General features: G+C 36.1%; 7 protein-coding genes across 10 annotated transcripts in view; 5 read left to right on the forward strand and 2 right to left on the reverse strand.

The window, feature by feature from the left end:
• The first annotated feature begins 13465 nt into the window (after positions 1-13465).
• ort (glycine receptor ora transientless) lies at positions 13466-17819 on the forward strand. Its single transcript, XM_017619792.1, has 5 exons — positions 13466-13536; positions 13615-14069; positions 14146-14256; positions 14319-14851; positions 17270-17819. The coding sequence occupies exons 1-5, from the start codon at positions 13466-13468 to the stop codon at positions 17540-17542; spliced, it is 1443 nt and encodes a 480-aa protein (XP_017475281.1). The 3' UTR covers positions 17543-17819.
• Positions 17820-21386: 3567 nt separating this feature from the next.
• Positions 21387-24336, forward strand: Pif1 (Pif1 DNA helicase). Its single transcript, XM_017619574.1, has 3 exons — positions 21387-22302; positions 22355-22515; positions 22583-24336. The coding sequence occupies exons 1-3, from the start codon at positions 21507-21509 to the stop codon at positions 23615-23617; spliced, it is 1992 nt and encodes a 663-aa protein (XP_017475063.1). The 5' UTR covers positions 21387-21506; the 3' UTR covers positions 23618-24336.
• Positions 24337-25390: 1054 nt separating this feature from the next.
• LOC108365546 (acyl-coenzyme A thioesterase 9, mitochondrial-like) lies at positions 25391-29079 on the forward strand. The gene is made up of 4 exons (XM_017619600.1): positions 25391-25749; positions 26083-26153; positions 26215-26457; positions 27827-29079. Exons 1-4 carry the CDS (start codon positions 25679-25681, stop codon positions 28756-28758), a joined length of 1317 nt encoding a protein of 438 aa, XP_017475089.1. The 5' UTR covers positions 25391-25678; the 3' UTR covers positions 28759-29079.
• A 173-nt stretch (positions 29080-29252) lies between these two features.
• On the forward strand, positions 29253-32083 carry LOC108365533 (acyl-coenzyme A thioesterase 9, mitochondrial-like). 2 transcript variants are annotated; one of them, XR_001847944.1, is made up of 5 exons: positions 29253-29597; positions 29685-29755; positions 29829-30071; positions 30390-31786; positions 31817-32083. XR_001847944.1 is itself a non-coding variant. In XM_017619587.1 (4 exons), the coding sequence occupies exons 1-4, from the start codon at positions 29527-29529 to the stop codon at positions 31319-31321; spliced, it is 1317 nt and encodes a 438-aa protein (XP_017475076.1). In that variant the 5' UTR covers positions 29253-29526; the 3' UTR covers positions 31322-32002. The 2 variants fall into 2 exon arrangements, 1 of the variants encoding a protein (XP_017475076.1); XM_017619587.1 differs by having other exon boundaries at positions 30390-32002.
• Positions 31962-33285, reverse strand: RpL6 (ribosomal protein L6). Its single transcript, XM_017619610.1, has 2 exons — positions 33108-33285; positions 31962-32758 (listed from the first exon to the last, which is right to left on the reverse strand). The coding sequence occupies exons 1-2, from the start codon at positions 33216-33218 to the stop codon at positions 32081-32083; spliced, it is 789 nt and encodes a 262-aa protein (XP_017475099.1). The 5' UTR covers positions 33219-33285; the 3' UTR covers positions 31962-32080.
• Positions 33286-39878: 6593 nt separating this feature from the next.
• LOC108365565 (uncharacterized) lies at positions 39879-55388 on the forward strand. Of its 2 annotated transcripts, none has more exons than XR_001847950.1 (3): positions 39879-40264; positions 54013-54587; positions 54905-55388. XR_001847950.1 is itself a non-coding variant. In XM_017619625.1 (3 exons), the coding sequence occupies exons 1-3, from the start codon at positions 40170-40172 to the stop codon at positions 54482-54484; spliced, it is 432 nt and encodes a 143-aa protein (XP_017475114.1). In that variant the 5' UTR covers positions 39879-40169; the 3' UTR covers positions 54485-55388. The 2 variants fall into 2 exon arrangements, 1 of the variants encoding a protein (XP_017475114.1); XM_017619625.1 differs by having other exon boundaries at positions 54013-54167; positions 54303-55388.
• Positions 55389-67474: 12086 nt separating this feature from the next.
• Positions 67475-71035, reverse strand: part of pad (poils au dos) — a 21891-nt gene continuing 18330 nt past the window's right edge. For both annotated transcript variants that reach the window (XM_017619653.1, XM_017619659.1), the window contains exons 3-7: positions 70904-71035; positions 70647-70828; positions 68274-70574; positions 68064-68199; positions 67475-67987 (exon numbers count right to left, since the gene is read on the reverse strand). The exon at positions 70904-71035 is cut by the window's right edge and continues 261 nt beyond it. In XM_017619653.1, coding sequence (XP_017475142.1) covers positions 67484-67987; positions 68064-68199; positions 68274-70574; positions 70647-70828; positions 70904-71035 — 3255 coding nt within the window. In that variant the 3' untranslated portion in view covers positions 67475-67483. The remainder of the gene's footprint in view (positions 67988-68063; positions 68200-68273; positions 70575-70646; positions 70829-70903) is intronic.

Consider the following 71035-nt stretch of genomic DNA (forward strand, 5'->3'; position numbering starts at 1 on the left):
ATATTAAAGCATACATTTAGGGGGCATTTCCGCCCCAACCATGTACATGTGTGCATTGGTATTGGTGTGACTTTTGAATTGATTTTTTCGCTCTATTTTAAACTGATTTGAAATTTTAAAAATTGCCTGCACATCAGCATCAAAATACCTTTCTAATGATATATAACTATTTATACCTTAGAAGTATAGTTTAGCCGTAAAAGGGGTGTAAAGGAAACATGATTGCCTATTTATATATATGATATAAGTAAAGTGTTTAAATTTACCTTGGTCTTCATTTTTGCCTTTATCTTTACGCAACTTCGTTTTTGTTTTTATTTTTGCCTTTACCTTGGCCTTTATCCTTTTCTTTATCTATCTACGTACTCTCTTTTACTTCCATTCTTGTATTGGTCTTTTTCTAAGTTTTATTCTTTAACCTTTTATTAGGAAGTTTTTGTTAAATTAATACCGTACACTCAAGAAGCAGCCCCAATCATTTCCGTTGCACCATTTCCGTGTGCGATTTCCCCTGAATTTGCCAATTTACTCCCAACCAACCAACCGCCGCTAAAAAAGTTTCATTTCAAAAAAAAACAGTTTGCACATCTACAGGCCAAGCTCTTTAATTTGACAACCCATTTTTGAAAATCGAGCGAACGGTGCAGATCTTTTTTCCTGAACAAAAAATGTCTTCGCGTATTATTTACGTATATAGATTATTAATACTTTCAGCCTTCCCCGAACACCCTTCATGTATATATGCACAGTAATACTTAAGTTGGTAGACAGAGCGTATGAGTAACCCCGATAAGTTTTGACTCAAAACTTTTGAGTCACAAAATATAGTACGTATATGTATGCGCATACATACCCTCCAGCACTGCTGGAGTCAGTATATTAACCCGTGGTAGTGCATATGATAGTGCAGAGACGAACCAGTCGGAAGCAGAATAGCGAAAAACTACAACAGAGGGCGCCCATAAATCACGCAAGTGACTACCTTAGTAACTCCCGGTAGTGCAGAGACAGCCGATGATGACTACCGCCTAGGACATTGCCTTGTAAAAGTAATCGCTGAAATATACTGCAAGTAGTCGGTCGGTAATTAACGGAGTTTATCAGGTAGTTTCCGATTCATCAGTCCTGTAGTCGCTCCCCCGTACTGCAGGGTATGTATGTATGTATGTATGTATGTAAGTAAGTTGTGAACCTTTTGCATATTTTGGAGTGTATGACAGAAGTTACTGCCGGCAAGAAGTGTCAGTATACATATGTATGTATTAATCGGTAATACCACGATCACAGATATCACATATACATTTTGATTTAGATTCTAGACGGTTAAGGCATGTCGCACAGGTGGCAAAGTTCAGATTTCTTTATAGAGACTCAAAAAATTAAAAATATTTTTTTCATTTAATACCCAAAATACATATTTTTCTATGGGATTGGTGTAATTTCAGAAAATGATTACAATGTCCAGGCTGGTTTCGGCTATCGCACAGTGTAATGGAAATACATACAAATACAAATACAAAATGGGTTATATCTTTTTAATATGTTAAAATAAAAGGGAAAACATTCCGTTATAGATACATTTTAGCGAAAAATTAATATTTTGCTTGGATAAATAAATAAGAGACGATTTCTTCAATAATTATAAAATTTTTCTGAACACCCGTTCTAGAGACTTGTGCTACTAAACTATCTTTAGTTTATGTTTTTCTACAGCTCGCAAATCTCTACTAATTTTGTTTTAAATAAATACCATGTATTTTTAGATTTGACTTAAATAGGTCATATTTGTAAATTGATGACTTCCAGAACTTTATTCACATCATTGGCTTCAAACTAATTTAAAGTTACCTGTGAATAATTAGTTTTCATAAAAACCAACCAACACTTTACAAAAGGTCCAAAGTAAATGACACAATGAAATAACACTTTGCGCAAGCACTCCTTCCAGCATATTTCTGGGGTTATATGACCCATTGTGGTGTCTGATCGAGTTTTAATGAGACTGCCTCGATTCTCTTGTCATTTCATAGCCCTTTGACAACTGTGTCAACTTTTACAGATTTAGTTGCAAGAGGATATCACCCTGTTTCTTTTTAGCTTAAAACTTTTAACGTGGGAGTTGACCGAAGTCCAGTTTTAAACATGTTTTATTAGTCATTATTATAAAATGCCACATTTGGCGAGAACATTGGGGTAAAGTAAACGGGTGCGGTTTTTGTTATGAAATGTATTTATTATAACAGAATTGTATATATTATAACTCACTAACTTACTCTTGCCATAGCTTGCATTCGATAAACTGTGGATAATCGTTTTCCAATGCTCTCGCGCGATCTTCTCTTAATAAGTCGTTTTTTTTCCTAATTGAGGTAAAGAGCCTTATCCTTAAGCTGGTGCGAAATGATGTTTTTTAATGATTACTTTACCCCGTTAGTTTAAGCAGAAGGAATCTATTCATTGATTTTTGGAGGATAATTATAAGTTTTTGGTATATTTAATTTTAATTTGATTTTTGATCTCGAAAATATCGGATTTTCAACGAATTTGTTCAACATTATTTTTTGAGCAGCAACTTCCAACGCGAATAAAACTGTCAAATAAAAAGGCAGTACTATGAAATTTAAACTTCATAATGGTAGATGTTTTGTCTAAAGATCTGCATTTAATTTTCTTAATACATTCCAACAATTGCTGTACAGAAATTGCTAGAACGCGTACCGATTTTAAGTGAACGATGCTTTATAACCAACTCACTGTTTATATGACGGTGAAAATCGGGGACGTGAACCGGTTTTGAACCGGAAAACCGTTTTTTTCTATGAGTTAACTGAACCATTAACCGAACCGAAATTTTTTACAAATGTGTGATCCGAACCGAAAATCGAACCACTTTTCATAAAGGTTTAAAGGTTCGTTTCAACGAATTTTCAATAGATAAATGTACCCACTTTTTTGTTAAATAGGGTAATACCTACCATATTTATTTACCATGTGGCAATATCAAATGTAAAGGCAACCCATCTCAATTGACAGACACTTGACCCTTAACCTTGCGTGTTGTTGCACTTGACACTTGACACTTATGCTGCCTTTACATGAGGCGATTTTTTGTCAGCCGATAATCACCTGCAAAATTTGACTTGCTGTCTACTTTGACGCAAGCGATTTTTGAATCACCATTTACACGAGCGATTTTTCTGGAACAATGTTGAATCCCCTAGAAAATCGCCTCATGTAAGTCCAGCTTTAAACGTGGGCGTTATTTTATTTTTGTTTTTCGAACCGTTGAACCGAACCGAGACAAAGGCCAAAGACCAAAAAAGCCGCTTTGAAGAACCTATCCAAAAGTGCAAAAACGGTTCGAACCGCTGAACCGAATCGACCAAATTTTTCATCCGGTTCACGTCCCTGGTGAAAACTTCTTTTTCTATATGGCCTGTTTATAAAAAGCCAATGAGATGAGCATTGAAGAAGAAAATATACCTCAGAATGACAAATAATACCACTACCATATTACGCAATACATATTTGCGTGACATTTTGCAAATTATTATTAGCAAATAATACGTGCTTTTAAACGTAGTATGTGATAAATAAGTAATATTCGCAAAGGAGATTAAGGAACAGCCATCGCAAAAAGCACAAGAAAATCCGTTTTTTTTATATAGCATTTTCAGTTTAAATGAAACTTTTTTCAAATTAAATGAAACCTTTTTCAGGTTAAGCGAAACCTTTTACAAATTAATTAAAATCTTTTTCAGATGAAGCGAAACCTTTTTCAAATTAAATGAAACCTTTTTCGGATTCAATGAAACTTTATTCAAACCAAATGAAACTTTTTTCAGGTTCGATGCAACTTTATTCAAACCAAATGAAACTTTTTTCAAATTAAATGAAACGTTATTCGAATTAAGTATTAAACATTTTTAAACTAAGAAACAGGAAATCAACCTAACCTATTAAGAGCCGTTTGCACCATGTCTGGCTAACACTAAAGGCTCTGTTATGCATACTTGGCATTGCTTGAGAGTTGTCACATAAGGAATCTGTTAAATGAGCTTTGCGTGTAAGCTGTTACCCAACGCACAGCATTACATACGTAGAAGTTTGTTGGTTTTTGATTACCACGTAAAAACACGTACGTAACAGAGCCTTAATTCCCAGTTACACATCGTTATCGGCGTTATCGACGCCATACTTATATCATTATGATGTTTAACTGGGAGAATATTTTTACTTTGCTACACGAATTCAAAGCTGTCAACTATTATTTTCTTAAGGGAGAAGAGGGAAATAAAGTACAAATACTATCCCTTCTCACTCACTTGCTTAAGCGAAATGTAAAATTTGGCATTTGCATAACAATTGTCTAATTATTTTCTTCTAACTTAAACAAACTCTATGGATTAGAGCACAGTCTAATCACGGCAACATTCAACTTCGGTTCAAGAATAATTTTGACATGTCCCATTTCTCTTTTCCTTTTCACATCATCCTTTGCATTTACTTCCGAAAACAGAGATATTTGAAGTTTTATAAAATGAATAAATTATATGATCTGCCTAGTTACCAAAACCCCAACGAAAATCACAACAAACCAACCAACCTACCAAAGCCTTATTTAAAGAAATGAAACTAGCAATTTTGGTCCAATTGGACCGAAACGGCAACACTGTATTCAACATGCCTTGACCGTAAAAACCTGATTATGGCAACTTAACTTAATTTAACGGAACGTAGAACTTAGAGAATCAAAATGAAGCAGATTTCGACGTGGCATTAAGTTGCGTTAAGTTTCGGCTGTTCAATTATAAGCAACACCCATTTAACAGAATTTTCAAGAGAGAGCCGTAAGTTACGTTAAGTTGCCATAATCAGACCATTAAGGGAGAGCAACACGTAACAGCCAATTCAAAGTAATCCAAAAAAAGAAGTTTCATTTCATTTGAATAAAGTTTCTTTTAATTTGAAAAAAGTTTCATTTAATTTGAATAAAGTTTCATTGAATCTGAAAAAGGTCTCATTTAATTTGAATTAGGACTTTCGATTTCTGCTCGCACATTCTCGGTTATTTCGATACCCGAGAAATCGAGCAATCGAGTTCTCGACCGAATCTCGGTTATCGCCATTCTCACGAGCAATTTCAAGTAGTTATCGAGACATAAAAGCATATCGAAAATGTCAAAAGAAAAATTTAATTTAGATATGTAAAATGTATGAATGTATTTATATCTGTATGTAGGAATGCTAAATACTCTACTATGAAAAAACGTTTGTACATACATACATAAACACATATGTATAATAAGAATGTATTTATGTGCATATGTACATATCGATGGCTGAGTGGANATATTTATGTGCATATGTACAGTGAAACCTCTCCTAACGGATACCTCTATTAGACGGACATCTCCCTTGGGCGGACATTTTTTCTTATACCAAGTTTTAAGTATAAATTTTGGAACAAATTACTCTCTCTTAAGCGGACACTCTCTTGGCCGGACGCGGACAGTTATTTTGCATAAAAATGACACAAAAACCTCTATCGAGCGGCCGCGAACCTCTTATCAACGGACATTAAGATTTCTTTTCATAACAAATCAAACTCCTCATAGGCGGACTACTAAATGGAAAAGGGGGACTTCCCGCATAAAATGTGATTTTTATGCACACATTTAGTTTGGTTTGCGCAGTGGTTTAGGTTCGTTATTTGAGTTATCAGAAACCCTTGGAGAATTCAATTCCAATTCTGATGAATTTATAACAATATATAATAATAAATACATGGACTGAAAATTTAGATTTCTGGTTGGATTTTGTTACTGATAAAAACATGAAAACTATTGATGAAAAAGGTACTGACACTGAAAAAATTTAAAATAAAACTTAAGTCAATCGACAATTTCCCAGTTTTTTAGGTAATGAATCTATGGTTTTATGTAGTTTATGGACTGGAATGTTATATTTATTTTTATTTTGTTATTACTTAATATGTACTTACGCACATAAATGAAATATGCACTTTTGAAAAAATACATGCACATTTTTGTTTGAACGATGTAATATCAATATCTTTTATTAAAATAAGAAATAGTGACTATTCAATTAATTAAAACATTAAAAAGTTCTAAAATAAGCTTCCCTCCTATTGAGCGGACACCTCTCTTGGGCGGACAAAAAATGACTGACGGTGAGTGTCCGCCCAAGGGAGGTTTCACTGTACATATATTATTTGCGTTTGATGGTCCCAGCAAAGACAGGTGAGAGAAAGTAATAAATGAAGAAGAACAGTGGAATCTGGTATTTGCAAATCTACCTTTTAAGGGATGGGCAATACAGACCTTAATAAATAGAAAACGTACTTGGTTTATTTTCTAGGATGCTGCGCTTAAGGAAAAATCCAAATTTTATAGTTTGAAGTTTAGGTATTCATTTATTTTTTAACATATAACAATTGGTTTATGTAAAACACAACATTTTAACAAATATAAAAGAAAAAAAAAAACATAATTCGTTTATTTCGCCCTGAAATTGCATTAAAACTTAATCAATAAATTTTTGGTTTTGATGTAAAAATACCAACATATTGACGTTTTTTGGCAGTAAGGCACTTGGCTTGGCTGTAACAATGGGTGTGTACTTGTATTGAGAAGGCAAAATTCTCCAGCAGCAAAAGTTCTGAGAATTTAGCAGCATTCGCTCTCAAAAAGACGAAATATCAACAAAAGTACGAGAACGCAAAATTTGCAAAAACTTGCAACCTTTGAAGCAGCTGATCACTTGCACAGTTGCCACTGGTGATTAATTTGGCAATTTATTTTCTGCTTGGTACATTTTCCCCCGATTTGGCATTTTATACAATTGAATAGTTTTGGATAAGAAACACCTTTTTAAAATACAAATTAATTATATCGAAATGAATAAGTAATTTTTCTCATAAAGATTTGTGATATCACACGGTGACGCATTCAAAAACAAACACCCATCAATGATCCAAAAAAATTTAATAGATATATGTAGCTACAGAAGTAGCTTTAAAATTATAAAATTTTCATTTCAACAATCAACCTACTAAAACCGAAAACTTCAGCAAAACAACATTTCAGCATGCTGCATTTAAATCTATTTTGGTATATTTAAAGGTAAATTATGGTACAAACGAAAAATGTCATACGGCAACCATAGTCAGCACACACTAAAGTAAACAAACTGGATATTAATTGCAAATATATAAAAAAAAATAAAAAAATAAACTCAACAAACGTTGTGCTTATTAAATTTACTCACTTTTTCGTTGTATACTAGCATTAATAATAAAATTTGCAATAAATAACTCAAAAAGGCCATATTTTCTTTTGTTTATTTACAAGCATGTGTTTGTGATCAGCTGATTTTCTTACTTGCAAGTTTTAGCTGGAAAAAATTTTTCCAGCAGAAATTTGCACCTCTCTTTCACATTTTGCTCTCTCAATTTCCCCTACTTTGCAAGTTTTTTGGGTACGAGAACGCAAAACCAGTAAAAGTTTTCTAAAACTTTAGATAGTTGGGCGTACGAGTACACTCCTAATATTTCCAGCAGAAGAAAAGCAACGTTCAGAATTTACTGACGTTGCGGGAATAGAAAGAAATGATCTGGCTTGTGCGGAAAGAAAAGGATACTTGTTTTTTCTTGAGCACCACCATTGGAATGGGTCTTGATCATATAAAATTTCGGCTTCACTGGTATAAGATTCCCATTCCATTTCAAAATAACTTTTAGGATTTGTTGCATTATTGAAAAAAATATCTAGAAATATCGTTTGTTGAAGCCGGATGCATGTTTTTTGCTTTACCTGTCTCCTCTTCGCTATATTCCGCACTTAACTCCGACTTTAAGTAGGATAGTATCTCATTGCGAACAGATTCATGTTCATGTCTTAATGATTTGTATCTGGGATCGAAAAAAGAAGACTTCATTCGTGGTGTAACGTCAAATATGTTTTCTTTATGCAAGTACAATTTTGATTTCAAGTTTTCAGCTATTTTAGTTTTAAAACCTTGAACAAACTCGCAGTCTCGGCACTGCCAATTTCATAAACTTCTGAACTCCTTCACTGGAACCAAATGAAATCGGTAGTTGGTTACGTCCGATAAGTTTAGTCAACGCCTCACGTATTTCCTCTGCTCTTTCGTTGGGGATACATTTTTTTTCACCTTTGTGGTAAGGCACTGTTCGCAAATTTCTGGTTTGTTGTACTGATGAAGAGCTTGCTTCATTACCCTCTATATTTTGTGGCTAGTGGTAACACAAAAACATATGTATTTATTTAAAAGTCTCAAAAGTTATAACATACTAAATTTACTCATTCAAGCTGTTCGAATAATTTAAGATTTTGTGGACATTTTGAATATGCCGCATGATCCCGGTTGTGCTGCTTCCTTTGCAGCAAAGGACTAAATTGCACAGAATAGGCTCAATTTTCTGTTCTTGTGGCATACTGCCAAACCCAGCTTCTCTGTGCACGCATTTTATTTATTTACGTGATACAGCTTATGAATTTGAAAATATCAAAAACGCGGTGTCAAATAATAAAATTAGATTTAAATTTTTGCTGCTTGGCTTACTTTATACAAAATAAAGATCAGTTCGCGTTACATTGAGAAAAGCGATCCTCGCGAGAAATTGCAATTTTTGCAACATTTCCAATATTTATTAAGATTTGTGAATAGTGTTGCCATCTGTTTAAAATATTAAACTCAATGTCGTCTTAACGCCATGCGGGTTCACTAGTAAAATTTAAAATTCAGCCGGAATCATCTAAAAAATGTGCCAAAATACAAATAAAAAGGCCCAATATTGAAAGGAGTCACAAGTATGTAATTTAATAACAATGAGTGAGCAGTGATGAACTAAAAATTAAATGAGTTAATTGTAAATACAAATATTTTTAAAGCAAACTTTTTAAATATGAACGAAATCTCACCATTAATATAGGTTTACCAAATATATCGACTCGGCAAAATGTTTAGTGGAGTTATTCTAATATACGTTCTTAATATGAACCAAATCGGACTGTTAAAACGGATTTTTCAAATATCGGACTTTGTTTACTCATTTCCAGTAAAATCCAGTAAAAAATTTTACGAGTGGTCATGTTTTGGCGTTTTCGTACGCAAAAAACTTACAAAGTAGTGGAAATTGAGAGCGCGAGAAGAGAGACAGCTGAAGTTGCAATATTTTACTGGATTTTTACTGTATACATTTTTACTTGTAACAATTTGACAGTGCAAAAAAGAGCTGATCGCATGTTGCTGGATGCAATTTGAACTGAAAAGGAAACTAAACGGATCTATTTATATATAAAATATATTTTCTTATTAGAAATTTGCTGCGAATAAACAACAAATTTGTCAGCTGTTCATAAAGGTTGCCAATTATTACTGGATTTGCGTTCGCGTACTTTAATTCTCAGTTGCTGGATAATTTGTAAACAAACACAACTATTGTCATCGGGTTCTGAGCCAACTGTGAAGTTTCAAGTCTCTAGGTCAACGGGAAGTTGGTCAAAAATTTACTGCAAGATTTGCGCCTAACAAGGAACATAATTTAAAATCCGATTTAAATAGCCAACTTAAAAAAAATATTTGCCTGGTCATGAGTGAGTTCTACTTTTATTCAACCATAAGTTACGTATACGCCACGACAAACGATTTAAACGTTACTCATACGCCATCGGCCCGTTTAATGTGCATATTTCCCCAATAACTTGTCTTTCCTAATGCCCTTGCCGTTCGTTTACGTTTTCTGAATGTCGATTCTCTTTTATTGATGTTTTTTTTTTTTTTTATTCTTAAATACCTAATCGGTGTTGCTAGCATCGTTGACGTTAGACAACGACCCCAACACATACTCAAGTCGACCTCCGAGACGACGTTGTCGCGTTGTCACGTTGTACTCTTCTATACCGCCATTTCTCCGCCGAATGTGTGGCAATGTGCCATAAAAGCGCACACAGGTACTTATGGCGGCCCCTTCAGTCGAGTGGTTTTAATTGTGATTTAAGTCGCTATTGTGACCGCCGCATCTGCGCAAGAAGGTCTAGTGCAAGACTCAAACCACGCAGCCTTCCTGCCAGCCTGAGGCGGTAAAGGAATTACGCGCGCTCGGCTTTTGATGCCATTTCATGTTTTTTTTTTTCGTTTCCTTCTTTTCTTTTTTGTGAACAATATTCATTCTTAAGCGTGTTTGTGTATGATGCATTCGGGGCATTTGCAAATGTATATTGGTGCACATATGTACATACATACATGTGTTTATTTGTGCACCTTTCGGCTTATACATATTTTCTTCGGTAAGCGGGTGCATCGTCACTATATTTGATGCTATTTCTGGAAATATGTCGAACGATCCATGGAACGGCGCAGCCTTCTTGAAGGTAATTCCATATTGTTCTTGAATTTCACCTGCTTGTCAAATATTTGTTGTTTCCGCTGCCATTTTGATTGTCATTGTCAGTGACACTAGTCGAAGGGTTTGTTCAATTATTGGCGCTGATTTACCTACTATCGATATGGCTCGCTATGTACATATTTTGAAGGTTACGTTGTTTTCGCACATTCATTATTTATCCTTGACAAAGTGTGAATGTACATATAAATAATAATATACATATTAGCGAGCGCGTTTTTTAAGGACAAGGGAATATCTACGTGAGATCAAGTTTCTGTTATGATCGAAAAGTGAAGTGCTGTGGGATTTCCTTTTTCGCCAACATTGCGTCGATTTAAACATTTTAGGAAATTTAAAGTCAACGCATACATTTTTACATCGCATATGTATACAGGGTGTCCCAGAAGTAACGTGCCAAACTTTAGGGCAAGGTAGGTGGGGGGGTGAGCTCACTGATAAACAAAAAATTTNAATATAACTTACAAATACGTTAGCTTTCCAACAACAACAAAACAATCAATTGTTTAAATAAGGGCCTTTTAATAAATATTCATATCAAATCAGTAGTGTTCATTTTACTCACGAACTATGTGTCCTCAATAGTGACTCGATCCATTTGTCACAAAATATTGTCCGACCCGTCACTAGCTAAGATTTTTTTCAAATATAATAATGCCATCTACATTTCATTTTACTTAATTTATGTACTTATATTATTTAATTTTTTTTTTTTAAGTTAAACTCGGCCAAATATTTTTTAAGGCCGAAATAAAAACAAAAAATTAAACAATTTTGGTAGCAATTGAAAGAGGACTAAAACAGCTTTAATACTGAAATGTCCAGACGAGAATAGCCACCTATAGAAAAATTCTTCAATAAAAAATTTAATTAATTACTCTAGAACAAACCTTAGGTCAGGTATATGAATTTCTTAGCCAGTAAAATTTCGTGAAATATTTAAAAAATCGATAAACTTTCGTAAGAATTTCCGACTTTTGTAGCCCATCCCATTTTAGTAAAGTAACTACACTTTTGAGATAGGTAAGATATACCGTTGATTTTTAGCAATTTTATTTCTTGACGATGTTAGTCATTTTCTTCCATACGAAAAAAAAACTTTTTAAACAATGCGAAACTTGATTATTTAAGTTAAATGATCTTTAAAAAAAGTAAGTTATTATTATTATTATTATTGTTGGGGATAGAGCACTGCGGCCTTAAGATCTATTGTACCCCCTTTAATGGATTATCGTGTATCTATTAATCTAGTATCCGAGAGAAACTTTAGTATAGAACCTAAGTCTACGGATTTCACTTCGCCTTTGGTTATCAGATGTTCACCCAGGTGCCTTTTGCGTTTATGCATCAGTGCAGGACATTCTTCTAAGATGTGCTGTGCAGTCTCGTTTTCCATCCTGCAAAATCTGCATCGCTCATGCGAGTAAATTCCCAGTTTAATCAGGTGGTAGTTCAGCCTGCAGTGTCCTGTCAGGATTCCTGTAACAATTCTTAAGTTATTCTTTGATAAGCTCATACATTCCTTGAATCGTTTTAGGTTATATGTTCCTAAAAGTGCTTTGGACTGCTCTAGACCTGGTAGATTATCCCAGTAGTGATTCCTCTGAGCTTCTTCCTCTAGCCGAACTAGTTTAGAGAGTGCCCCTTTTCCCAGGCCGCAGAAAGGTTCTAGACCGGTGAAAGGGGTTGATGCACCTTTCTTCGCTAGTTTATCGGCAATCTCGTTTCCTTTAATACCAATATGTCCCGGAATCCAGAGAACCCAAACCCGATTGGTCAGACCAAGAGTATTCAGCTTGTCGAGGCACTCCATCACCAGTTTAGATGTTACCTAGTGAGATCTGAGGGCCTTGATAGCCGCTTGGCTGTCGGTCAAGATCGCGATGTTCTTATTCCGGTAGTTTCGCTTGATATTAAAGTCCGCGCATCTTTCTATGGCGTATGTTTCAGCCTGGAAAATAGACATATGTTTCCCCATGGGTTCCGAGTATCTTATCCTCGGTCCAACTACCCCTACCCCGGTACCCTCGTCGGTCAATGAGCCATCAGTGTACCAGGTAATCATGTTTTGGTTTATCCGATATGTCTCGGATATGCCTGCCCAGCTCTTCTTATTACTCAGTTCAGTCTTAAACCTCTTTGTAAAGCTGAACCTCGGATGCATGGTATCCCTCGTTATTGCAATTTCAGGGAACTTATTCGTAAAAATATCTAACTTCCCACGACCAAGACACCCTGCTGCCCCGATATTGGTACCAGTCATCCACAGTAAAGCTCTTTTCGCCTGAGTCTGTATGTAAATATGAAGAGGGGTAAGATCTAAAAGAACCTCCAAGGATGCGGTTGGACAGGTTCTCATGGCTCCCGTTATGCATACGCATGCCAGCCTTTGTATCTTGGAGAGCACTTTGATTGCTCCAAGTTTTGAAGTTCTATCGGCCCAAACGATGGCTCCATAGGTTACCATGGGTCGTACTATTGTCGTGTAGATCCATCTCAGTATCTTTGGTGTGCAGCCCCAACTCTTACCTGCCATGGACCTACACGTCATAAATGATCTTACAGCTTTCTTCGCAGTTTCTTCTACGTGTGCGTTCCAGAGTAGTTTTTGGTCTAGTATTACTCCTAGGAATTTAACCTCTTTTTGGTACATGATGTTGGTTCCATCTAGCCTTATCGCTTTTAGACTATCAAGTTTGTATTTCCTTGAGAATGGTACTATAGTGGTTTTTGCTGGATTTACATTCAGCCCCACTTTGGCACACCATTTTTTGGTTAAAAAAGTAAGTTACAAATGGTAAAATTTCGAAGAAACATTTAAGTACATATGAGGTTTATTGAAATAAATTACACCTAACGTTACACGCAGATGAAATATCTTCTACATTCAGTGAAACGGGTAAAAGTAAACTAGTATTATAAATTTATTGGTTATATAAACACATTTTTATGAATTGGAATTTCTCTTAAGCATATAAATATTATAAAATTGTTTTGTTTTTTATTTTAACAGTAATGGAATACCAAATTTTCCTGCTGGTTATATTCTCAATATGTTTAGAGAAATTCACAACAGGCGAATACCAGTAAGTTTCCTCCAAAATTAACATTTTTTTTTTTTTATTCATCAAGTAACCTAAACTAATTTCTATCACACCCAACAGACAAAGTTTAGCGATAACAGACATTTTACCCGAAGACATAAAACGCTATGACAAAATGCGTCCTCCCAAAAAAGATGGACAGCCAACAATCGTTTATTTTCACGTCACTGTAATGGGTCTCGATTCGATCGACGAGAATTCAATGACATATGTAGCGGACGTTTTTTTCGCACAAACATGGAAAGATCATCGACTGCGACTACCCGAGAACATGACACAGGAGTACAGATTACTCGAGGTGGATTGGTTGAAGAATATGTGGCGACCAGATTCATTCTTCAAAAATGCTAAATCAGTTACTTTCCAAACAATGACAATTCCTAACCACTACATGTGGTTATATAAAGATAAAACCATACTTTATATGGTGAAATTAACCTTAAAATTGTCATGCATCATGAATTTCGCCATTTATCCACATGACACACAAGAATGTAAACTACAAATGGAAAGTTGTAAGTATTAGACGAAATTTAAAGATATTTTACAAAGTTCCATTTCACTACTAATTTGAAATTTCCAAATATGTAGTATCACACACCACAGATGATATGATTTTTCAGTGGGATCCTACGACGCCGCTAGTGGTTGATGAAAATATCGAATTGCCACAGGTGGCGCTGATACACAATCAAACTGCGGGTAAGCACACAAACATACTGTATTGGAATAATATTTTCTTTGTATGCCATCAACTTTCATAGATTGTACACAAGTTTACTCGACGGGTAACTTCACCTGCCTCGAAGTCGTTTTCACACTGAAACGCCGTCTAGTCTATTATGTCTTCAATACTTATATACCGACTTGTATGATTGTCATTATGTCTTGGGTCTCATTTTGGATCAAACCGGAGGCAGCACCGGCGCGCGTTACACTCGGCGTCACTTCGCTGCTGACATTATCCACGCAACATGCGAAGTCACAAGCATCTTTACCGCCTGTTTCCTACCTAAAGGCGGTCGATGCATTCATGTCCGTTTGCACAGTGTTTGTATTTATGGCATTAATGGAATATTGCTTGATAAATATTGTATTAAGCGACACACCTATACCGAAACCGATAGCATATCCGCCAAAACCAGTGCCAGAGGGTGCGGCGGCGAAAAAAGATCCCGAAAAACCACCAGCGACAGCACCAACGCCTGCGCCGGCGACCACACCAGCCAAAGTGGTGCCTGATGAAAAGATTGAGAAAATTGAGAAGATATTCGATGAGATGACCAAAAATAAAAGGGTGAGTCGATATACGTACATACATACACACATACATATGTAGCATACACCAGTGTTCCCGGTTAACATTGCTGCGCGGAGAAAGGCATATTTTTTGTATATGTATATTGTACAATATTTTTTCCACCTTGTGTCCCACTCGAGAATATGCCCCATACAATTGGCTGTACGAAAAGCATGGATTTTTGAGGTTTGATTTACAAAATTTTGGTTATTGCTTCATGTGACTTTTTCAGCGCCAGACTGGAGAACCTAGCCGGACGAAATACTAAAAATTAAGGATTTCAAATCGGTACTTGGGGGCATTTCGCAGCTGTCACACCGCGAAGCTCTTTTAGGGGTTGGTACCTTAGTCCATACGAGTATGACCACTATGTATCACACTTGCCATCACATTAATTTGAGAGGAATTTAATAGGCTCATTGAAAATCAAGGCCCCCTGGGTGAATGCGACATTCAAGAGCTCGTTATTTAACCACCCGCACAAAACGTCCGAGGCTACTTTGGCGCCATGCAGGTTTACTTGAGGGCACCTGATGTGCCTGGGATGGTTACTTTTTTCTGTTTTTGGCCACGCTTGATCACTCTTGATAACTCCCCCGTCCTTGCATCTCTTGTGCCATCAGTGGAGGTCCGCGAATGGATTGGTGAGTGAGATGATTCCTTTGAGCAACAGCATTTCTATTCGACAGCCGCACCTGGTGCAAGTTCGAGAGCCCTGTTCTTTGCTTTAGTTGATAGTTGATCAAGAACCTTAGCCTGTGCAAATTTTTAGCCGAAAAAGGCTCGATGGCCATAGTGAGTTCAGTGGTGGATTCTATGACTCCTCTTGTAAAACTTCCAATTGGCTACCAGAAAATCTACCCTTTTAGCCTCATCTAGAACAAGAGTACTATCAACGGGAATAATGGATGTCTACGGAAACTAGCCTATGTATATCCATGGTTTGAAACAGCGGTTGCATCATCCAGCTCCGCTGACATTCCATTTTAAAGTTGTGGGCCACCAACGAAGCCACTCTACAGTCTCCGCAGCCAATGTCTATCCAACCCCGTAAAGAGAGTATAGCCGCTAAATTTGATTTTATGGAGCTGTCTAACCGTCTACAAGAGCGCCGCCTGAATCCTGCAGTTGATCAAGAGAGGAGGGCGTTTTGGGGTAGCTGGTCGGTAACAATGTCACCCTCGACACATTTTCAATGGCCGTCAAACTCACTGGTCCCGTGACACAAGGACTTTTGTAGAATAGTCCTGATTTCCCTTTGACGTAATTGTGGGCTGGCGAGGAATAGATTTTCTCTGTACGCATCCTCTCCTCAGCAGCAAGTACCACTTGTTCAAATAGCTTTTTAGCAAGACGAAATCAAGGGTTCCTTAAAGTCTGTGGTTATTTGTGCGTCCTGTTCATTTGCCCCTGTGTTCAGGTTGACCATTTCAACGTCCATACTGTTTCCTATGTATAAAAATATAGCTGAAGCTCAGACTTAATTCTTGCACTGATAATGTGAGCTCAACCTCAATAATTCGTACTTTAAACCGAGTCGAAGCTTAAGCTCGCTTTTTGCCACTGCCCAAGCCGTTTGGATTGAAGTCCATTTCGTACTATGCAGTGACTGCCTGAGTTGATGTTGGGACTTTGCGCATTTCGACTTACAACAAATTTGTCCGCTGTGGTTGCCATTTGTTCGACGAGCTCATAAAGCAACGACTACTATAACAGTTTGTAGAGTAGAGTTGTTTACATTTTCGGTTCCGGCCACATGAATGTAGAAAGAAATATAACATCGGAGGCAGAGCAACGGTACTCCTAAATGGCTAACTAAAACCTGACGGCGCCACGTGATCGGAGTACACGATTAGAAGACACACTAAAGTAGTGCCATTCCGTCCATAGCCGCAATGAGATAAACACCCGGACTTACGGATTTTATCGAACTTTTCGCTCTAGATCGGCGGCGGGCATCAGCTCTTTAAAGTTTTCCCCTCAGCCAGGTCGGTGCACACCACCGCTTTAGATCGACCATATTCAGTAAAAGCAAGGGTACCTCTTGCTGGGTGTGACTCTTCGCCACGTATGGTCGATATTGAACGCGTGTCGTCCTTTGCCCAAAGAGCTATATTGCATATGAGATCAGCATAAAGAATATAAAGATAGATCCTAACTTATTTTCTTTCGGAATTCTGCTTGGCACAAAAGTCGTTGAATTACTCACCAAGGAGTTTAAAACCAACTACTACACCATTAAAATAGTTTCAATATTTATTAAGAACCTGTTTTTTTAACAAATTCGAAATTGAGAAACTTTAGCTCCTCTTCAAAGTTTCACAACTACTCTGCTTTCAATATTTTAGTAAATTTAAAACTACTTTATTGCAATTTAAATAGTTCAGATCTTAAAATTGATTCCATTCCCGATAGGTTGTGCATACACGCCGTGTCGTACGCCCACCACTCGATGCCGATGGCCCTTGGATACCACGACAAGAGTCGCGCATCATACTAACACCAACCATTGCACCGCCACCACCGCCGCCGAAGCCAGAACCCGAGCCACCCAAGCCAAAGCTTACGCCACAGCAAGAACGTTTAAAAAGGGCAATTTACATAGATCGTACATCGAGAGTGCTCTTTCCTGCGCTATTCGCCAGTCTCAACGGCATATACTGGATCATATTTTATGAATATCTCTAAGCACAAATTGACACGTTCACATTCGAATACAATACTATTCTCAAATCTACACAAAATGTGTAAAATGTGCTTTATGGTTTTAACACAAATCGATAGAATAAATAATAACAAAAACAAAAACAATTTCTAGACTAGTATAAATTACTAGAATTAAAAAATAGCATAAACAAGAATATAAATACTATGTATAAAAAGTAGGCAATGTTGTAATGTTATTAAAAGTAAATTTGAAAATTTTATTCAGATAAATTTGATGGAGCAATTTAATTCAACTGAATGTGTGTACGCATAAAACTGTTCAAATAAAAATTGATATATTTAATTATGTATGTAAGCTAGTTAAAAGGTATTAGTGCATAAACAAAAGGCTCGAAGTAAAATGTTAAACTAATGTATCGTGAAATGTTTAGCCTTAAGTTTATTTAATGTTTATTTACTTGCTATATAGCTTATTATTTTATTTAACACTAATTAGACAAATGTGTTAACTTCTAGCTCCATAAATTACAATTTGTTATATTTTTCATTGAAAGATCCTGTAATAAATAATTAATCAATCGTATCAGTGTGCATTTCTTATTGTGAGTAAATTAGTGAAACATATTTCATTTATTAATCATACTATTTAATATTTCTATCATTTAATTAAGAGCGAAATAACAGTTGTTAAATACAATTATAAGGAACTATACCGAATTTTAAAGTATGTATTAATTGTGATAAAGAACAACTACAAATTGTAAATTTTTGGGCTTAGTATTAAATAAATAAAATCGCTTGAGAACAACTTAATACATACATACATACATACATATGTATAACAGAGTTTTGATGATCGAAATGATTTGCGTTACCGAATTGGGTGCTCTGGTGAAGTCCAAGACCTTCCCTTACACCCTGTGTGCATCCACAGGCTATCCCTTCCAAGGAGTATTTGCATTGGTGGGTGTGGTTTTTGTATCTGCTTTGTACTTCCTTTGTAACATTCCCTACCGTATCAAATCTCATTGGTGCCGAAGCTTTAGTAGAGGCGCAGGTCCAATTGGCATTTTTCTAGAAACTCTGACGTCCTATTTTAGGGGTGTTGAAGTTGAAATTTTTCCTTTGTATCCACAAAGCTCCCCTCGCGTGGCAGAAAAGAGGGTCGCCCGTCCAGGAAAAGGTCCGCTTTAACAGATATAAAGCTTAGTAGCTCGATAGATCGCCCGGTATGCGAAGCACTTCGTTCGAGAAGAGGCCTTTGAATAACACTGATCAGCCGCGGATTATGTGATCATATGACAACTTGGTCCGACGCTTTATGAAATATAAGTTGTGTGGGCAGGAATTGAATCGCCGCTCGAATTAACCAAACCATTGTTGCCACTTTGCAATAATTGGGTCCTCACTGCAGATGATGGAAAAACCCAAACGACTTGATGGTTTGATCACTCCATCTGTGAGGTGTATTTTTGTCTCCTTTCATAGAGGTTAGGTTAGATAAGGTGGCAGCCCTGCAAAGGGCTCACTTACACAATGAGTGAATGTCCATTGTGTTACCAAAGGCTTCGACCCATCCGTGAAGATATATACCAATCCGTTACTCCAGAGACAATCCCCTCCCCCACCACCTTACGTGGTGCCCCTACTAACCTTAAGCTGTAGAGACGCTCCCTCACTCAGAGCTTGCAGTTCTGTCGCAGAGCATGTGTGAGATAAAAGCAACTAGGTTGGTCTCAACTCCAAGCTTGCTTAGGGCGTTTACAATCGACTTGGGTAATACGTTATTAAAGGCCCCCTCAATATCCAGAAAGGCCCCAACCGTGAATTCTTTGTTTTCCAGAGACTCTTCTATACCCTTTAGAACATGATACAGGTCGGATTCCGCGGACCTGCCCTTCATATAGGCATGCTGTTTCTTATATACAGTTCAGGAAAGAATGGAGACTAATTGGCCTAAAGTGCTTCGGGGATACGTGAGAGGACTTTTCTGCTTTGGGGATAAAAGTTACTCACCTTCCTCCAGGCCAATGGGACGTATCCCCATTTATGCAGCTCACGTAGATAGGAGTCAGCTAACGGCATGTCAACTCCGCTACTTTCTGCAGCTGAACTGGAATGATGCCGTCAGGTCCCGGTGACATAAATGTCTTGAAAAAGTTGAGTGGCGCTTCTCCAGTAGCTCCCTAGAAGAAACGGAGCAGCCCATGAGATTTAAACCGGTAGTTCTACACGGTCCAGGGCTAGCTGGGAAATGGGCGTCGAGAAGTAGCTTTATCGACTGTTCTCCGCTTATTTTCCAGCCACCCGACTCATCTCTCAGGTAACCCAAGGAACAGGATTTCTGGAGAGCATACGCCTGAAACGAGATGCTTCCTTGCAACCTTTCCACGTTTTCGCAGAATACCCTCCATGATGATCGCTTAGCCTTTTTAATCTCAGACTTATAGAGCTCCCAATCATGTTGTAGGTTGCCCTTTTTCGCTTTGTTAAAGAGGTGTCTACTCGACGCCCTGAGCTCCGACAGCTTCAACGTCCAGCAGCTCAGTTTAACCTTACCTGAAGGCCTACTTAATGGCCACGAGTTTTCGATGGCAGTATTTTATGCGGTGGTGAATTTTTCCACCAGGTCCTCAATCGAGCTGTCAAAAGGATTACAGTTATCCTGTGGGGCTTCCCGTAGCTTCCTGCAGTAGAGACCCGAGTTTGTCCTCTTAACATTTGTAAAATGAATACCTTTGGGACGCTCATCCGCTCATCCTGTGATCTGAATATACCTATTATCTGAGGAGTGATTGTCGGAAGTCCTCCTGTCAGAGATAACAGAGAAGAAGAGGCCAGGGTGAGGTCAAGGATCTCGCGCCTGACAGCAGTGACAAATGTAGGTTCGTTACCTCTATTACAAATGGCTAAGTCCTCGCTTAGAATAAAATAAAAAATGACTCACTTTTGAGTTAATGTCCGACCGTCCCGAACAAGTTTGCCTGGAGTCCGCATCGGTTCCAATAATCATAGCGGCATTCTGTCGGTTAGCGTAACGGAGGTGACTCCACCTCGTCACCGTGTGTCACGTATGCGGATATCAGCCAGACTTCTGCCACGCCGCCCTCCAGACTAAACGTAACAATGTCTTCATTGCTGAAATTTAGTAAAATAAATGCTTTTCGTTCTCTTCTGATGGGCATGCAAGATCTTGGATTACCTGCTTGCTTCTGCGCCATTAACTTATACTCCATCGTCCTGATCCCAGAAATCCTGTTACTGCTCAGCCACGGTTCCTGTATCAGGACTACATCGGCTCCACCTTGCTCAAGGTGGATAAGAAGATTTTCGGATGCCGGCTTAGAGTGTTGGAAGTTGATCTGCAGTATATACTCCAACAACGCCATCACCGCGTCCTCGTCAACCGTGGTTAAAAGCCTCTCCTCCTCAGCCCTACCTAAGAACCCTCCGAAACTTACAATGTACCCTTGTGAAAGGGGCTTCAAATGTTTTTCGGTTCCGGCCGATACCAAAAAATCTCGTCAACTGCCTCTTTTTCTTTTGCTAAGTTGTTATAGTTGTTCATAGGAAGCGTAGACAGGTCCTTCTTCTCTTGATACTTCTATTGTGTTCGGTCGCGTTCAAAATTTTTGAATTTTTTGTGAACACGCTCGTGAACCGTGAGCCCCCACAAACGACGAACATGCACCGCAAGCCGAGCATTCTAGCACTGGCAGTATCGTTACCAAAAGTACTCAGAACTCGATTTTCAAAAGAATTGACAGCACCTGATGTTTAAAAATATCAAAACTGGGTACTCGCGAGAGTTGCGAGTATGTGAACACGGCCGGTTATTTGGATGCTCATTGTGAATATACGACAATAAGAAGAAGGCAAAATAAAAGGTCAACCATTTTGGCGGGTGTCATTCTTTTTACATATTCGTTTTATATGACAAAAATTTTTTATTTCGTGTCATCACTGAAAAAAGTTTTGAATTAAAATGGACATAAATGATGCCGTATTAACTTGTGCAATTAATATTTTGTGGACAAATGCAGTGGGTGCAACTGGAAAGAAGGTAACTTTCAAAACAGCTACGCTACGTCTGATACGGAATGATGTGAGGGAACTTTTCATTGATGTAACCGGTGAAAAGGCTAAGCCAATAAAATTCAAGCTCAAGGACATAATGGTACACAAAAAATTTATGTCTGAGGGTAAAGCAACGATCAATTTCAAGGCAGAGAACTGTGCAATGTATCTATCAAATGCCCCACCTAGTACGTTAATGTATTTCCTGCGCACTATATTCATTAAACTTAATGGCGAGCAAAAAGATGAAGCAACTACACAGAAACAGTTACGCGCTCACATGCTTTCTGGTAAGCCTAGCAATTTTGAGGAAGTTTCTCCAGTAACAACTACCGAAATGATAATGGCCAGAAAAAAGGCTGGTTTGCTAGGAAAGGGCTCTGTGACAACGCCATCGCCATTGGCTGCGAAAAAACGCCGTTATGAGGATTTAAGTGGCGCAAATGGACAAGTGAGTTCACAGGCACCAGCCGCTAAAAGGCTCTACCAAGACCAAAGTACACAGTCGCTTGGTATTGAAGAAAATGTAAAACTTTGCGAAGAACAGTTGGAAGTGCTACGTGCTTGCACCTCCGGCAAGAGCATATTTTTCACGGGTTCTGCTGGTACAGGGAAAAGTTTCCTTTTACGTAAAATTATATCTGCTCTGCCACCGGATGGCACTGTAGCGACTGCTTCTACAGGTGTAGCAGCATGCCTTATAGGTGAGCAATTAAATATTTTTATGTAGACTCAATTCCCAATGTATCCCTTTAGGAGGTACGACTTTACATGCCTTTGCGGGTATAGGCGGTGGTGATTATGGACTGCCACGTTGTATTGAATTAGCGTCTCGTCCAGGGAGTGCGCTGATATGGCGTAAATGCAAGCGATTAATTATAGATGAGATCTCAATGTTAGATGGGCAGTACTTTGAAGTATGAAAATACATAATTATAACTTAGTCTTAAATGATTTTATTTTAAATATTTGTGAACATTTCAGAAAATAGAAGCAGTAGCAAGACATATACGCAAGAACGACAAACCCTTTGGAGGGATCCAATTAATTCTTTGTGGAGATTTTCTTCAACTACCACCTGTGGTTAAAAGTGACTATAACTCTACCCCAACACAACGTTTTTGCTTTCAATCTAGTGCTTGGGAAAAATGCATTCAGTGCGTTTTTGAACTCAAACAAGTACATAGGCAATCCGATCCGGAATTTGTGAAAATTCTTAATCACATCCGCATCGGATATGTGAATGATGAAATTACTAAACGGCTGCGTGCTACATCAAAACAAAAAATTGAAGGTGATGGAATCTTGGCCACACAACTTTGTTCTCATACGAATGACGCACAATCAATAAATGAATCTAAACTTGAAAGCTTAGACGGTGAGAAGATATTATTCCAAGCTGAGGATTCTGATGCGAATATGTCGAAGCAGTTGGACTCTCAGTTGCAAGCAACTTCTCGTCTCTATTTAAAAGTAAATGCACAAGTTATGTTACTTAAAAACATTAATATTGCTTCTGGACTGGTAAATGGAGCACGAGGTGTAGTTGTACGCATTGAAAAGGGTATACCAGTGGTGCGTTTTAAGAATAATCGCGAATATTTATGTAAGCAAGAAAAATGGATTATAAAGACTGCATCTGGTGGTACAGTAACACGAACGCAGGTGCCGCTAAAGTTGGCATGGGCCTTTTCAATACACAAAAGCCAAGGTCTAACATTGGACTGCGTTGAAATGTCGTTGTCTAAAGTGTTTGAAGCTGGGCAAGCTTATGTAGCTCTTTCGCGTGCAAAATCGATGGATTCTTTGCGCATACTAGACTTCGATCCAAAACAGGTTTGGGCGAACGCACAAGTTCTTCAGTTCTACAAACTATTTCGTAGACGCTTGCATGACAGCACAATGATCCCTCTTGGCGCCAAGAACATAAAACGTGAGAAAACCGATGGTCAACGGGCTAGTGCACTAGCTAAAATAAAAAAGAGTCTCTTTGATAAACCACTCGTATCTATAAGCTAATGCGGAAAAGTTAACAGGGAAACTTTCCTTTACGGCCGATCGTTGTGTTTGCGGTGGGAGGAAAAGGAGCGGCGTGAGACCATCCACCGGCCGTTCAGAGAGGGCATGGGCCAACGATACCACCACCAGCCCATAGGGAGCACCTAGCAAATTGGTCGGAAAAACACGGTTTTGAAAAGTGTTTAATAAACCCTAACGACTTTTAAACAAAATAGTGATCTGTTGACTGTACTTGTAAGTGCAAAAGGTTTAATTCAGTTCACACAATTCGATACAGTAAGCGAAAGAAAATCGGCAGTAAAGGAAAGCCAGCCCAAGTTGACTCCAAAAAAAAAAAATCATATCGCACACCTAGATCTAAAGTGAGCTGTCTCAAAAATTAGATCGGGAAATATAACTGCTTGATGAACGTACAGGTATAACAGCAATTCTTTTTATTAGTGTATATAATGGTTAAGAAAAATATTGTATTTGCAAAAAAAAGTCATCATGTTGTTTTAGTTGATCGCACTTTAGATCTGGGTGTGCGATATGTTCGCCACTTGGACTCGGAAATATAAAAATGCTTTAAAAAGGACTTTGTAATATTTTCATTCTTAATAAAAGAATACACGTGCAAATTTTTACATACGAGAAATATTTTTTGATAAAACCGATTTTTTATTTTTTCTAGTGAGGGAACACAAGTTTTAGAAGTAACACGCAAAGCCGCAATCGAATGTGGCGGTGTCGCACGCGTTTATAGTGGCGGAGATTGAACGACCCTTTCGTTATGCCTACTTTCAACAACTAAAAATTACCTTAATGAACGTCTAGTTTGCTCGAATTGATTCAAGTTCAAGCAGGTTTTTAATTTGGCATATACATACATACATATCGCACCGTCTTCAAAAGGGGCACAACTCAAAATTGCACGTTTGTCAGAAAATGCGCAAAACTATTTCTTAGCACATGGTAATCAGTTGTTTTTTTAACAAGTTATAATAAAAATTTGCTCCGGATTTTGCTGAAAGGTAAATAAAAGAGTACGTCTTTAGCGCATAATTTCAAAAATCACAAATTTTGAGTTGTGTCTCTTTTGAAGACGGTGTGCGATATGTAGCTTCTGCAGGTTCGCCATCCAGTTGCTATTTACGATCAAATTCTTGAGGCCTCATTGCGAGTCCTCATATTTATACTCATTTCTCCTATTTTTTCGTTTCTCTCTCCCCGAAAATGTGTTAATAGTCCCATTTATAGCATTTAAAATTTTAATGAAACCTTTTTCATATTAAGCGAAACTATTCGAATCAAGTGAAACTATTTCCAGATTCAGTGAAACTTAATTCAAATTGAAAGAAACTATTTTCAAGTTAATTGACCATTAAGTTAAGGAACAGGAAATCAACTAACCTATTAAGGACCGTTTGCGCAAGATTTCTTTGAGCCCTGTTCGGCAGCCCTTCGCCATGCAAGAAAAACGCAACACTGCCATACTTTTTCCTCAACATTTCGGATACTAGTCGTCATCGATTCTCCACTTCTCTAAATTTAAAATAAAGTTACTCGTTAACTAATAATTTTTAAATAAAAAACGTATAATAGCTTAACAATCCGGTTTCAGAAAGTTCAGTTAACTTCCGCTAGTGTGAAACTTTAACCTGCCTTCACTTTAAAACTTTGCTACTGTGTGCCCACTCAGTCGGGAGATGTCGCTGCACAGTATCAGCACCAGCTGTTTCTCTAACTCAAGTTTTCCTGCAGGGTAACTGCAGAGGGCCATATAAAGAAAAAACAGCAACTGTTCGCACCGTAGTCTGAGTTAGCGAACGGCGAAAAGTTAGTTTATTTTTGAAAATAAGTATTTAGTTTTATTTGTCCATTTAGTAGCCTGTTATTCTGTTACGACGTTGTGAAAATTTAAAGTTTAGGCTCTAAGCAGTCTTCCTCCAGAGTTGGTAGCCCCTACGAGATTCGGTGAATCGAGAATGGTGAAAAAAGGCTCGACTGGTTTTAGCAACTAAAGGACAAACGCGTATTTAAGTAATATTCTTATTGGATTCCTAAATTATTTGTATCAAAATGTTGAGGGTGTTGCAAATAGGTTCACGTGCCTTATTACGTCAACAACTTTCTCTCAAAGCAGACTTGATGTGAGTATAACAAATTGATATGCATTTGGACAAGTACCTACATATCTATTGTCCTCTGCAATAACGCCACGGCTTCAAACTAATTCAAACTAAAAAAAAACCTTACTACTGAACAGAACGCATGTTCCAAGCCTTGTCTAGTCCATTTCTAATTTTTACTAAATCTCTATGACCGCTTTATAAAGATATAGTAAGGATTAGAGACATGAGACACTTAACTGTAGTAACGGTTATTTTTCAGTTTTGAGTTGTGTCGTTATTGCAGAGAACACTCAATATGCTTAAATAAATCAATATCACGGTGAATAATACGCAATTGTTAAATACTTTTAGTACTGTTGCAAAATTCGCAACGGCCTTGAAAGGGCAGGATGTGCAGACGCTGTCGTTTACAATGGATGAAGGTTAACCTGAATCTATGAATTTTCCGCTGTGCTTTACTTTATTTCACTATCAATATTATAGTGCGTGCTGAAATCAGACAACGCTTGGGGCTGCAAAGGGGGTACCATCCCATACCCAGGAGCCGTGAACATCTGCTAAAATACACACCCAAAGCGGAAGATTTACCGCCACGTTCAATGCAGGACTCGTACACCACAGCTGTGCTTCCGCTTAGTACAGATTTGAAGCTTCAAGATAATTATGTCTCGCATTTAGGAAACGTACGTATGGGCCGTTTAATGGAAGATTTAGACTCGTTTGCAGGTATTTATTAGTGATCTTTCAGACGTAAGGAGATAATTCTAAATTGTTGTGTTAGCTGATAATACGTGATTTTTAAGAGAAAACAACAAAAGTTAATTAGCCATTCTATTCGTATATACATATGTATGTATGTATGTCTATGCATTTTGGTTGGTCATTGCGAAAGCACTTAATTGTGCCAATACCAGGGAACAATGTTATACATATGTACGTACATACATACTTAAATATCAAAAAAAGCTATTGTAACACCATTTATGGAATAAATTCAAATCAAACACAACAAATCAAATCAACACAAGAAACACATGCGACACATCCGACATATTCAGCATTATTAATTACATTGTATACATATACGAGAAGAGATTTAGCGAATTTTGCAAGCTCCTGTTATAGTAAAATTTATCAAACAATTGTCTAATTAAAAGTCTATATATCGTCGTTTAAAGTGTAAAACCGCGTATCAACAAAATGCAATACCGCGTATCAGCAAAATGCAAAACCGCGTATGTGAAGTTGTAGAAATTTATTTTCTAGAGCGTCATATTTCTAAATGGTTCTCTTTTTTATAAAGCAATCGCATTTCTGGCTAGTATATTTCAGGACGAATGGATAAGGATTGAGCCAAGAGCTTGTGTGAGCAAATAAAAAAAATTTAATTTTGCAGTACGTTAATACGTACCTATTGCCCATTTATTTTGAAAGTGTTATTAGTCATTTCCACCTCTCGTACTTAAATGGTTGCTTTCGTCTTAGTGTAAATCTTTCTATCGTCATAAACTAAAGACTAAACTTTTTTGGCCTTCTTCATTAAAAATAATGTACCTTTAAAAATGGTTTATGAATTGAAAAATGTATGAAAACGTCATTTTATAAAGCTCTTTAAACCTTCTTTATCTTTAATGAAAAAGCCCATTTACCTTTAGCTGATTAAATTGAACGAATAAAAGGCGCGTCCAGATAAAAGTACAAATTGTCCCTAAAGTCAAACGGAATGAAATGACTTATGTCACTTCCAAAATAAACTGCTCAAAAGTATCTATTGCCGAATTGCTACTAGACATTGTGGAAATAAACTTAATGACTATTTTCATTAACATAATGATACAAGTATTTTTAATACTCAACAAAGTTATTAATTTATTTATTTTTCATTGAATGCCCAGCATTGATGTACACACATACATATGTATGTATGTATGTATGCACATACATGTCTTATTTTTTCAAAACACTTGGTATTTTATTCTTAAATTTCTTTGCACTTATTCAACTTGATAGAGCATATACATATGTGTATAAATGTAAATCTTAACATTTTACAAAAACCTTTTTGTTTAATTATTTTCATATTTGCTCCTTTTAGTATGGGTTGTGCATCAGCATATTAAAGTGCCCACTTTACCTGCCAATGTTAACTTGCCATACACCTTCGTCACGATATTAGTAGATAAAGTGAGTTTTAGCGATTTGGTAACTAATGTCAAAGAAGATATACGTTTTTCTGGCCATATGTCGTGGGTTGGTCGGAGTTCAATGGAGATCGTTGTCTGGCTAGAGCAAAAGCATCATGGCGAATATAAGAAAATAACTCGAGCGCTCTTTCTTATGGGTGCCCGTAATGCCACCAATACCGGTCCAGCTCCGGTAAATCCTATTGAACCAGCTACGGATGAAGAGAGGAAAATACTTTCCGGTGGTGAAGAGCGGAAAAAGCGACGCCAAATAATACAAGCACAATCAATTTTTAGAGTGGAACCTAATGATTTTGAGCAAACTTTGATGTATGATATTTACAAGCGTACCACGGATACCAATACAATGGAATTGAACAAACGTTTGTTGCCGGCTAATGCGCGTTGGATGTCCGAGTGGAGTACAGTAACAACAATACCATCTTTTCCGGAAAACCGTAACGCACATAATAAAGTCTTTGGTGGATTTTTGATGCGTTTGGCTTTGGAAAATAGTTGGACAGCTGCATTCCTGTACTGCTGTGGGCGCCCTAAATTGTTGCATATTTGCGACATAAGCTTTGAAAAGCCCGTCCCAGTTTCATCGTTCATAAAGCTAACCTCTTACGTTGTATATACGGAATTGAACTATCTACAAATAATGACGGTTGTCGATGTGTTGGATGCAAGTGGTGGTGGCACAGGTCAAGTTACTACAAACGCTTTTTATAGTACTTATAAATCAAATGAGCCTGTACATCAGATACTGCCACGATCCTACCACGAGACTATGTGGTATATTCAAGGAAGGCGCAAGTTTAAATATGCAATGGGGTTGGAATAAATGGATTTTAAATGGTATACGTAAATGCCATCGAATATGCTAAAGGATGCTAAAAATATTTACATAATGCTTAATTTTAACTATAGCGATTTTTATAAGTTAATTGTGATTTTCGGCCAGTGACTAATAGCTTAAGTAAAAACTGTTATACACATATATAATTATTTGAACTTTCGGGATTATGTTATATGTACTTTTTTTACATGTGATATTTTTTTACGTATGCATGTAGTAATTTTAACCATTTATTTGTTAGCTCTTGAATTTTATGTAAACGATAAGCAATGCAAATTATTTATTTAAAAAAAATCAATAAATGACTTAAAGCATTTTTATGATTACTCATTCCAAGGCGACCCCATATTTCGAGAGATGTCGCTGCTTGCAAGAGGATTGTAAAATACCCGCATCAGCTGTTTCCTTAAATTAGGGTTTCCGTGCCTCATATAATGAAAGAAAAAACTGCTATCCAAACAGTAGTTAGAATTATTAAACGGGGAAAAGTTAGTTTGTTTCTGAAAAATATATACTCATTTTAATACAAATGTCAGCTTAGAACGTCCGATTTTCTATTCGCATGAAAACAATGTAGTTATTCCTTAACAACATCGTGAAAATTTCTGAACAATCATTCTCAAGAGTTGGCAACCTCTTCGAGATAAGCAAATTGTAAACAAAAAGTCTTGACTGGTTTTAGCAAGTGAAAGGCCAAGAGTACAAACTCCTATTAAAATAATATTATTGGATTGCTAAATTATTCTTTTCAAAATGATGAGGGTGTTGCGAATAGGTGCAGTTGCCTTATTACGTCAACAACTTTCTCCCAGAACAAACTTGCTGTAAGTATAACAAAGCGTTATGCACATGACAAGTTTTTAAATATCTGATTTCAAGGTCAGTAACACGCAATTATTCAATAATTTTAGATCTATTGCAAAATTTGCAACGGCCTTGAAGGGGCAGGATGTGGGGACGCCGACACATACTATGGATGAAGGTGAAACTGAATCAATTTACAATACCTTTCACTGTACGTTACTTTATTTTACTGTTTATAAATCGCTTAATAGTACAAGCTGAGATAAGACAACGCTTGGGTCTGCAAAGGGGCTACCATCCCATACCCAGGAGCCGTGAACATCTGCTAAAGTACACACCCAAAGCGGAAGATTTACCGCCACGTTCAATGCAGGATTCCTACACGACAGCTGCGCTTCCACTCAGTACGGATTTGAAGCTACAAGATAATTATGTCTCACATTTAGGTAACGTACGTATGGGACGTTTAATGGAAGATTTGGATGCGTTTGCAGGTATTTATTTGTGATTTTTAAGATTAGTAGATAATACTAAATTGCTGGTGGTAGTACAAAGCCGCCCGTAAATACTGATAATACACATACATATGTATATGTATATTATTTTTTATGGGAAAACCACAAAAGTTATTAAGCAATAATGTATGTACATATATTCGCAGAATCATATATATGTGTGCATTTATGTACCCTATCTATGCATTTTAGTTTAACACTATGTGACCACCAAAATTGCCTTGATAAGAACATAGAAATCCTAACGCTTTACATATATGTACATAATTATCTAAATATTCTGTTTGTTCCTTTTAGTATGGGTTGCTCATCAGCATGTTAAGGTACCAACTTTACCCGCCGATGTTAAGTTGCCATACACCTTCGTCACGATCTTGGTGGATAAAGTTAGTTTTAGCGATTTGGTAACCGACGTCAAAGAAGATATCCGTTTCTCTGGACATACGTCCTGGGTTGGACGGAGTTCAATGGAAATCGTTGTCTGGGTAGAGCAAAAGCATCATGGCGAATATAAGAAAATAACTCGTGCGCTCTTTCTTATGGGTGCCCGTAATGCCACTAATACCGGCGCCGCCCCAGTAAATCCCATTGAACCAGCTACTGATGAAGAGAGGGAAATACTTTCCGGTGGTGAAGAACGCAAAAAGCGACGCCAAATAATCCAAGCGCAATCTATTTTTAGAGTAGAACCAAATGATTTTGAGCAAACTTTGATGTATGACATTTACAAGCGTACCACGGATACCAATACAATGGAATTGAACAAACGTTTGTTGCCGGCTAATGCGCGTTGGATGTCCGAATGGAGCACAGTAACAACAATACCATCTTTTCCGGAAAACCGCAACGCGCATAATACAGTATTCGGCGGATTTTTGATGCGTTTGGCTTTGGAAAATAGTTGGACGGCTGCATTCCTGTACTGCAGCGTACGGCCAAAATTGTTGCATATTTGCGACATAAGCTTTGAAAAGCCCGTTCCAGTTGCATCGTTTATAAAGCTAACCTCTTACGTTGTATATACGGAATTGAACTATCTACAAATAATGACAGTCGCGGATGTGTTGGATACAAGTGCCGGTGGTAGTAATCAAGTTACTACAAACGTTTTCTATAGTACTTATAAATCAAATGAGACGGTACACCAGGTACTGCCACGATCCTATCACGAGACTATGTGGTATATTCAAGGAAGACGCAAGTTTAAATATGCAATGGGTTTGGAATAAATGAATTTTGAACATATACTACAAAATTACTTCGAATGGACATAAAGATGCTATACATATTAAATGCGTGATTATTATTTAAACAATTCTGATTTTAATAAGTTAATTATGGTTTATCACCAGTGCCTAATAGTTTAAGTAAAAAAATTATACATTTAGTTGGATATGGGGATATTCTACTTTTTACGTTTGCTATTTTTACTTAGATATGAATGCATATGCATATAAATTATGGGCTATTTATGCTTTAATTCACGATATTTATAACACACTCATGCAAATTACTCCAAATAAAAGCAATAAATTGTGTATGTAACAATTATTAAAGATTTATCATTCGTATGTGTATTTTAATTACTATTGGTTATCAAGAAAAATACTGAATACCTGGCGCTCCCACATTTCAAAGGCTAATCTTTATATATTTCCCTTCCCCCTACTAAAATGTTTAAAATTTTGAAACTGGTCGCTGAAAATCCTAATCCACACAAAAAGCTAATGCTTCCGGAAATGCAAACTTTGCATGTATTCGCTTCATATAAAAAACTTTCATTGAAACAGACCATTTGCGCAAATATAAAATTTCCATGTTATATTCTGAGATCCTCAGAAAATCCCCTTATTTGATAACAAATTCCAATTTGTTTTTAATTTTATATTTTTTTGAGTTAAGTGTTGACATAAAAATTAAAAAAACGGAAATCCCAAAGAAAACCTGAATGCGCGACAACATTCATTATTTCGTCCCCTATGCAATCTTTAGAATCGCAGACGATGTGGGTACTGCGATGAGTGCAAAGCAAACATATTTTGCAGGTATTTCTTGAAGAATTTTCCCTCTGGGTGTGCTTTGATTGCTTTCAACACGGCAGCATCAACCTCTTTCTGGTCCTTCTTACGCTGTTCGTTGGGAACAAAGCGTTCTTTCTTGACAGCGAAGATGTCACCCTCACCAGATTTCTTATCCTTCTTGATTTTCAAGCGACGGAAGTAGGCATCATCCAAGTGTTGTGGAACTTTTAAATCACCCAAATTCACCTTGGAAGATGTACCGATGACAAAGCGTTGTGAAATGCGACGCAATGGGCAGGAGTTCAAAGCGAATGGACCAGTAACGAGCAAAAGTCCAGAGCTCAACACCTTCAGTAGCACAACACGTTTGCCCTGGTGGCGGCCAGCCAACAAAATCAGAACACGTCCAGGAGTAAGATTGCGGCGAATGTTGCGTTTGTGGTTGCTAAAGAAAGCCTTAGCGGGACGCTTCTTGACGAAACGTTTGGTAGGATAATTGGCCTTTGGTTTCTTTAGGTAAACGGTACGTTCACCACCGTTCTTCGGTCCATTGATTTTCTTTATCTTCTTGATGGGGATCTTGGTTTTCGGAACAATAGGTTGTTTCACATTCTTCAATCGGTACAAAGCGCGACGCTTGTACATCTGCAAATAAGACATTAAACAATTAGATTAGTTCACTTGATATCTTAAAAGGGCTTTATCATAAAGATGACAAGCAAGCTACGGCACTGAACACATGTATGTATGGATGTGTAAAACTGTGTACATGTTAGAAACTGCAAATTAAAACAATTACTAAATCATTTACACTTTTTGCGTAAAAGATTATTTAGTGAAATTATCGATTATCAAACTGCGAACAAACTTAAATTGCATTTTTCACTCAATTTTAAGTGGTATATCATGCTGCTAATGGCAAAGTAGCGCCATGCTGCCCGAAGAAGTGCGCTTTCGTCTGCCTTTTTCACCATCACATTTCCACAATTTTTACCTGGCTTTTGGAGTATCGCAGCACTCCGCCGCTAAGATATTTATTTAGCGGATGCTTATGGTTCTTTTTGCCCGTTTTCGCGGACTTTTTAGCAACTTCGACGGGTGCCATTTTGGAAAACACGTGTACACCGCAAAGAAATTAATGTAAAAAGGAAGGTTAGGAGTGGCGTTGCTGCCAGATCGTCAACAAATTTGACAGATGTCAAATATGACAGCTGTCAAATTGGCAGCCACTTGAGTGTAGGATAAATTCGCATATTTAAATCACAAGATGTCGCCCTGCAGTAGGAAATTAAAACAAACTCTAAACGGAAACGATACTTGCGTATTCGCAGGGCGAACTTAACGGGGTTTTTCCGTTTCTTTGATTATGCATTTCCATGCCTATTTAGGAGAAAATTTGCATGAACTTATTAGATTCATGAACTTAAAAGTGTATATATGTGCTTCTACCATCTCAGTGAAATGGTTAAGTGATGTAATTTTTTATTACCTTCCTTTTATTAACTCGGGATGTAACTATGTAATATTGATGCGCCTAAAAGATGCAGTGATTTCTATTCTCAATTTTCTTACCTGATGACAGTACGAATCGCAATTATAATAGGGAGGTTTTAGTTTTTTAAACTATAATTTCTTTGTTTATTATATTGCGAAACCACGCTAAATCAAGGGATAACCAACTCACCAGCCATAACTATGTACGTTTTATTATAATACGTTTTATTTATTTATAAACCGTTTTATTTGGACGCCTGTAAAAAACTAAATTAATAACTGTAACGTGGATTCCATAAAAGTGAGCAAGTGAATTTTTGGGAAATAATGTTACAAATTACAGCGTAGTATAAATTTAAAATTTGATACTCGAGCAGATTAAAATCGGGATTTTGGAATTTGCATCGTTATTTTATGAAAATAATGCAATACGTCGAAAAAAACCGCTATACACAGAACATCAGAGGAATATATATATGTAGATATGTATGTATGTACATATGTAGCTACACTTATGGTCAGCTGACTAAGTCAAGTGACATTTTGACTAGTTTTGGCTATTTCTCTTTTGTTTATTTAATGTTTATATTTTTTTTATAAAAGCTTAGCACTTTACCTAACCAGCTCCACATCAATCCACATCTCAAACTTCGTATAAAATGTATGAAAATTCCACAAACTTTAACATTTGCACCCGGAAATTTTAAACTTTCTACTCAGAAAAATTCTGGGTATGCAGCTTTGTAGCTCATTAAATTGTAGTAGGTTAAAGTGCAAATTTTAAAAGGCTAAAAATTAATTTTTAATCATTTTTATTTTGCTGATGGTGCAGGCATTTTCTCCCATACAAACGAAATTGTCGAGCATATGCACTCATACAATTTTTCAAGTACGCCCTATTTCAGAATTCGTTTCAAAAACGCACTACTCAGCTGCCGATTCAATACATTTTGAAGTAGAGTCCGACCGATTAATCGGCCGATGCCGGGGCTAGTATAGGCCAAAAGAACCGACATCGGCCGTTTTTGGTCCATTCTTGAATGAGGTTATGTTATTTAGTTATTTTATTATGTTTTTCTTTTGCTATTATAAAAGCTTATAAAAGCGTATGTTCTTGAAATGAATTTAATTCAGCATTTAATCGGCCGAAGCATTGACCGATTCTTTGCCGAATAAATCCTGAATATAATTTTATTTTAGGAACAAATGCTTTTATAAATTTTTATAACGAGAGAAAAACAATCATATAACTAAATAACAATACCTCATTCAAGAATCGGCCAAAAACGGCCGATTCCGATTCTTTTGGCTGATACTAGCCTTGGCATCAGTCGGAGTCTTTTTTAAAGTGAGATAGGATGTTTTTGAACCGAATTATGGGATAGGGTGTTCTTCAATCAAATATATATAGATAGGGAGTTTTTCAATAAAATTCTGAAATAGGGCATTCTTGAAATGTTTTTTAAGATAGGGCGTTTTCGAACTGGCTGCCGAGATAGGTCGACCCTCCACTCAACAGTCGTTATGAGAATAGGGCATTTGTAAATTCACAACAATAAAATGCACACGGTTACCATGGCAGCAAGCACAAAATTTGCAAATGCAATTCCAACTGTAAATCCAAGACCATTTTCACAACATCCTGAAACAGCGCCAATGTATTTTTATGATTATCTTGTACAAATAAATTCTGTTGTATATGAAAGATATGTAAATATCGATTTTGGTTCTAGTGATTCATCGGTATTTTAATCTTTATGTACCTTTATGTCACAATTCTTTGCGATACGTTCCCTGTTATGTACATATGTATACATGTATATATACTTCGGGCCAATGACTGTCAATTCAATAGTATTGCCCAAACTTTCTGGCAATGTTTATGGTACTATGTACGTTAGACTGCATCACTCCCCATACAAAAAAAAATCGGTACTATTTTTTCATTGGAATTATAAAATCTATTATATTTTAAGACGTCCACCAAAATATTTCGGAAAAATATTAAGATTTAAGTGAGCTGGACCGATTTGAAAATACCTCCAAAAATGGAGTTTTTTATAAATAAAAATAGTTTCTTAAAGATTTTTTTTTGAAAAAATCCCCTCAAATGACAAAACGGTTAAGCTTAAAATATTTGCATAAAAATATTTAAAAATAATTAAAAAAAATTTGAACGGAATCGTAATGATAAGATTTTTGATGCTGTTTTTTAACTTTTTCCAAAGATTGGTATAGGAAAAACTTGAAAAACTGAACCTAAGATCTTCCGATTTAGACTTAAAATGTGTCATTGGAAAGGTATTTTCTCACCCTTTTTATTTCTTTAAACTTATTCAAAGGATGGAGGAGAAAGGTAGGATGAACGAACGTCATTCAAAGTTGAATTAAGATGTGTTGGTATTCGAAAAAACAAGATGGGACACGAATGACGTTTTTTTTTGGCCATAAATAAAAATAGTGTGAAAATACTTTTCTACTGAGATCCCATAAGTCTAAATCAGAACATTTTTGGTCCAGTTATTCAAGTTTTTCGTAAACCAATATTTGAAAAAAGTAAAAAAACAGCATCAAAAATCTCGTTCTTACGATTCCGTTGAAAAGATTTTTAAATATTTGTATGCAGATTTTTTAAGCTTAATCTAATTTGTCATCTGAGGGGACTTTTTTCAAAAAGTTCTTTAAGAAACTATTTTTATTCATAAAAAACTTCATTTTTTGAGGTATTTTAAAATCGGTCCAACTCGCTTAAATTTTAATATTTTTCCGAAATATTTTGGTGGACGTCTTAAAATATAATAAATTTTGTAATCCCGGCGGAAAAACCGAAACTTTTTTTGGTGATGCAGTCTAATGTACATATAACACAACAAAAAAATAACCTTAGTACATACTTTCATTTTTCCCTAATTTTTAAGGTCCCCAATACGTGATACATATCCATTTTGTAATGCTGCGTTATTTTGCGAACAAAAGTTATCTCATCAGTTATCTATTATGGTTCAAAATTCTGTATTCAAAACTCTATATAGCAAAATTCTGTAATTTAATATTCCGCAAATATGTTTCTCTCGACACATTATATGATTATACGTAGTTATCAAATCTTGTGTGAGAGAAAAATATTTAATGCATCAGACTAGACTGAGCACACTTTGAACTGCCATCAAATTATAACTTACGAAAGTTTTATTACATGGCAGTTTGGAAGTGCATGTGCAAATATGTCATAAACTTTTACATATGCAGCAGTACGTAGCATGCATTTAGGCGATTGTGTTAGTAATCGTTCTTAAACACTCGTGAGTACTGTAATCATTTTTATAATAAATCTTCTTGAAGATGCAGATACAACAAAATTTTGCTTGTGGTTTGAGAAAAATTACATATTTGCAGACAAACTTCAAACAAAATATTCACCAAAATTTTGTTCAATGCACGATGAGTCAGCAAGAACTCACGAAAAATCAAAATGGCCAAAAAATACCCCGCCGTAATAATAAAGAGAAAAATTAAAAGAATAATAAAAAATAGAGCAGACATATGTAAGTCCTAAAATTGGGCCAAAATAATTTTGAATCCAGAATATTATTTTCCAGAATTTTAATTATTCATATAGCAAAGTTTTAGATGCATACCAGTTCAACTGAAAGTATGTCTAACAATCACTGAAGATCCACTTCCACCGAAACTTTACTTGGAGGAACAATTTAGCTCTTTGAGCAAATCGAGTCAAAACACTTTAAGCTTTGGGTCACGGAAGAAAGATAGGGAGCTTCGGTAGTGACACTCCAACTTATTCGGCTTAAAGGCTCACTGAATCTGCAGCGTCTGTTCACCAGTAGGTGCGGCTGCAAGAGGGCGTCTGTCAAAAAAGCATATTTAATTGCATTTTTTATCAAACGTCGTTTGTCTAAAACGGACGAATCACTCCACAATTGCAAGAGCATTTGATGATTCCATGCAACTATTGGGTACTAATTTCGTCGCAAATTATTTTAATGTCACTAACCCAGGGCCATGGGTATGTATATCAAACCCTACCTGCCAAAAAACCGTAAGCGACATTTTTTTCAAAAATTTCTTTTTGATGCAGAATTACATACATCTAGATGCTCTACGGGCATTTCTGCATCAAAAAGAAAATTTTTGAAAAATATGTCGCATACGTTTTTTTGGCGGTTAGGGCTCGATATGGTATAAACAACAAAGGCGCTGAAGGTATTTTACCCAAAGTTACTGCACGTTACTCGTTTGTATACAAAACATTTTCGCGGGAAAGCTTTAACTTTAAAAATTTTAAAGAACTATTTATTTATTTCCCAACAAATTAATTAATTTTGAGTTTGTCGTGGCATTAAAAATTACAATATATGCTTGTGTTCATTATAAAATTGTAATAAAATATGAAAAGTAAATAAAAATTAGGGAAGCAAAACAAAGGCGAGAAGTCTTTTTGCATATTTTTCTCTTTTTAGTTCATATTTTTTAGTTTTTAGTACATATTTTTGATTTCTTAGTGCACATTAGGTCCGCTTCGTAGAATAGCGGCTCAAAACGGTAAGCCTCTCAGAGTTGGATGAGGACTGACTGTTGTTAGATAACCCTTCTTCACCACCGCTGCATGGTTGCATCAACAAGCCCGAATCTCACCACCCAATCCTTCTGCTCCATTGGAGCAAGCAATTCGGCATTGAGAATCCGCAACACCTGGCTTCTGCCTTCTACCGGCTCCTCTATCTTCCCTATCTTCCAATTATGCATTGCAAGTGCAAGAGTTGGGCTGACCTGTAGTCCTCGCAAGCGACTGGCTTTGATCTACCCTGATACCAGCCACAATTATAGTAGAGAGGAGGAGGTCCAGGGTTTTCCTCTAGGACTTGGAGGTAGATTTCGGTATTCGCTTCCGCTACCCACCTCCATTTCTCTTTGGGGATAGTCTCTTCCTACTCCCTTCTTTCGACGATGGCTAGTACCTTACCGCCTCGCTTTACTACATCCCTGAAAGAAGGGAATTCATGGCCGTCTGTTTTGGTCTTTTGGTGACCCTATCCACTGCCTGTTATGCTGATCGCTGCCTCTTTGGAGCAGTGCCTGCCGGTTTCCCCAAGCTGGCTACTACTCCTCTCGCGCGCTCTAACCTTTTCCCCGTCAGCTGCTCTGTTGGCATGTCCCCAATCCTAGCCAAGACCCTAGTGGCCGCCTTCTTGCCGCCGTGGAACGATGGAATAGACACCGACCCTCCAGCTTTGAAAGTATTCAACTCGGAACCCGCTGGTGGTAGCAGAGCAAGAAGGAGGCCCTCACTGCTATGGAAAGACCAAGTGGAGAAGGACTTGGCTTCACTTGACATTTCCAATTTGCGTCAGTTGACACAAAAGAGAAACGACTGGAGTGCTTTGTTGAACTCGGCCAAAATCGCTTAAGCGGTTACAGCGCCAAATAAGAAGAAGCTTGCAAAAAATTTAATTTTTTTACATATTTCAAAATAAGGCGCACGAGCATAAGCAAAAGTTCTTGTCATAGGTCAGGCCTTATATTTCGATACATAAATGCGATAAATTCAAATTGTGTTGAACATTTTTTTAAGCTTTAATTAATTGGAAAAAAATGTGGGAGAATATTCCAATCAAAACACACGGACGCTCTTTTATGCTCTTCAGGAATTTACAGGCGCTCTGCTTCCGCTTTTGCTCCAATTACCCATCTACTGTTGGCCACCATCAAGAGCGAGTATGTGAAGGAATAACAATACTAATTCTCAGTAAATTTATACATTATTGGGGCTCGTGCTTGGCGCTTTCAGCAGCTAAATTCGGCTATTCAGTGCCTAACGAAATTGAAACGTGTCGGTTGGTCGATTTTAATGCAACGGCAACGAAGTGGAATTCTGCCACAAAGCGGAAGCATTGTACGAGCTCTGGGAAAAACGACGGAGGCGGATACAGTGGTATGCGAGACGCGAGCGGTGAGGTGATAGCCATAGTGACGCCGTGAATACGAATAGGGCGTATATGTAGGTAGTCGTCGTTTTGCTCCACTGTGACGTAATGAATATTATTTTTAGCGTTAGCCAAAGAAAACGAAAATTTGTTCAATGTTTTAAAAAGCCGGTTTACATACTGAAGTTTTCCAGTATTCGTCTGCATCTCAAAGAGAATAGTTAGTTTCTACTCGCAGCGCTTGTGTACCTACATGTCTGTTTAAAATATCTTACATTCTCGACGTTGAAAAATTGCTCAGCGCGCGTAAAAAAGTGAAGTGTGCCAAACGGCCGCCGACGTAGTAATTAATTATCGTTATTATTGCACTTAGCAACGCAACGGACCACAACAAAGCAAAAACAAATTAAAAATTTTATGAATGAATTGCGAATTGCTTAATAAAAGTGCGAAAAAGGTGCTAATTATAGTGTTATTCATTTGACAAATTTCAAGGTCAATAATTAGCTGGCGTCTTTTTAGAATTACGATTAGGCGGCAGCGTTCTAAGGGGAAACTAAAGAAAATAACATAGTTAAATATTTTAAATACAGAAAGGCAATACTTAAACTAAAATCAATATGTCTTCAACGAAGTTCATTGCTATTCTGCCTCAACCTACGCAGCCAGGGGACAAAGTGCAAATTAATGGAAAAATTTCTGATGGAGCAAAAGAGTAAGTGGTTTGCAATTTTATGTTTATTTGAGTTAATCAATTGTTCCAGTTTTAAGATAAGATTTTTTTTACGATTTTTAGGTCATGTATTTGTTTTTTGGGGAAAGTCAGTTACTATACCTGAGAAACAACATTTGACACTATCTTATTTGAAAATTTGCATTTAAAAATTTCTATAAGATAGCCAAATGTCAAGAAAATAATGCGAGAAAGCTACTTTTTTACTTCACCTATTTAAAATTTCACCGTATAGAAGCAAAGTAAAATAGCCTCATTACTTTAAAAATAACTTAATGCAAAGTTAATTGTTTACGTCGCACAGTGGGACGTCACCATATAAGCTAAGGGCAAAATTAGTAACCGAACTACCAAGTCGCTGAAATTTCTAATATGCTCTATTCTAGACTTGGGAATGAAGAAATGTTGATAATGGTATAAATCGACGCACTGCCACGCCCACAGCTCTTGTGGCCGGAAATGGTCAATGTTATTGGATTTCGATAAAATTTGGAGTATATGTATTTATAGAAGAAGACTTTCTCACTAATACATACGCCCGGCTTCTTCAGAACGGTTTTGGCCACAAGCACCAAATTTTATGAATTTTGTGGAAAATTAACAAACACATTTATTTAATTTCCTATTTCTTCTTTTTAAAAATTATAAAACGAAAACATTTACAATATCTGCGTATTAAATTATGTGTACGATATGCATTTGCACCGACACCGACGCTCCAGCTCTGAAAGTATTAAACCCGGACCCCGCTGGTGGTATCAGAGGAAGAGAGAGGCCTCCAATGCGATGGAAAGACCAAGTGGAGAAGGCCTTGGCTTCACTTGACATTTCCAATTGGCGTCAGTTGGCACAGAAGAGAAATGACTGGCCTGCTTTGTTGAACTCTTCCAAAATCGTTTTAGCGGTTACAGCGCCAAATAAAAAGACGAAGATGTATTTGCACTGAAATCTTCGATTCTTCCTACATTTTATACAACAAGAGCTGAGCTAAGGCAAGCAGGAGTTTTATCATCGCAAACGGATCTCGTCCAGCGAAACGGCCACTCTTGGCTGAATGCTGACTCTGATTAACAGATTCGCAAGTCACAAATATTTACAACTTCCTCCATTTGTATTTTATATACATATCGATATTCGTTCCTTCAGCTATGTATACGATACAAAATTCTATGAAGTATACAAGAGGTGGTTCTATAAAACAAACAAGAAGCTGAAAAAACTGGTAATCAATTAGATTGACTTATTGTATATCCGAAATAATAGAAAAATTAATTTAAATTACTTGCGACAAAATCTAATTTATTCTTAAGCAGGGATCACACGATTTGTACATTTGTACAGATTTGTACATTTTGGCAGTCACAGAGTGGTGTTGTCTAGAAGTAATGAGTTCAGCTCAATAACAACTTTCCAAACAACACCACTCTGTAACTGTGAAATGTACAAAATTTATTATTTACTTGTATATAGGGACCGAGAACGCGTTTGAGTTTTGGTTTAATTCTACATGAGAACAAAATCTCATGTCAAGAACGTTCCCACAATCGGGAACAAAAGTATTAAGAGCAATTTGAATGGGAACAAAATGAGAACAAATGGTTCGATAACGTTTCCGTAAAGAGCGAAATGCGAACAAAACTCTCGGGAACATTTTCAAGAATAGAATGAGAATGACACTTTCGGGAGCGTTTCCAATGAGGAAAAAGTAAGAACGAAAATATCGAGAAGTTTTATAATAAGGATCAAACAAGAACAAATGCCTGGGGAACGTTCTGGTAGAGAACAAAAGTTTTCAGAACTTAACGTTAAGAATGAGGGGGGCGTCTGCATATTGGTATGAAAAATCGTTTCAGTGAAAACCACGATTGTTAATTTAAAGCCAAAGGAAAGCTGGATTACTTCAACTTCCATGTCGTTTATCATTAGGGTGAACTGACCATTTATGGAACAATTTTTAAGAAAAGTGCGTGTCTTTAGTCTATCGTTGACTTTATTTGCTTAGTTAACTTTTAGTTCTTTTTTGATTAATCTTAACATTCAAACTAATGGAACGCTATGAGTAAAATTTTGTTTTCGCTTAAATTTTTCGCGAATAGTTCACAGAAGATTTGTTTCCGTTTAGTTCTGTCGGAAAGTTATTCAGACTTTAGTTCCCCAATTATTCTTCGAGAGAAAGTTCCTTAGACTTTCGTTGGGGTTTGTCAACGGGGGTTTGCCAAAATGGTCCGGACACTTATGTTCCCATTTTTTCTCATAGAAATGTTCGCGAAAGTATTGTTCACATCTTGTTCTCTTTGGGAACGTTCCACAAGGTTTTGTTCTTATATGTATGATTGTCCTTTTTGTTTTGGGTTTTAGGCGTTCTTGGGAACAAAACTACGCGCAGTGTTGCCATTTTGGTGCTTTTGGAGCTAGATTTAGCTCTTTAGATTTCTATTTAGCTCCCAAAATTGGGCTTTAGCTCCTAGCTCCTTTTTTAGCTCTTTTCATTCATCTAGCACGTTTTAGCTCCAGAAAGTTTTAGTTGTATTTGTTATATACATATGTATAAGCCAAAACTTAAGCGTTGACAAAATGTAAATTTCGAGATGCAGTGTATCCACCATAAATTCATGGATCTAGGTTAAATAATTCAAAAATTAATTAGAAGAAAATCCTTTTTCTGATAGTGCGGATTTTGTTATATCTTACTAATTTTACCTTAAAGTAGAGCTGGAAGTTAAACTTTCTGGAAAAATTTTGCGAGAAAATTATTCAATTCAAATATCTGAAATTACAGACTTTAACAGTTTTTAAAGTATTTTTAGTTCACTGTTATATTTAAGTGCCATATTTTGCACCTTATTTTGGTTTTGAAAGATTTTTTCAGCACTTAAACTTATAAAATTCGTTGGTTTTATTAAAAGTGCCGAAAATGTAAAAACAATCTTACGTCAATAAATGTTCCACCTTAACAAAAATATGTAGCTCTTCATTTTAGCTACTATTAGTATTATTTAGCTCTTTTTAGCTCTTTTCTCGACCGTTTTAGCTCCAAACGAAATTTTTCTCTGGCAACACTGACTACGAAAACGACATTTAGTTTCGTTCATACTTTTTGTTCTCGGTTCCTGCTTGTATCTATGTACCTTAAGCTCGTGCCATAAGTGCTAATATGCATTTTTATCAAAATTTATTTTTTATTTTAGTTAGTTAGGTATTTTGCAACAAATCTGCGTAATTGCTTTTTCAGAATTCGCTAGACCATTTTTACAATTTTTTGCCGCCGTGGTCCCATTGTGCGTCGCCGTCTGGTTAAATATTTGGCATGTGTGTAAATATCCATTTAATATTGAGAAAAATAATTACTTCAGTTGAAATATGTTTGGTTGTTCAGTTGAAATGTGTTTTAAATGGGACGTAAATTTTACACATGCAATGGCGTTTGACTAAGCTAGTAATCAAAACCAAAGCCAAATATCTCCAGCATATTTACACGCAACATTTTAATTTCTGGGGAAATCAGATTGAGATACAAAAGTGCGATGTACTGTAAACCTTCCAATACTTTGCACGAAATAACAAGTGTAACTGGATTCCATTTAGGCAAAGGTAAAAGTATCCACATGCAAGTATCCGTACATTTGCATAAAAAATGGTATTTTTATATTTGCATATGCCTGCTTTTTTGTAATTTAAACAGCTGACTTTAATTAGAGTCGTCACTTATTTGGTCTTGCTAAGCATTTCGTTTGGCAGTTCCAGACAAGTTCTTATATCTGAATTGCGGGTCGAAATACATGTAGTAGTATGTATGTATGTATTTACCCTGCAGTAAACATGTCTCGCAAGGCGCTAGTTCAGCACTACACATATCATGACTCTCTCCGAACTAGTGAAAAAGGGATGCAGGGCGGGACAGTTGAAACTTTCGCTGTTCTAGTTGCGCTCACCTCACAATTTCTCACATTAAGCATGTGAAAGCTGAGAACAGGGTTGCCACTTTGATAAACAAATACAACTTTTCGTTCCCGCTTTATTTTTCGTAGTTATCTTTATATTAAAAATTTATTTCCAAAAGTGTAGTCTATTTTATTGCATTAATTTTCGAGCGCATTAAGTATTTTGAATGATTATTTAAATAAAAAGAAACAATGGACAGGTATGTATATATGTAATTACGCACTATGATTATTCGCAAAAAAATTAAATCAATGCAATTGTTAAATGAGTAAAAAAAATACACAAAAGACAGGCGGCAAAAAAATAAAAATAAATCAACGGGAAACTTTTAGCTGCACATTGTTGGTTATACTCAAATATTAAGGGCTATAAAACTCTGCCTTAAATTGTTATGAAAAGTCAGAGTATAAAGTTCGAAATTTAGACAAACATTTTTTGAATTTTTCTAAATGTTGTATTTAGCTTGAATTCTTAATTTGTATGGGTTTGGTTAAAGCCCAAACAATATTCTTATATAAAAAATGCCAAAAAATTTTTACTTGGAAAACATTGTGAATAATAAAAAAATCACGGGGCGTTTTTTGACTCACTGTATTTGTCTGAAATAACTCCAGTTGAAGGTTTTTCAAATGATGAAGTTTCGTTGTTGCCTTTAGTTTCATCACTTTCTCTTTTAGTTGAAAGAAACTGAGAAGATGCCATTAATATTAATTAATTAGTTCTTTGAAAATATTTTTAATTGTTATTGAAAAACCTAAGAAAAACTACAAAATTAAATTGTTTACTAAAATAACGAAAACAAGTTATTGGTAGATATTTTCCATATTTTGTAAATTTTTTTCTAGTGAATGGTAAGTATTTTTTTCGTCAGTGGCAACCCTGACTGAGAAGTAAATGCACAAATTCTCACTTCTGCACAATACGAAAATAGCTCCGAGGGAAGACCTCCGACTCTAACATCGTTGGTCGCGAATTCAAATCGCGGTAGATGCAGTTGCGATTTTCAGATGTAATAAATTTAAATGTTAGTTTTTAAGCAAAAAAACAGAACCGACTTCAATTCTCATAAAATGCAATGACCGTATCTAAACATCAAATTAGTATGGGACCGGTTCGGTTGACGTGGTCCACAGCTATGCGGTAACTTACATAAAAAATATGTATATAGACGAATTGATAACTTTCTTCTTTTTTTGAAGTCGATTAAAAACAAAACCGACTTCAATTCTCATATAAAAATTTAAGATTATCGTTAAATTATTCATGATGCAATAATCGGATCCAAACCAAATTAATATGGGACCACCTTTGAGGTAACACCTTTCCTTAAAAAAAAAAAAGAATTATATAAATTGGTTAACTTGGTCCAAAAAAAAAAATATTCCGACGAATTGATAGCCTTCTCCTTTTTTGAAGTCGGTTAAAGAATAAATAAAAATTAAATGAAATGCAATCTGTAAAAGACAAGTAATTTTTAAGCAAAAAACCACCCGACTTCATATCTCATATAAAAATTTAAGATTACCTTTGATTTCTTAATGGTAAAAAGAAAAAACGAAGAAATAACAAAAAATCGAAGAATCAAAATTTTTCTTTTTTAAAAAACTTCAGAACTTGTTCGAAAGTTCTGCAGGGAGGCCAATTTCCACTTCGTAGGACATCGCTGTGTAAAAAGAGACAGTTTATATCATTGCGTTGGGATTGATCGAGAACCAGTACCGCCCTTAATCAGCTAGTTCTGCGCTAGTTCTGACACCAGTAGTGGGCAAATCACAGGCTCCCGGACCTACAGTATAAAAACTCATTCAAGAATATACTTTTATTTATTTGTTAACCGACTTCCAAAAAAGGAGGAGGTTATCAGTTCGTCGGAATATTTTTTTTTTTTTTTTTTTTTTTTTTTTTTTNTAAGATCCGATCAGCGGATCATGAGATATATATATATATATTTTTTTATATGGGAGTTGAAGTCGTTTTTTTTTTTTTTAAATTACTAGTTTATAACTCTTAAAATAGTCGTTTTTCGTGAAAAAATTATATAAGCAAAACGATTCAGAATAAATGTGCGAATATTTTCCGGTGCATACCTTCGTTCTGAAGCTATATTTTAATGCAGTTTTGTGCAATCAAATTAAAAATTGTAATGTTAACATTTGTTTGAAGTAAAACAACAGTGTACAGCACTTGGCTGGGTATTGGACCAAACAAACTTTTTTTAAGTGATTGGGTCATTCGTAAAAAATTATTTTTAGATACCCTATTTAAACAATTAAAAAGTAAAAACATAGACGTGGCCCCCTTTTGCTGTTATTTAAACGGAATATAACTTTTTTGTGCAAACTAATACTGTAGGAGCTATAAGGGATCAAAGGTCAGATATTCACAAAATTAAAATCCCTTATATCTCAAAAATTTTTGAACTGGTTTAAAACAAAAAAATGGTGGCACCTGTAATAAAAGTTCACTTTTTGATTCAACTTTGTTTTACGACCAATAACGCATCACCTGTTCAACTATTACGGCTTATATCCCAATAGGTACCACAAAAATTGACTGTAAATTTCATCGTATGTGACAATGAATTATTTCTTGTGGGCGAGATTATCATATGTGCTAAGAAATTAGAATATAGAGACCCTTCTACAATATATTTCTCAATAATCTCAGCATATCTAAACTTTGTAACATACGATAATTTTGCGCAAAGGTTATGGTTTTTGGGGTGTTACGTGTATTTAACTAAAAAAAATTTTCAAATGTTTTTTGTTTTGTTTTTTTTTTGATCTTTCTTTTGATTTAGGAAAATAATGGTTGTGTAGTCGTATCTCAAATAGTTATTAATTCTACAATTTTTGACTACGCCTTGTATTGCCAACAATGGCGAAGGATAATAATGAAATAGAATTCAAATGGACTCTTTGTTATTCTGCTAATACTGTTGAAACCTCAAGTAAAAAATTGTATAGGAGGCTCTCAAAGTTATTAATAATACAAACCTTTTTTTATATTAGGTCCCATTTTTTCTTTTACTGAAAATGAGTTTGTATAGCAGGTCTATATGAAGATTTTTCTTAAGTTTTGACTTTCATGGGAATGCCTTGTATACCCCTAAACTGCAATGTTTTGAAAAAAAAAGGAAACTGTTGAAGCAACATATGAAGTGGAAATATTTATAAAAATTAATAAAAAAAACTACGTAAAAAATTTTCTTTTTGATTGCAAACACTGCAATAAAATTTTGGTTTGGTCAATAGAATGTATCAGAAAAATGTTCATTAAATTATTGTACACAAATATTGCTTTGTAGCGTTTTTTGACTAAGACAATTATTTTGAAAGGTACAATCAAATAATTGTAACCATTCTGTTTTAGGGAGTTTTTTGGCTTCAGATACTAGGTTCCTTGGATTTTTCCACTAGAGATGCCCTCTTTTTCAGAGGGTTCGTTAATATCTGCATACTCAACTCGAAATTTGTATTTTTTGGATTATTACACTATTGAAGCAAATGAGCGATATGTATGTTTACAGAAAGATAACTTAATCTAAATTAATTAAATATACAACTGATAAGCTAGCTGCCAATAAAAACAATTTATTTTACCTAACAAAATCAACGAAAATAAGAATAACGACTTGGTAAATGAGCGATATGTGGCACGTGTTATCTGGATTCTTAACAATTAACAAATTAACATACAACAATGTATGTACATTAGTGTGCCTCACCAAAAAAGTCGCGGCTTTTCTGCCGGAGTTATAAAATGTATTATAATTTAAGACTTCCGCCTAACTATTTCGGAAAAATATTTAGATTTATGTAAGCTGAGTCAATTTCAAAATAACTTATAAAATTTAGTTTTTATGAATAAAATTTGATTTAATTTTTTTTTTAATCACTCCAGATAACAGAAGAGTTTCAGCTTAAAAGTTCAGCACAAAAATATTTCAATATACATATTATCCAGGGAATCAAAATAATGAGATTTTTGGTACATATTTTCAAATTGGTCCAGCTCACGTAAATCTTAATATTTTCCGTAATATTTTGGCTCAAATCTTACTATACTAAATATACTAAATTTTATAATTTCGATAGAAAATTATTTTTTATTATTATTATTTTTTGTATGGAGAGTTATGAACCCTAATTTACCTACACATGTACTTAGATAGACAAAAAGTTGTTCATATCTGTATGTCTTTATTACATCGCTACCTAAAAGTGAAAAGCTGCCAACTCCATTTTTTTTCAAAATTTTGTTTTTGATGCAGAATAGCAGGCAATAAGAAACTACGTCGATTTTTCGTCTCTCCTGAACAATTTCAAAAAATGGACTTAGCACTCTTTCAACTTTAGGTGACGATATGCCTTGTTGATGAGTAATACATTGATAAGAACTCTGATAAGTAACTGCTCGAAGAAAGTGTTTCGCGTGAAATCAATTTTGATTAATAATTAAAGTCCAGTTGTACACTATGTATGTATTTATTTATGTAAGAAATATTAATAAAAGCAATTTTTTCAATTAAAATTGAATATTTTTGTATGAACTGAAAGTGACATAACTACATATGTATGTATGATATTATTGTGAATTTTTTATAACAAGGTATGTATGAATGTTTTTATGCTTAAAATTGAGCTTATAGTTTCACTTTATCGCTGTAGCAGGGTTTTATCTGACGAAGTTGCTTTCTAAAATCTTTGGGAACTTTTATAGCGTGGGCAGACGCTTTTCATACCAGCCTTCAAAGTGGCTTCTTCGTCATCCAACTACTTGCTAAAAATATAAAGCGTTTTGTGCAGAAAAAAAGTATGAAAATCCATAATTTAGCTAAGTATTGGATACCATATATATGTATTTACATGCGCATATACATACATACTTCTTCTTCTTCTTTTTTGGCGCTGTAACCGCCTAAGCGATTTTGGTCGAGTTCAGCAAAGCACGCCAGTCGTTTCTCGTCTGTGCCAACTGACGCCAAGTCCTTCTCCACCTGATCTTTCCATCGCAGTGGGGGCCTCCCTCTTCGTCTGCTACCACCAGCGGGTACCGAGTTGAATACTTTCAGAGCTGGAATGTCGGTGTCCATTCGAACGACATGAGCAAGCCAGCATTATCGAGAGTTTCGTCCGAAAACCAATTCGCCCGAATTTTTTTTGCATCCGCCCGTAGTGAATACACGAACGAAAGTGAACGATTTCGGGCAAAAATCGAACTCCTGATAAGGCTGATTAAGTATTAAGTAAAAAATTGTATTCATAAACCAAAAGTCAAAGAGCTATCTGCAAACGAAATCCTAAAATAGACATACATATGTACGCATGAATGTTCGCATATATTCATACATAGTAATTATAATTTCATTTTAAAAATTGACACACGATTAAGTTATTTGCTTAGAAGAATGCGCAAACTTTTACTAAATTTTGAACAAAAATGAATCACAAAATTATGACGGCGGCCAATTAGCAATTACTAATTCTATTGTGTTGAAAAATGGCCAAAACTTAAGACGAGTCATTGGTTAGGCACTTAACTATTTGTTGGAGCTATTAAAAATGAAAGAAACATAAACACATAAACTATTTTTACTCATCAACTATTTTAAAGAGCTGCCAAAAATAGATACTAGCGTGGAGCAGAATATCTCCTAAGCTAGTCTATAAGTTGTTTGAGGGTCATTCCAGCGAAGACGACACCACAGGTAAACAAATTTCGTAGATTGCGTTTAAATCAATGACAACAGTAAAGCATATAGAATAACCATTTAGAAATTGATTTTTATCGATTTATCCCTATTTTCTCTATTTTTATTGTTATAAACGCAACCATAGTGCGACCATCTCGAATGTAGCATTTTACCATCAAGTTGTTAAGGCATTACTCGTGTATTGAAGGGGACAATGCAAAATATAATTATACAAAAAAAAAAACGTACAACTCATGGACTTTGAAACAGGGCTGCGTCATTTCAAAAATTGAATTATGGTGAGAAGTTGTAAGCTTTATAAGAAATGTTTATTGGATGTCTCATCCGTCACAGCAAAATTTAATTTTTTTAACCTAACTTGCAAATACATAAGCCGAGAAATTTCGCAATCGACTCTCAATCGTGCTTAAACAAAAACTCTCCAACGATCGGAGCTGTCTGAATCCATCTTCTAATCTCTTCGTGGTTGGTGGTTGGATACTACGGCCCACGCAGAAACTGGTATGACGAAGAGTAGGGTGTTTTTTTTTATTTAATTAATTTTTTTAAATTTCGAAGTAACAGAGAAACAAAGATTCAAACAGTACTTTTGAAGTTCTTTGAAGTACTTGGAGTGAAATGCAGAGTCATACAATCAACTTGCTGCTTCTATGTGATTCGAACTAAACATTTGAAAGTACAAGCAAATGTCTGGCTGTAGCTGAACGTGCAGAGGTGCTTGCTGTTATTTGTTAGCTTCCAGAATGTGCGGGTTCGAACCCCATCAGAGGCAACATTGTTAAAATTAAAATAATTTTATTTTTCTCTTCCAAATATGAAGAAGCATCTGTGAAGTGCAGGACGAAAGCGTATTCAAACGAAAAATACTGATAAACACATTTTAAATTAGTTTAAATCAAATGCAGAGTCGGATAATTGACTTTCTTCTAGGACATCGCCATGTTAGTAAAGTTAGTTGCTTATATGAAAAAGGAAGCAATCCAACCACTTGTAGTTCGTAAAAAAGTACTTTTTAAATTGCTTTTAAAGTAGTTTCATTTCCGACTGTGAAAAATCATATTCAATTTCAAACCCATTCTTATGCATACTTTTTCAACCGCCCTCGTACATACATATATAATGAGCACGTGTTGAAGCAATAGCATTTCAAGACATGCTTTGACCTTCTTTTATCACATATTTCATTCCACTGCCTTTTCACTTACCTACTGCCCGGCAAACAAATGAAACATTTTTTGCTGCGTTCTTTTGGAAATGATGTCATAGGTATAAAACACCATTACGCTCTTTTGCCAACAGATCACCTTTGATTTACTTGGTTGTGTGAAGATTTTGGTTTTGTTGTTAAAATAAAAGTAGGCAAAAGATCCATTTTTTTTTTCTTATGAATTCTTTACCGCTTCGTTATGGGAATGTGATGTTGTAATGATTGGAATTTGTTGTACAATTTAAAATACCAACTTCACTTCTCTCATGGTCCAATGAACAAATGCATGCCACTGTTAATTTTAAATCGGCACAAATTAGTAGTTAAGTGCTCAACAATTTATGTACTTATGTGTACATATGTATGTATGTATGTATGAAGCGTCACCGTCATTAAATTTAAAGTAGTTTGACTACCACGTGCTTATTTGTGATGCTGTGGGCGCCACATACATATTAACAGCAGCAATAAATAAAGAAAATTTGTTGACAAGTAGGTAGGTGAATAAGTTTGTAGGTACATAGTATGTACTACATGTATGTATGTATGTATGTGTATGTACTACATACTAACGGGTGATTTTTTTGAGGTTAGGATTTTCATGCATTAGTATTTGACAGATCACGTGGGATTTCAGACATGGTGTCAAAGAGAAAGATGCTCAGTATGCTTTGACATTTCATCATGAATAGACTTACTAACGAGCAACGCTTGCAAATCATTGAATTTTATTACCAAAATCAGTGTTCGGTTCGCTTTACGTCCGATTTATGGTCTACATAATCGACCAAGTGAGCAAACAATTAATGCGATTGTGACCAAGTTTCGCACTCAGTTTACTTTATTGGACATTAAACCAACCACACGAATGCGTACAGTGCGTACAGAAGAGAATATTGCGTCTGTTTCTGAGAGTGTTGCTGAAGACCGTGAAATGTCGATTCGTCGCCGTTCGCAGCAATTGGGTTTGCGAAACACATTTCGAACCGAACACTGATTTTGGTAATAAAATTCAATGATTTGCAAGCGTTGCTCGTTAGTAAGTCTATTCATGATGAAATGTCAAAGCATACTGAGCATCTTTCTCTTTGACACCATGTCTGAAATCCCACGTGATCTGTCAAATACTAATGCATGAAAATCCTAACCTCAAAAAAATCACCCGTTATTTGCAACTTAGGAATTTGGATGCGCGTTCTACTTTTTATTTTATTGCTTTTTTGGATATTTTAAACATATGTAAGCATGTACATTGTACAGCACTCGGCTGGGTATTGGACCAAAACAACTTTTTTAAGAGATTGAGTTATAAGTAAAAAAAGTAATTTCTCCGTTTCCCGAAGTTAGCCTCCGAAATTGAGATATGGGCCTTCGAAGTTCGAAATTGGACCTTTGGTAAAACATTATTTTTAATTATTGCATGTAAAAAGCAAAAAAAAGTAAAAATACGGACGTGGTCCGCCTTTTGCTCTTATTTATATGGTATATAAATTTGTTTGTGAAAGCTTATATTACAGGTGCTATAACGGGTGCTATGTCGGCCGCTGTGGTGTAGTGGTAAGCAGTGCGCGCTTCCACTCCACAATGCCTGGGTTCAAACCCTGGTCAAAGCAACATCGCAAAAATATAGAAAAAAAGGTTTTTTCTTAACAGCGGTCGTCCCTCGGCAGGCAATGGCAAACCTCCGAGTGTATTTCTGCCATGAAAAACAGCTTCTCATAAAAATACAATCGCCGTTCGGAGTCGGCGTAAAACTGTAGGTCCCTCCGCTTTGTGTGACAACATCAAGGCGCACGCCACAAATCGGAGGAGAAGCTTGGCCAAACACTAACATATGTGTAAGCGCCAATCTATTATAACGGGTCAAAGGTCAGATCTTCGAAAAATTAATAGCTTAATATTTCAGAAAATTTTGAACTGATTTTTTAAAAAATTCATATCGTTGTAAAGATTATTTATTCCCCTTTCTTCTGATGTGCATATTTGTATACTTCGTATATAAAAATTTCAGAAAAAAAAAAACATTTAAATGAAAAAATACCTTTTTTGTATAAAAAAATGATTTTAAACAAAAAAATTACTAACCGATTTTTAAAAACTTGGTATCGTTGTAAATGCAATAATTAAACATAATTTATTACCAAAGGTCCTATTTCGAACTTTGAAGGCCCATATCTCGATTTTGGAGGCTAACTTCGAAAAACGGAGAAATCTCTGTTTTACCTATGACTCAATCTCTTAAAAAAAATTGGTTTGTGTGTATGAATGTATATATGTACACTAGGGTGGTCCAAAAATGCATGTGAAAAATTAAAGTCGGAATTTGTATGCTCTCGCCCCTAGGATTGTTCTATAGCGAAAAAATATACCCCTATTTTTTATTTTGAAATCAAAAAATATTTAGAGGTCGCTCAAAGCGCATAAAGTTTTCCATGTATTTTATATGGGGACTTCAATGTCAGGGTGCGCAAGATAGGTATATTTGGAACCACCGCCGGAAATAGATTAATTCGACGGCCGCTGTGGTGTAGTGGTTAGCAGTGGGACGTATGGCCTGCGTCCAAACCCACTTTCTGACCAACAGCAAAATATAAAAAAACAAAAACAAAAAACGTTTCTTCTAATAGCGGTCGCCACTCGGCAGGCAATGACAAACCTCCGAGTGTATTCTGTCATTAAAAACAGCTTCTGATTAAAATCCGCCATTCGGAGTCGGCGTAAAAATTTAGGTCAGTTTTGTTTTTTGCTTAAAAATTACTTGTTGTATGTATATATATACTTAAGCTGTTTTAGAAAGAAAAATTCAAAAAGTCTGACAAACTTTAGCTAATTTTTTTTTTCAAATTTTGTCTCGTTATTTTTTAGATTTTCCATCAACTTTGCAAATGAGGTTAACGAAAATCCACAGTCTGTCGCTTATCAATTCAAATGGGATCTAGCTAACAACGTACTAATCGAGGACTACAAGGAAAATGACGAATGGATGAACTACAAAGAAACGCAGTTCGACACATTAGATGGTCGGTTTAAAGCTCACTTAACGCATACTAATAAAGCTATGATTAATGATAGCATAAGCAAAGGCTTTCTCAACACTAATTCAATTATAAACACTACTGACGCATTTGTAAATACCAATTCGTATTCTCTTTTAGGGCCGGAATTTGCCCTAGAATTCGCGTTCCAAGATGATGGCATCTATGTATACTCGGTGTATGAAGATGGTCGAAATTATATCACACAATTTCAACCCGAAAGCGATTTTCAATACATTGAATCGGTACAGGTGTGGGGCGATGTGGAAAAAATTACACAATTATCATTCATATATAATTAAGCGCCACTTGCAAGGGACAATGTTGCCATATCAAATAAATGCATATTGCATTGGCGAAAAGCAATATCAATGGAACATTTGATCGGCTATCGGTTTGGAAAATGTTAGTAAGATGAGCTACATACTTACATAGTTTTAAATTGGTTTGCATGAGCAACTAAATACTAAATTATTTAATACCTAAACTCATTACAAAAAAAAAGGTATTATTTTGGATTGATTTCATGCTTTCGAATTGTGTTTGTCCAAGATTTCACATATTTCACTTATTTATTTGCGACTTTCCATTAATGGCTATATATTTTGAGTAGTTTCTTAGTTCTTGATTTGATAAATTAGAAATCACCCAGCAGTATTGAACCGAAAAGTATTAAACACCGACACTTACATATGTATTGTATATATTTAACCTAATCTTAGGCGCAGCTCACGGTTGTAAAGCAGCAATTACTGGCACTGCAAAGTCTCCCGTCGCAAGTGAAGTACACCGCCCCACCCCGCCCACCAGCACCATGCCTTGTTAAGAATTCAAATTTGTTTACGTTTCTTAGCATGCGTTATTGCCGTAAAATGCACAAGTTTATCGACATATATTCATATTTATTAATTAACTTGTATACTTGAGCACCGGCCATTCGCGCGTTTAAATTTCCTGCCATAATTGACGCTGTTCAGGGGCGTAACGAAAGCCCAACGCTGTATGCTACATATGTATGTATGTATGTATGTACACCTGCATACCTTTAACGCGGCTCTTTTACAAGTGGCTATCAGTTAACTTTCGCATGCCCACCCGCCCACCTACATAAAACCTCGCTGCAATCTAAGCCTAAGTCAGTGCTAAGTTTAAGCTGTATGTATATAGTATGCATTAATATTTTTTTTATTTGATTAACCAACGATTTGATTTTTAAATGCTGCTTAAAATTTCTATATATACCAAAGATCAAATATAAGTAAATGAAATGTGGCTGATAAAATTATACATACTTTAAAGATGTAATTATGATGCCTTAAAATGTTTAAACTGAGTTTACATTCAACAAAAATTAGACTCAAAAGCTAATCAATTAAACCACTTAAACTTAAATACGCCTAGTTTATAGGTTAAAAGTACCATAAGTATTTAAATGCTTTCAAGATGCCGTTAAGTTGATAATACAAAAAAAAAAAAAAAACTTGCATGTACTCGGGTAAGTAGATATGTTCATTTGTTCACCTGAAAACACAAATTAACTTAAAAGACGCATTAGGTGAAATTGATATAAAAAAAGCTTTTGACCGAACATCTCAGCACTTTCTATTTGACAAAAAGCAATTTAAAGATTTTCATGCAATATGTGTATGTACATTAGGGTGGCTCTTATTTTAAGAATGTTGCGCTAGTCATCAGTTTCGTTCCATTATATAAAAAAAAATGGTGTTAAACAAAATTTAATTTTGACGGTATAAAGGGCACCCTCGGCCGCGCCGGGGACTTGGTATTTGAAAAATTAAATTAAACCTGTTAAAGTATATTTTTCAAGAACCTATTGTAATAAATTCACAATTTAAACGTTAAAGTAGCGTTCCTATTTTATGGATAATATTTGGAAGTTATTTTGGAATTTTAATTTTTTCGATATGGTATAGGTACATACGTTATTTTCAGATTAAATTTTTTAGATTATAAATAACGTCACCAATTGTACTTTTTTCTGCGGAGCAATATTGTTTTTTGACCAATTGTACGGCGTACGGTACAATTAAAAGTCAAAACAGTGGCGGTTCAAGAAGGTCGGTGGCGCCTGGCGGAAGAACTCGTAAGCTCTATCGATTCATCAATAGGCGGAAGGAACAACTGAAAATACTCGTACATATGTACTGAAACTAAACGCTTTTGTTTTCAAAGTAAATGATGTAATATTTTATTTAGGGCCGTTTGTTCAAGTCTGGTTAACACTACCTACCAGTTAAAAATGATTATCGACGTTTTTGACATCAAGCATACATATAACATGTGATCGATTGAGCAGTCTTTGTATTTATCCGGAACTTCTACCTCCGAATTGTGTTAACCGGACAGTGAAAGTACTACCCTTAGGGCCGTTTTCACCATCTCTGGTTAACACTAATCTCCAGTTAAACATCGTTACCGACTTTACTGACTACAAGCATATAACATTGTGTCGATAACGTCGGTAACGATGTTTAACCGGGGATTAGTGTCAACCAGGCTTTGAGCAACCGGCCCTTAAAGTAGTAAATAACATGTGTATGTAAAAGATTAAAAGTATAGACATAAGGCAGAGTTGATCCGAATCAACTTGTTAATTCGGAATTATCTCGGGAATTAACTGCTCAAGTTCCAGATTTTTAGTATAGACAGACGGCAACTTTAATCCGGATTAACAGTGCAGTTGATCTGATCAAATTGTACCCAGACAGATGGCAGTATTGCGGATTAAGCGAGCCGGTCGGGGTCGTGGGTTAAAATCCTACAGCTACGAAAATTATTTTTTTTATCGTTCCTTCAATTATGACTTTTATTTATTTAAATGTAATTATAGTTGCTGTGGTCTCTTTTAATAAAATTAAACTCCAAAATGTTAAATAAACTTGAAAAAAATTTGAGAGAAACAACCATTAATCATTATATGAGTAAAATAATTTAAATCAGCATTTAATTATTTTTTTTTATAATTTTTATTTTTGTCGCTTAACAACAATAACTGTTATTGAATTTTATTTTTTCACTCAACGGAAATGATTATTATTTGAGTTTTATTTTTTCGATCACAAATAATGAATATAAATATGTAATATGATTTTTAGTTCTTCGCTCAGAGATAATAATTATTATTAAGTTTTAGTTTTCCACTTAAAAATAATGAGTATTATAAAATTGAAAGGACAATACAGACGCAACCTACTGAAAGTTCGACATGAAAATTTTGGGATGTATTCCTTTTATTGTCGCTACCTGTTGTGAAATCACAATGTTATAGCTTTTGAGTTTTTTTAATGATCATTATTCTTAAGTGAAAAAATATAATTCAATAATAATTATTATCTTTGAGCGAAAAAAGTAAAAAGGAAATATTAGTTATTATATTTAATCTTTATTGGTTAAACTCGAAAATAAACATCATTGTAAATTACGGTAGGACGTACGAACACAAATACGTGAGTGTAGTTAAAATGGTTTTACGACAACTACAACTTGTTGATTTTTTTGGTTAAAATTTAAAAAAATATTGATTATTTTCCGTGGAAATAACATAAAACTAAAAAAGTTTAATTTATTAGAAAAAATTAAAAACAGATTGTAAGAATGGATCGTAGTGGTGATCGAAACTGGATACCCCTGAGATGTAAATAGTACACAGTTCTGACCACTCGGTTGCCGCGGGCGCCAAATTAGTTTTCGTTATTGGTTTACTAGTTCGCTCAGAAACCAAAGGATGCAGAGTGCACGGTGGACGGATTGCATGGTGAAAACCGGTTTTCCTATCAGACGGCTTTGCAAATCGTGCACATTGCAAGGACTTCGCAAGAATGGTGACTGTATTACCGGTCACGATGTATGTACAAAGATGTCCAGGCTATAGTTTTGCATGTTCTCCGTATTTTACGTTCTCTGTCAGTGTTGTCATCGAAAATACCCCTAGTCGTAATCGGATGAAATGTAATGTTTTCGCCCTCAAGAATGGAGGGCGTCGCAATGAGCCCGTATTTGCCATATTTCACAACTTTCTATTTCTAAGAAAAACTAGAGAACATGCCAAGTTTCTGCGGATTCGGTCAACGCTAACTATTCTTTCCATTGCCTGGCTATAGTCGAAACACTATATCAAATTTAAATTTGTCTCGATTTAAGCACACAAAATGTATGAAACCGGGCTATGGCTTGTGTGAAAGCTCTAATAACTACACAACCCGGCTGTCGGTTATCCTCTCTGAAAAATGTGTGTCCTTTAAAATTTGTATCCTTCAATATCCTTTAACAGCCAAAATTGTTAGCATAAATCGTTAATTCTAAGAATAAGTAGTATCAAAGCATATTTGAAATTCGATTGTTCAGTTCACTTTGAGGAGAAATGCGTTATGTTTCCCGTATGTGAATTGAAGTATCCTGTCGGACTCTATTCCAGCTAGTTTTTCTATTGACTGAATAATAGCGCATTAAATATATCGAATTTTTTTAGAAAGTGCCTTATAAGAGCTACCCTAATGCGCACATAGTTAAATGAATAATAATTCACAAAAAGTTTTGCATGGAAGGTTCAAAATGTCAGCACTCTTTGGTGCGCATAACAGCTTGAAGTGAAGTCGTTCGAAAATGTTCGAAAACATTGCATTTAAGAGGCCGAAAATTCACTCCAAGTTGACATTTCAAAAAAAGAATCACTTTCAGCGCCAAGCTGAAATTTTTAACGCACCCTAATAGGTCTCCTACTTGTCTTTGTATTAGCTTGGATTAAAATTTCAACAAACAAGATAATCGGCCCTATCGCGTTTTTCCCATGAACAAATATTCCCAAAAATTACAAAGCAAAACAAAAACAATTTTTCCCAATTTGTTTTTGTTTTGCATGTCAAATTATGGGAATGATTTATTCACATGGAATTAACGATAGGGCCGAATATTACTTTAATACGAAATCAACAATTGCTGTGCATGAAAAATTGTACGCAAAATTTGCATGCACAACTACTGCAACGTTAAGCGCGTAGTTATTCCCGTTTGATGTATTACTTTTAAACTTGCTTAAATTAACAAAAAAATAAAAATACCAATTAGCTTGTAAATGATGTCTAGGTTGTTCCCGCAAACGGGGAAAATTAAGCAACTGAAGGTATATTAAAAAAATTTAATTTACTAAAAGTTCGCAGACTTCTGAGGCCTTTAAGGTTTTTGTGGTTTTTCCAGTTTAAGGGAATAAATATCACTATTATTCATATTTATGTATAGTCTATGTATTACTACCATTACGAAGGAAAATTTTTATAAATGTACACAAAAATTGTTTATGCTCAATTTCTACTAGAAAGGTACGCTTGCTCAAATCCATTTAGATTATTTACATAATATTTAAGCCTTTTTAAATAAAATGCATTTACATGATTAAATTTTTTTTTTATAAAAAGCTACCTATTTTCCATTCATACTTCATTACTTATTTATTGTAATATTAATTTATTTATGTACACTTTTCGTGGTTTTAAATGAAATAAAATGAAATAAGCTTTAGTCTATAAATATCTTGTTTACTATCGTTTATAACAACGTATTTCCACTTAACTGGTGACAATCGATATACTGGAAAATTAATTGTATGTAAACGTTAACAAGTTAGTTCCAAATTTTAAATAAGAATTATTGTATTTATTCAATAAATTGTAAAAGAACTATAAAACCTAAAAATGTGTTGTAATAAAATTTGCTTTTTTTCGTATATGAAAAAATGTACATATTTACTTTATAATATATGAAGGTTGGTATAAATGCAACAATTAAATTTATTAATAAAAAATAAAAAAATATTTGACGCCCACAATTTGTTGTGATTTTACTATACAAATGGAGGGTCCTACACTTTTACGCCGACTCCGAATGTCAAATGGGTTTAATGAGAGCAGAAATATATTTGGAGGATTGACACTGAGTAGCGACGGCTTTTAGAAAACAATTTTTATAGATGTTGTTTGTTCAAACCAGTAATCGAACCTCGGTCCTAATCACTCGATCCCGCCACTGAGCAATTCGTGCGTGATTGATTTTCAGGAATTCTATACCATTTCTATGAAATGTTTACAAATACATGGAACACTTTAAGCGCATTGAGCGATCCTAAATATTTTTTGATTTCAAAATAAAAAAAATAGTGGTGTATTTTTTTCGGAGAAGAACAATCCTAGGGGGTGAGATCATTAAAATTCCAACTGTACTTTTTCACATGCATTTTTGGACCACTCTACTATACACACACGCATACCCATATGACTGTCTAGAAAATTGTGTGTTTTAAATCTTTAATTGTTTGTTATAAATTGAATGATGTTTACAATTTTTGCAACGCTCACTCAATTTATAGCCATCAACCATATTGTATCAATAAATTACTAGCGAGGTTGGTATCTGCGAAATTGTTTGAATTCTTATGAGAGCAAAAATTTGTTTACAAACAACATTCCCTGTATGTATGTAATTGAAATGTTGCTAAGTAAAAATTTTGAAAGAAATAAATAATATTCAATGTTGTATGAATTATGGTACAAAGTTTTTAGCTAGTTCAAGAACTTTTGTAATGCAACTGCGAAAAAAATCAATTTCGACTGTTAACCAATTTTAGATTAAAAAAAACTGTTTCATTAAAATTGTTGGCCTTCAGTTAACCCCAACCCTAAACCAGCAGACTATTTCTGCTCGGTTTGTCATAGATTGGTCCATCAAAATCTGACATGACACTCGGATCAGGCAGTGTGGTGGACCAGGAGCTTCTGACTGGATCTCACGAAACTTGTCACTTTAGGGTTGTCATATCAACCGATATCTGTGATTTCCGTAGTAGTGAAGACATCTCAGGACTTGTTACCCTCGTTTTCTTGGGTTTCGTAAAGTGCATATCACACTCTCGGCACTTAGGGCTATAAACGCGCGGATAAATCCCTAAGTTGGGCCTTAACCAATTGGCCAATGTGAAAGGATGATAACATAACACTGTGATAGTAACACTGGATCTGCCGGCATGGTTAGTCACACTGTACTGCTCGAATACATGGAAAATCTTATCGGCGGCGACAATTAAGCACGGATTTCCGAATGGTGGTGTCCTTTCTCTCTCTATATCTCGAATATTTCCCGCCAGTGAGCATTTCCTTGATCTCGTACGAAGATTACTTTTCGTTTTTTACGTCGGGGAATGACATGGCTTGTCTTTCAAAGTTATATCTCAGATCATTCTAGCTTCAGTATTCCATGGATCCTTGCACTCTCCCTTACGAAATCAACGGAAATTATTGTTACTATTTGAATGGAGGCGATCGTGCTGAATTTAGGCATACATGGTCGACCGCAAATGACCCGAAAATTTTAGGTGTTACCTTTGACAGCTTCCCATCCTTCTCGCTTCAACTCGCTGGAATGTTGGAATACACTAAGAAAAAATTGATGAATTTATAAACCTCTCTAAGGATATACAAAGAAACAGGTATCTTAACAGATCACAGCATATTAAGAAGTAGTAGTACAAACTTGGGATGTAGCCTAGAGAAGCATGAAGTTTAAATGACATTGTGTAGCTTCTGCCTGATCCTCGAATGCAATACAATATCGAGAAGTCGCGGAAATAAATAATTCGAGTCATTTAGCCTAGAGGTAAAACACATACATATGCGCCTACATTGAACCTATGTCTCCAAATTAGCCATAGGGCCGGCTCGATGTCTATTCTCGTGTAGGTGAAGTCTTACGGGGCGGATCTCTCCGAAGAAATCATATAGTAGGACGTTGTATTCCTTCATCTCCATAACCTTTCTGCGTCGGGCGTCGGACATGAAAGACAGTATGTGACCGTAAGTGTTTAGGATGTTTACAGATTTTCCCTCGTTCTTGCGCTAGATGGTTTGCCGCAAGCCGGCCAATGGCCTTATATGTAAGTTGCTAGCAAGATCTATATGTCGGCTTCCCAGATGCTGCCGGCGTCATTGACTTTCACATCGGGTTCTAATGAAATCTCCTTGGTACATCTGTTGAAGAGTGAGGCGATGGATTTTGCAGCAGAGGTATCGAAGCCGGGCATGTGCTCCTTCCGGTAGCAGCCAACAACCAGAAACTGCTTGCTTAAAACTAGGTTGTATTCCCAGACTGTAAGCATAGATGCCCCATTATACAGGTGGTGTTCAAGCGACATCTAAAAGGCATCCTTTCGATGTCCGACAAGTTAAAGCTTCGTCCACTGTATGCAACTAGTGATGTCGGCTTGTGACTTGAGGACTTCGTACTTTGTAGACAACTGTGGCTGTGGGCGCGGAGGACAGAAAGTTATTAACGGTAACTTTCAAGTGGAAAGTTCCCACTCTGTCATCACGTCTCGTCGGGTTGGTACATCCGGACGGGATGAAGGCAGTCGCTACAGCAGTGACTACATTGCGGAGCTGACGTTCGCCAACATGTACGTTTGTAGGTGTTGAAAGGGCAGCGTGGGTACTCTCGGTAACTTCCGCGAAGCTGTCCCAGTCAGCTTTATTGCAGATGAAATACTTAATCGGTAAAGTCGGTGGGCTATTGTTAACTTTAATGATATGTTGGACAACCCCGGTGGGGGGTCGTCGTTCATTATGTAAAATGTCGCATCGTCTATCTACTCAGCGTGGTGCGCGTGTCACCTACCACCATACTGTTCGCAGCTTTAAGTTACTTATGTCAGTGTAAAATCCTGCCGGAAAACAGGTCGCTTGGGAGGCTGGTCGCTATGCGAGGGTTGAAGAATAAGTGGGGTAATCTACCTTGGACCTGAAGTCACTTGTCCACTCACAGGTGCTGCGCAGGCCAGTCGAAAGTGACATCATTCAAGGCAGCAATTGCATTTGCCGAATGCGACTTTCTGGTATATCCTGTTCTGGCACACGTATACAGATGGGATAAGGAACCAAAAGCTTGTGTTTATTTCTCACACGGGAATTGGTGCGGTTGGAAAGTGAGGTAGTGGGGCGACGACTTAAGGGAGTCGATTTGTTGCTCTCGTGAGCTCCGTAAAGCCGAGGGGCCCTTGCGGAAGTCAGAGGCTATGCACACAAATGGTGGCGTATAGTTTAAGCAGCATGGGGCCTCATACCCTGTGGTCCTCCCCCTGTGTGAACAAAGGCCTGAACAGGTACTTAAGTGGCTGCATCCGTTGCAGGGGGCGCACAAATCCGAATTGGAATTCGCATGGAGTAATATCTGGTATAATCAGCAGAAGGTTTCTGATCCGAGGTTGGATTTAATGTAGAATGTGGAGCAACTCTATAGACGAAATAAGATTGATGGAGTTCGCCGAACTAAACCAAAACCAACAACAACAGGTCGAGAAAAACCCCGACTCAATACGATACGGTGAAGTCGTGGAAATGACTCTGTGTTGCTCTCTTCTGTTGACTATACTGACCCTTTATCGTTTGCCACCAACCAGGCGATCGCCTTTCTCGTTGCTAGTAGGGTCCTTTTTCGACTTCCTTCCCGGTGCTACAGGCTAGCGACTTGATGAGAAGTAACAGAAACTAAAACAAATCTTGATATTTTGGCGCCATCGACGTAAACGTCAAGTTTTAACCTAATCCCCTTGGTCTGTCAACTGACTACCGATTAAGAATACCAACAAAAACTGAGGTTAATTTCCAGTTAAATTTTACCTTTTATTTGAACTTCAAATAGCTCTGCAATTCAAAAGCAGACAAAGCAACGGAAACTAAATAAACTTAACAGGCCAGTAGCCAAATTGAATTTGTACTTCCTCATTGTTATTTTGTGGGAATTTTCCCACTCCTAAATAAGCGAAGCTGAATCAGAAGGTTATGAAACTCTGACCATTCTAAAGCACTAAACACCTATCGATTCAAAAGATCGAAATGACGGTAGGTATATCGTCACCTGAAATGCAAAAAGACGTATCAAAAATCGCCATTGAAATGGAAAAAATCGTGACTAATAATTTTTTTTTCATAAAACGATGTGGTATAACTCCATGATTCAATAATAAAAGGTTTGCTAAGAAAAGAGTTTTCTCGCTCCCTCTTGACAAAATTGGTTCCCCTAGCAAGGCACTGTGAGTGGGTTCGTGTGTGTGTGCAAAGCTTTTGTAAGGGAGTGACAAAACTCGAATGCCACTAGTGAGCAAAACTTGAATTACACAGGCCGACAAAATTTAACCAACATTCAGACCCAGAAACCAGANATCCTGTAAACCGGACTGCTATTGGAACAGACTAACTTTAAGATGCCAGCCTATTATTTTGGTGGGGAAAACATCTGCAAGGCTACATAACCTCAAATATGGGCAAAAACGGTGTTTTTTGCAGTTTTAGGCTAGGATATCTCAAAAACCAGAGCTGATAAAGCAATTCTGAGGCCAGATTCGGATTCATCGCATCAAAATCCTTCGAAAATATATAGCCCGGTTTCTGGCCTGTGTTATTGAATCATGGTATATCTCCCCTCGATGAAATGAATTTTGAATTTTTTATTAGTTACGACTGTTGTGGTTCTTGTTACATCATACAAATTCCACAAATGGTTTTTGGGGATATAATCTGGGTCCTTCCGGTTACGTAGACCCGACTGCTGTAAAACGAAATGACGGTACATTTTTTTATATTTTTCTGACTGGGTTACTACATATGTATTTCTCTTTGAAGGGTTTGATTGATTACGCATACCTAATAAAGTGTTGTTGGAAAAACCAAGTACAACACACAAGTGTCTTATAGGCGGCATACACGGTGCGTCTGACTCGCGAGTCATTTGTGTACGTGTTGACTCGCCTTCAACTACACACAGTTGAATCATTCAGAGTCATGACGGGAGTCATGTTGGTGCAACTAACACATATTTATTTTCACAAACACATCCAAACCGACTCACGAGTCAGACGCACTGTGTATGCCGCCTATTACCTACCAGCGTCAATGTCAATAAGTCAAAATAGCATTGTTATTAATTCAGGTGTTACGCTATTCTAAATAAAATTTTGTCATAGAAATTTAATGCTTAGTATTAATTAAGCCATTTGCAACCGAAGTTCGTATATGGTAAAATATCTACAAAAATTACAAATTTAAAACACATACATACATATGTATACACATTAGACTGCATCACCAAAACAAGTTGCGGATTTTTCGCCGAGATTACAAAATTTATTATATTTTAAGACTTCCACCAAAATATTTCGGAAAAAAATTAAGATTTACGTGAGCTGGACCGATTGGAAAATAGTACCTCCAAAAATGGAGTTTCTTTATGAATAAAAGTAGTTTCTTAAGAGATTTTTGGAAAACATCCCATCATATGACAAAACAGTTTAAGCTTTAAAAATCTGCATAAACATATTCAAACATTTTTTCAACGGAATCATAATAATTCGATTTTTGATGTTTTTTTTTTACCTTTTTTCAAAGATTTGTTTAAGAAAAACTTGAATAACTGGGCCAAAACTATACCGATATAGACTTCATGTCCCAATTTTTTTTTTATCAAATACCAACACATCTTAATTCAACATGGAATTAGGCTCGTTTGTCTTACCTTTCTCTTTCGTGCTTTCATTGAGCTTATTTGCAAAGAAATAAAAAACGCTGAATTTCCTTTCCAATGATTCCTCATAAGTTTAACTTGGTAAAGTTTGGCTGAGTTATTCAAGCTTTTTTTGAAGAAAATTCAAAAGCAGCATCAAATATCTCATTCTTCCTTTGAAACTTTTTTTTAATATTTTTCTGCAAATTTTTTAAGGTTAAACTGTTTTGGCATCTAAGGTAATTTTTTGCAAAAAATGCTTAAAAAACTGTTATATTCACAAAACCTCAATTTTTGCAGGTACTTTCAAATCGGTGCAGCTCACGTAAATCTTAATATTTTTCCGAAATATTTCGGTGAAAGTCGTATGGCCTTATTCATAAAAAATAAAAAACTTTATAAACACCGATTTTTTTTTGTACGGGGAGTGATGCAGTCTAATGTATGTACATACATATGTGCGAAGGGAATTCCCATTGCTAGAATTTTTTAATTTAATATTATACACTTGACGCACCTTGGTTTATCCGTTTCCCCCGACTGTTCTGGCATATCTGAATGTTTCTCACTGACGCGCCAAATTCCCCAATGAATTTTGGATTATTTTATTCTGCCTTATCCTGAGTTTCGCCCGAAAAAAATTCACCCGAAAATTTTTCATCCGCCTATAGTATTTACATGGAAACGAAAAGTATAAAGTAAACCGGTTCGGGGAAAATGAAACCCATGATAAGGCTGATTTTTTTTTTAATATTCTTAAATGTATGTATATACAAATGTATTGATGTATTTATGTATATACAAACACATATGAATTCTTTATTCATAAATACATATGTATGAGTTTACAAAATCCATTCATTTTAATGAAGTTACTTACATTCTAAAATTGTTGTAAACCATTTCGACTACAATTACATGTACATATATTTATGTATGCAAGAATAGTATGTATGTATAAACAAGACGATGTCTATATGTAAATGGTAAGTTTGTTGGCGCAGTTTATGTGTTTTATATTCACGTCATATCGCTGGCATTCTTAGTCGAACTTAAAATTTATTATATGTATGTATGAATGAATGTATTTCAAAAATTCACTTTATTTAAAACTTCTGCACAATTCCTTTTTTTTCAAAATACGTATGTATGTACATATGTATATGCGTACACTTAGTTTTTAATTATATTAAAACAGATTTTAATGTGCAAACCAAATATTTTCATCTTTTGAAAATAAAAGTAAAAAAACATTACAATCTAATGCCGTCCTATTAAGCTATGGCTTTTAGACGTGTGTGTACAAAATAGGTATGACTAGGGAAGAAAATTAAATATGAAGTTACCTTAAAAATTAAATAAAAATGTAGAGCTAAGAATACTAAGCTGTGTTAATACTCAAAACTAAAGTAAATATTCCACAAATGTTTGCAACTTATACAAATGAATCTAAATTAAGTTTAAATGATCGATTGCTTATGGGCACTAACTAACAGTTAACTTAAAATATTTATAATGAAAACGGGTAGAGAAAATACCGTATGTGGATTAACTTTCCGCTATGAAAACAGCCCAAGTCTACCTTACTAATGTAATTATGCATTTGTTTATAGGTTTGTATGTTTATATGTATGTATGAATTTTTACATAATGTGTACATTTCGAATGTACATAATATGTAAGTAGTGTAAAACTATTTAATTTTTTTAAGTTTGTATGGTTATTTAAAAGTCTTGAAACTATATTTATTTCTCAATTTTTATGTGACCCATTATTTGGCCTGTAGCCGGGTTCACGAACTGTGCATGACTCAGCTGCATAAGGTTGGCTAGCGTAGAAGGTAGATTTAGTACCGTTGCATCGTGACTACCGATTGTCGTTTTCAATGTGGGATCATGTGATTGTGTTATGGTAATTGTGTTGCCCGCTAAATCTTGTGTACTTACAACAGTTGGCAGTTGCAGTTGCATAATATGCTGTTGTTGTTGTTGTGGATGTTGCTGTTGAAATTGTATATTGCCTGTGGGTTGCTGTACAATTTGTATTTGTTGTGTTTGTGATGGATTCGTAGACATTAAGGACGGCGGTATGGCGGTCATTGCAGGTTGCGAAATATGGTGTTGTTGTTGTGACTGTGACTGTGACTGTGACTGCTGGTGAACCTGTAATTGTGCTTCTTGTTGTTGCCTATTCATGTTTTGTACAGCAGGCATGCTGGTGGTACTTTGCTCACTCGTTGGTTTTTCGTTCTATTTGAAGAGAGTTTCGACTAATTAGTTACATATGTTTTTTTCCAAACAAGTCTAATAATAAAACAGCATTCACCTTTATGTTTGTATCTGCAACTCCAGCAGATTCTGGATTCTCATGCATTTGCTTGTGTTCTTCGTAATATGCTCGTACCGCAAACTGCTTGTTGCACATTTCACAATTATAGACATTGGGGCCAATCGTGTGAATTCTGCAGAAAGTAAATGGAAATATTTATAAGTCGGATACAAATAAGATGGCATTAATACCGAAATTTTTCCTTACTTTTTATGCTTATTTAGATTATCTTTGCGCGAAAATGGTTTACTACAAACATCACAGCTAAATAGCTTTCGTCCTGAATGCGAGATTTCATGGCGCAATAGGTGCTCTTTTCGGCTGAAAGCCTTACCACATCCATCTTCCTTGCATTTGAAGGGCCGCAAACCAGCATGCAGTTTTATGTGTTGGGTCAGATGCTCTTTCTTTTTAAAGACACGTCCACATTGACTGCATTCGAGTCCATTTGGCCCAATACCGCGTGCAGTTACGCCCTCAGTTTTCAATTTCGTAACATCTTTAGATACGGTTTGCTGCTGAGAAGTCGCGGTTGCCGTTGCTCCACCGCTCGATGTGCTTAAGTGATGTGGTAGTTGTTGTTGTTGTTGCTGCTGTTGTTGTTTTTGCGGCGTTGTTGACAATGTATTGATAGCTTTCTGTGCCGTCTTTAGAGGAGATGAGATATTCTGTCTTTGAAGAGCTTGAGGTGGCTGCAAATCTGGACGCAATTGCACCTGCGATTGTTGTTGTTGTTGCTGTTGCTTTAATGGTACCGCTGTGGCTGCTGCCTCTTTTGTTTTCACATCGAGTTTTTTTGATGGTAAAAGCCTTAGCAACGCTTGTTGCTGCTGCAGCTGTTGCTCTTGGGTTTGCGCTGTGCTGCTTATTCGGCTGATCGTCACATCCTTTTTCTGCAACATTGGTATCTTCGTTTGCAATATCGCGTTTTGTGTTGGTTGTTGCTGTTGCTGCTGCTGCGGTGGTAGTGGTGGTTTTTGCTGTTGCTTCGTGGTTGATTTGTTTGTTATGCGATGAACGGTGATTCCACCATGCTGCTGCTGCGCCGCCAATGTTGTAGCTACATCCTGCTGCTGCTTTTCTTGCAACAGTTGTTGTTCTTGTTGTTGCTGCTGACGTAATTTCTGCTGCGCCTGCTGTTGTTGTTGCTGCTGCTGTTGACGTTGTTTTTGTTGTTGTTGTTGCTGCTTTTGTTGTTCCTGCTGTTGCTGCTGCTGTTTTTGGTGCTGCAGTTGCACTTGTTGCATAATTTGCTGAGTGAGGTTTGTTGTAGGCGTTATTTCAATAGATCCATTACCAGCCTGCTGCGACAATCTGTACCGTTGTTGTTTTATTACTTTGTCATTCATTTGTTGCGACAATGGTTTGCTGCCATTTATTTTATTCGGAACAAAATCTTCAGTTTGATCATTTGTGGAAGTCGCAGCATCGTTAGTGCACTGGGCTGCTGTACGGATTATTTGTTGCGACGTGACTTGTGCCGTTGGTTTCAGTGACCCTTGCTGTTGCACTGTAACTGGCTGTGATTGCTGCTGCTGCTGCTGCTGCTGCTCCTGTTGCTTGGCATGTAAAGCTGCAAGTGGTTGCAGCATGTTATTGCCTGTCATCGATTGAAATTGTTGATTATTTAGGGCCGATGCGGCCAACTGTAACGCTGCTGGTAAAGATGCTGGTGTTAATTGCATAACTGGTTGCCCGTCCACATTGCCGATCTGCGGCTGCAGCTTCATTTGTAATTGATATGTTGCAGGCAACATAAAATTCTTAGCATCAATATGTGCCACAATTTGCTGGTCTGAGTATTCATCCTTAATTGTAATGGGTAAATAGCATTTATTCGGTGATGACATGAGCGTTGTTCCTGCGGCTGTTGGCGTTTGTAGCATATTCGCGGAATTTTGTGTATGCTGTTGTTGTTGCTGTAAAAGCGGCGCCAAATTCGAGAGTAGTGTTGCAGCAGCCGCCTGCGGCTGTGTTTGAGCAGTTTGTAGTTGTAGTTGAATTTGGGGCTGCTGGGCGCCAGCTGCCATGGCGAGATGCGGTATTGTGGCTGTGAGTGTCTGTGATGTAGGGGAAGAAAGTACGAAATTAAGTTTGGGCTTTTTGTTTTTGCTTGGGCTATTATCATTGTCAGGCGTCGAAGGCGTGCTGAATGTGATTGTCTGCTGTGGGTGTAATTGGGATGTTATTTGTTGTAGCTGTTGCTGAAGCTGTTGCTGCAACTGAAACTGTTGTAACTGTTGTTGCAGTTGTTGTAATTGAATGCTGGCAACAGAAGTTGAAGGTTGCGTGAGGAACTGTTGCTGTTGCAGTTGAACTTGTTCTTGTTGCTGGATGAATTGTTGAATTTGTGATGGGTGGAACTGCAACTGTTGCGGCGGTGGCAAATCGTTCGGTTGTAGTTGTTGTTGTTGTTGCTGCGGAGGCTCCTCTACTTTTTTTGCACTTTTCTTGCCAATAGGGGTAACCTTAATATTTGGTTTCATTTTGAGAAACTCAGTGAGTGCTCTGAAGAAAAATTTTGTTGGAAATTAAAATTTGTATAAAAAAAATTTACAGACAGAAGAATTTTCTATTTACTTGTGGTCTAAATCAGCAGTTGAACTTTGCTTTTGTTGTTGAAGTGTTTGGGGAATTTGAGCAGTCTGGGTAACTGGTGATTTGTACTGCATTGGTTCAGTCTTCATTGTCCCTTTACTATCCACCGATATAGTGTATTCCTGGGATAATGCCTTTTCTACTTGCTCCGAATCCACCGTTTGCTATATACGTATGAAGATTAAAAGTACATCATTTTTAAATGCTGGCGCTTTCAATAAAAATTTCTCAAACCTAACCTGTATTCCTATCGACTGCATAATGGTGTTGAGTATATCATTACTATTATTTGTGATGAATGTTTTGTTAGCATCATTTTGCTGCGGCAATGCCCGTGAAATTGATATGGGTACCGGTTGCATAGGGTTTGT

The sequence above is a fragment of the Rhagoletis zephyria genome, unplaced genomic scaffold, assembly GCF_001687245.7.
Source record: "Rhagoletis zephyria isolate East Lansing unplaced genomic scaffold, Rhagoletis_zephyria_1.1 Rzeph_scaffold_00037, whole genome shotgun sequence".
Taxonomy (NCBI): Eukaryota; Metazoa; Arthropoda; class Insecta; order Diptera; family Tephritidae; genus Rhagoletis; species Rhagoletis zephyria.

Coding starts and splice junctions, on each gene's coding strand:
- LOC108365565 (XM_017619625.1), top strand. CDS start 40,170: ATGTCTTCAACGAAGTTCATTGCTATTCTGCCTCAACCTACGCAGCCA. Junction 40,265..54,012: donor ATTTCTGATGGAGCAAAAGA/GTAAGTGGTTTG, acceptor GTTATTTTTTAG/ATTTTCCATCAACTTTGCAA. Junction 54,168..54,302: donor GCAGTTCGACACATTAGATG/GTCGGTTTAAAG, acceptor ATTCTCTTTTAG/GGCCGGAATTTGCCCTAGAA.
- ort (XM_017619792.1), top strand. CDS start 13,466: ATGGAATACCAAATTTTCCTGCTGGTTATATTCTCAATATGTTTAGAG. Junction 14,070..14,145: donor TAAACTACAAATGGAAAGTT/GTAAGTATTAGA, acceptor CCAAATATGTAG/TATCACACACCACAGATGAT. Junction 14,257..14,318: donor GATACACAATCAAACTGCGG/GTAAGCACACAA, acceptor CAACTTTCATAG/ATTGTACACAAGTTTACTCG.
- LOC108365533 (XM_017619587.1), top strand. CDS start 29,527: ATGATGAGGGTGTTGCGAATAGGTGCAGTTGCCTTATTACGTCAACAA. Junction 29,756..29,828: donor GACACATACTATGGATGAAG/GTGAAACTGAAT, acceptor ATCGCTTAATAG/TACAAGCTGAGATAAGACAA. Junction 30,072..30,389: donor AGATTTGGATGCGTTTGCAG/GTATTTATTTGT, acceptor TGTTCCTTTTAG/TATGGGTTGCTCATCAGCAT.
- Pif1 (XM_017619574.1), top strand. CDS start 21,507: ATGGACATAAATGATGCCGTATTAACTTGTGCAATTAATATTTTGTGG. Junction 22,303..22,354: donor TGTAGCAGCATGCCTTATAG/GTGAGCAATTAA, acceptor GTATCCCTTTAG/GAGGTACGACTTTACATGCC. Junction 22,516..22,582: donor TAGATGGGCAGTACTTTGAA/GTATGAAAATAC, acceptor TGAACATTTCAG/AAAATAGAAGCAGTAGCAAG.
- RpL6 (XM_017619610.1), bottom strand. CDS start 33,218: ATGGCACCCGTCGAAGTTGCTAAAAAGTCCGCGAAAACGGGCAAAAAG. Junction 32,759..33,107: donor TGCGATACTCCAAAAGCCAG/GTAAAAATTGTG, acceptor TCTTATTTGCAG/ATGTACAAGCGTCGCGCTTT.
- LOC108365546 (XM_017619600.1), top strand. CDS start 25,679: ATGTTGAGGGTGTTGCAAATAGGTTCACGTGCCTTATTACGTCAACAA. Junction 26,154..26,214: donor GTCGTTTACAATGGATGAAG/GTTAACCTGAAT, acceptor TCAATATTATAG/TGCGTGCTGAAATCAGACAA. Junction 26,458..27,826: donor AGATTTAGACTCGTTTGCAG/GTATTTATTAGT, acceptor TGCTCCTTTTAG/TATGGGTTGTGCATCAGCAT.